Raw genomic sequence first — 70,724 nt, 5'->3', positions numbered from 1 at the left:
CATAGTGAGAACCTGAGCTATTAACTCTGACCCAATAATGGGGGCAGCAGCAACGTGATCTGCAGAATATCATGGCCGATTATATCTGCCGAATCCAACATTTATACACATGAACCAGCCCATAGGCTAAAAACATTTAATTGGGCTTTATTTATGTTACATTTTGACCATCTGTAATCATATGTGCTGATAAGATATTGGGTGCTGCTATTTAGCTCCATGTTTTTGATCCTTTAAAGTTACTCAAGTGTAAATTATATATTTTTTAATATTTTTTAAGCATCCTTAACTATTAAGAAAAAGATAACAAAAAATCAAAACTTCACTGATATTTACTTTCTTAATCATTAATAAATAAATAAAATAAAATACCCTAGCAATAACTTCAAGTGCAAAAACATGGGGTTAAGTGTATTTTCTTACGATATGTTTTTTTAAATAGTTTCATATATCAACCATTTAAATGGACAACTAATTAAAATGTATTGCAATAACAAATATAATTCAAAATAATAATATTTAAAATAAAGAATTAACTTTTCTCTTCCTCTTTTACTTAATAACTCAGAGATAGTTGACATATCCCAAGGAATTTTTTCTCTAATTTTGTCAATGGTTTTTTTTTTTTTTTTAATAATTTATGGCGGTGTGTTTCAAAGCTGAGGTGAAGGGTAAATATAAAAACGATGTCGTTGGTGAGAGTAGTAGGGGAGAAGGTCAGCAATTGTAACGATGTCATTCCATCTCACATAATTATTATAATTTTTTTAAATATTCACATAAAATATAATAAATAATTCAATTATTTAAAATCTTAAAATAAAAATTATATTTTAATAATATTTTATTTATTTTTTATTTTCTTTTGTATTCAAACGAGAACTACATGAGTGATGACACTAATTCCAAATTGTGGGCCAGAAGCCACCACCTTAAGAGCCCATCATTTTTTGTTTATTTGGGGGGCAGGTAAAGACCCCCTTGGCCCAACTCCACCATTAGTGCTCGTTAAGTTCAGCAAAATGATTTATGCCTCGTTTGGATATAAAAATATTTTTAATTTATTTAATCTCATCTTATTGTTATAATTTTATTAAATTTTTATATAAAATATAATAAATAATTTAATTTTTTTAAACCTCAAAATAATAATAATTAATATTAAAAAATAATATTTTAATAATATTTTATTTAACTTATTTAAAACCATCTTATATTATCTCATTATTCAAACAAGCCTGATTTTTGTACCTCTTGCTTTCATTTTTTTTTAAATCAATTATTTTATAAATTTATTTTTATGTAATCTATATATAATAATTATGTTCACTTTTTATCCGATGCCTTCCCTGATGCGTCTTGGAACACACCAGTAGTGAGTCAATGTTCACTCATAGGCTTAGAAACGAAGAATACAATGAAGATATCCTCATCTCAACTGCCACTACATTCCAATCATACAAAATTGTGATCAGGCGATATTAGTTTTATTCTCATCGTTTGGTTTCACATTTAGATAAGATGAGATGAGATGAAATTAAATATTTTGTTAAAATTTAAATAAAATATTATTATAATATAATTTTTTAATATAATTTTTATTTTAAGATTTGAAAAAATTGAATTATTTATTATATTTTATAGGAAGTTTGAGAAAGTTGTAAATATTATATTAAATAAAATAAGATGATATGATTTTGTGTAATCAAACCAACTCTAATTATGTAAACAATTCACATAAGTTTATTGTTGTAAAAAATGAAACTGAAATATATTGAAACTACCTAGGTGACCAAGAAAAAAAGATTGTAATCATATTTTATAATCTTTTACATAATTTTATTTAAAATTGAAAATATTTTTATAAATTATTATCATTTTTATAAATTATTTTATAAAAATATCTCCTACTTAAAACAGCATAATTTAAAAAATTATATAAAAAAAAAAGTGTACTTGTATTATTTTCGTTCATACCATTGAGTGGAGACTTTTTTTTTGCCCGCAAACTTACATTGAGTGCACACTTTTTTTTTCTTCAAAATAGTGGGAGGGGCTGTCTGTGATATTTCTTTCTCGGCGTGACACTCGCTGTATCATATTTATATACGTCTTGCTACACAATTTCTATCACATTCTATATTTTATATTTTTTAAAATTTTTAATATTTTTTTTAAATTTTTTTTTGAGTTTATTCTTTTTAAATTATTTCAAATTTTCTATTTATTATTTATATAATAAATATTTGATAAAAGAAAAAAATAATAAAAAATAAAAAATGTGAAAGATGGAGTGTGAAGAGGTTGTGAAGATTTATTCTATTTATATTGAGCCATAACTATGACCCCTAACTCCGCCAAAATGCTAAAAATTTTTATTACTTTTAAATACTTGTTTGAGTAAAGGAATGATCTCATCTCATTTTATTTTATTTTATTATTAAAATTTTTTTAACATTTTTATATAAAATATAATAAAGAATTTAATTTTTTAATTTTTAAAATAATAATAATATTATTAAAAAATAATATTTTATTCAATTCATTTGAAATCATATTTTTTTAATTGATCTTAATTCTAAATTTTGGTGAGGGAGGACGTAACTTTTGAAACAAAATCAATAATCTTTGTCAGGTGTTGAGAATGTTTGTGAATAATAGTAAAAAAATAATAATAAAATATTAAATAATAATAAAAAAAAAAATTAATAGTGAGCAACTCTCACTTTGCCAAATACACCCAACAAAAACTCGTTATTACCATTCTTGGTAGGGGTCAATCAATCACAGTGCTTGATAAGGAATAATCATAGTTTACAAGCTTACAACAGAAATCAGCAAGTCTAATCAATGGACATGATTGACCATGGGCTGATTATGACTCTCCCAAGGAGAGGAAAAACGCATGTCTCATCTGGCACTAGATTTGAATCATGACAGATAGACACATCTTTCCCAACTCCACTTCCTTTGATAAGATCCAAAATCAATACAGATATACAATCTCATTTCCATAGGTTGAAGCAACGATCCCACTTAGGATCATGATCATATTTTGCTCATTCTGTTCTGCATGCATGAGAACATAAAACGAAGGAAACCAGACAAACAAACACCATAAAATTGTGGGTCTCCCAGTCCCATCTGTGCCTGTGGGTCACTTTGGGTTCTCTCTCATTCTCGCGCACCTTACCTATAAAGACAAGTCCAACGCCTCACCTAGCCAATCCACAGACATATCCACACGGCCATCCTGATCTGACACAAACAGAGCAGTGATATTTGGGGGATTCATCTACCACGCCCTTCCACCCCCCCACATTAAATGCTTCCTCAGAAGCTCAGTCTTTTCTTGGCCGTTCTAGTATCTTTTACTTGACTCTCACGTCTCGTTTCCACCGCCATTTTTAATTATTTCTCTGTGTTTGTGTGTAACGACGCTCTCTGATGCGAATGCCATAAACGAAAAAAGGACACCTACTTGCAAATTATACATACATTTTCATGGCAGCAACGACAACTACAACTCACCTCAAAGCTCAAACCCAACCCACTAAGCCCAGACGCCGCAAGTACCGCGAGACCACCATCTCGGCTTCCGCCTCCGCCACCACTTACTCTCCTGGTCACTCGAGTCGGAAGCTCGACCCGCCCACCATTGTCTCCCCCGACCACCACCCCTGGTGCTGCCCCGCTTCGAAACACGTATCAACCCCTCCTCCCCCTCCGCCATCTCCTCCGCTTCCGCCTCCACATACCCGCAGCGCTACGAACTCGAACCAGGAAGCCAATAACCTTTCAGCATTTTCCTCTTCTTCGCCTTCCGTTTCGCCGTCAACATTTAGGATCCGATTCTCTCCTGGCAGTCTATCGCCTGTCATGGACTTTTCATCCACCACGATGAACGGGAACGACTCGTTCCCTTCCAGCTTCACCAAGTTCAACTCTGCCCTCACCGCCGGGCTTCTAAACCCAATGTCGCCACCTCCCCCGTCTGACAAAACGATCCGATCCAGTCCGACCCTTTTCGAAATGATGGCCAGCGAACCCGATCTCCACCACTCCAGAACCCAGATACCACCTCAAAACACCGCCGTACCAGTTCCCAAACCCCAACTCCCACAAATCTTACCCTATGACAAACATGCCCTAACAATGCAGCGAATCTCCGAGATCTTGTCTAGCCGCAGCCCCGGGAACCAGTTCAACGACACGACCTCGAGTGACATTAAGCTTACATTGAGCTCCAAGGACGGCATCAGTGTCTCCTTGAATCTCCATCGTCAGATTCTCGTGGCCCACAGCAGGTTCTTTTCGGTCAAGTTGTCTGAGCGGTGGACGATGCCGCAGAGACCCGCGGGGTCGCCGTACATCGTGGAGATCGCGGACTGCGACGACGTCGAGGTTTACATTGAGACCTTGAGGTTGATGTACTGTAAGGATCTGAGGAAGAAGCTGATGAAAGAGGATGTTTCCAGAGCTCTTGGCATCTTAAGGGTAATGTTTCTTTTCTCTATTTTAAGGTCTTTGGCCTCTGTTTCGTTGCAGACAGACTGTAGGAATGGACGGTATATTATAACAATTTGTGGGTTTTGCGAAGTGCTGATTGGGACTTGAGAAAGCTATTAACTTTTGTGCTTAATTTTATGCTTTTGGGGGTATATTGAAATGGGACCCAAACTGTTTCTGTTCTTGTATAGGTATCGGCTGCAATTGGGTTCGATGCTGGGGTTTTGTCATGCTTAGAGTACTTAGAAGCTGCCCCATGGGCTGAGAATGAAGAAGAGAAGGTGGCTTCGTTATTGTCAGGGCTCCAACTTGACGGTGTCGGTGCCAGGGAAGTTTTGAAAAGGGTTTCAGTCGAGGTTGCTGACGATGGTAATGACAATGAGGAAGTGCTTCTTAAACTTATACATGCGGTTCTTGAAGGTAAAGATGAGAAGGCGAGGCGAGAAATGAAGGGATTGGTGTCGAAGATGCTTCGTGAGAATTCGTCGCAGAATGACCTTCGGAAAGAGTCGTTGTACTTGGCTTGTGACGCGTGTTTGCAGTTGCTTCGCCACCATTTTTTGTTGGCAGCGGCGTCAGACTTACAAGATGTCGTTCAGATTGCGCGACAAGCAGATAATTTGCATTGGATTTTGGATATTCTGATCGATAGACAGATTGCTGATGATTTTTTGAGAACATGGGCATCAGAATCTGAATTGTCCGATGCGCATGCTAAAGTGCCTGCAATTCATAGGTTTGAGGTTAGCAGAGTCACGGCACGGCTATTTGTTGGGATTGGGAAGGGGCAGCTGTTGGCTTCTAAAGATGCTAGGTGCTTGCTATTAAGAACATGGCTAGAGCCGTTTTATGATGATTTCGGGTGGATGAGGAGAGCATCAAAAGGCCTCGATCGTCACTTAATCGAAGATGGGCTTTGCAACACGATTCTCACCCTGCCTCTATCTTGGCAACAGGATATTTTGCTTGCTTGGTTTAACCGTTTCTTGAACTCGAGTGAAGATTGTCCAAACATACAAAGAGGTTTTGAAGTTTGGTGGAGGAGGGCTTTTGTGAGACGAAATGGTGAGCAGGAAAGGCAACGACCATTGCGAATTACAACTGCAACTGTTGAGAACTAAAAGTCATTACAACCGTAAAGTTTGGTGCTCTAATAGATCTGTTAGTCTCCCATTACCTTTACTTGGTCTCACTTTGGTCACGATCCTTCATCATTGGTTGTATTTTATCTGTCATCTTCCTCTCTAAACCTGGACTTCTTCCTTTCTAAACCGGGACGAGCAGTTCTTCGTCATCGAGGAGTAAATTTTTCATGGGATGTGTATTTTCCTTGACTTGGAAGAACCCAGGTTTAGCCTGGAAGAAGATAGAGATCTTTGGAGGCGCAAAGCCCGTGTCTTGCTGAGAAGTAGACTGAGTATAATTGGTTGTTGGACTAACAAAAAGAAATGGTTGTTGGTTTTTCTGTTTAGTTTGATACTTCAATTGATTCTGTTTCTCTACTATGCCCCATTTTTTTTTTATGGTTCTCTCGTTAGTCCAATTGTTGTGATCTTACAGGATCTTATTTGTAGTTGATGATTGTCTAATTGGCGGATTAACTATCTTAAAGAAAAGAACAATTGTAATAGTCAGAGCGGAATCAATTGTTAAATGTCGTGTGGACTTGCTGTTCTTTGCTTGGTAACTAACTTATTTTCACAGTATGATTGGCTAGGCATGGTAATTGGGCTTTAGTTCTTGCCTACTATTTCCAGGTTCAAGTAACCAGTTCTCTTTCTTTCAGCACGAAAGGTAGTTTGGATTTACTAGATTGACTATATCATATGAATACTTATAGTTTGATATGATTGACTGAGCCATTCAATCTCAGTAAAAAAAATTCTGTGTAGGCAAAATGGTCAGGGTGTTGAGAGAGTCACTAGCGACAACGTGATGCGATGGAATATTTACTGCCTAACCAATGTAGTTTTATGTACTTTACCTAACACAAACTGCATCTATTAACACAAAACGTGACAATAGCTATGGATGTCTAATTTATTCATGATATATCTTAATTCAGCATCTAAGGGCTTTTTTTTCACTTGCTTCATTTAGAAAGTTCATTATTCTTGAGTTTTCGATCTTTCTCTAAGAAGTCTTTTATATCAAAGTGAGATTGATCTTTGTTCTCCTTGTAGTTCATTTACATTTTTCAGTGACAAGTGGTTTCCAAACATCTTGCTCCCCAGCAAGCACTTCGTTTATCTTTTTGCCCATGGCCCTTGCCATATTTATGTAGTATTCATATTCCTGGGGACTTATGTCTCATTTTAAAAAATCTGATTTATCTGATATATATTGAGATTTGGGGAAACTTGAGGCTGCAATTTTACCTGTGATTGATTATCTTTTGCAGTTTGAAAGATAAACAACAGGCTTTGCAACCTCGGGTGTACTGTCCAAAGGGTGGTTCAGGTTATATAAATTTTTGAAAGATGTTGTCCTTTGATAAGCTAACATCCATGATCTGCTAATTTTAACAAGATTATTCCAAAATGTTGCATGGTAAGATGACTATGATACACTAATAAGCTGTACCTATAGATAATATGATTGTTCAAAACAGTAAAGATGATGGATCTAAAACAACTTTTTGGATCTAAAAAGCAACAAAAAGTTTAGTGGGTCTACGCTTTACAGAACAAAAACAATCTGGATGGCATCTTCAGGTAAACAGTTGCTGCTCTTTCGTGAGATTTTCTTCGCCAAAACGCCTCTGATTAAGGGTCTATATGTTGTGTCTCTCTCTGTGACATATACTCCAAATTCAAATAACGAATTATATGTGAGATGTAGAAAGGTCTCAAAACTTAATGGTTGAAAACAGTATATTTATTTTCCCTTTTGCATGGTTGCAAAAGATAGGCTGCTGTTCAAACCAGAGAGGACAACGAGAAGGTGTAATTAAAGAGTTTATGAACATTTTTTACTAAATACAAACAATGGCCTTGAATAATACCACCCTTAACTCGGATCTGTGCTAAATTCATCATCGAAGTGAGTGAAGAAGGAATTCATCGTTGGGCAATCATAGTTTAGTTCACCTGGTCTTGCAAATTTTTGCCTATTCAAAAACCGACAAAACACATAGGTTAGCCTAAAATGGATATAACAATGCAACATCTAGAGCTTTACCACCAGGCAGAAATTCGAGAATGTAACTAGTTTTTACCATTCCTGATCCATCAGCATGTCATCTGTCAATCCAAACTCTCTTAGCTCTTCTTCAGTGTGATGCACTAATAAGCTGTACCTGTAGATAATATTGAATTTGAGTGTAAATATAGCTCAGGTTCTTGTGGAAAAATAAAAGAAAAGAAAAAGAGAAAAAATATTCTCATCAGTTACTATTCACCACTTTACGCACCACACCCTATGAAAAACACCTTCACACCCTATGAAAAAGTTATAGGTGTGGATTGTGAGAGTAAATAGTAGCTAATCCATAATAAATCTTAGAAAGAAATACCTCCCACCATAACCTTTCTCCATAACAAGGGCTTTTCCATTGCACAAGTTATTAAGCCCCTCGAACTGCTGCACTGTCCATTTGTACCATCTCATTAGAAACACTCGGAGTGTTAGGCCGTGCGAGACTATCACCAAGTTCATGTTAGGATTTCGTTGGCCAGGTGGCTGAAATCGTCCGACATCAATATCTGATCTCAGAGTTTCTCTGAATCCTGATGCATCCATATATACATAATAACATTGAACTCTTCTGTTCTCGTTTGAGGTAGAATGATTGTCAAACAGTAAAGCTACCTGTGATTCTATCATAAACATCGGCTGCAGATTCCCCGTTTGGAAAGCGGTAAAAGAAACGACCATAAAGCATGCGAATGGATTTCTCTAGTCTCATCTTCTCTCTATCCTGAAAATTCCCTTTTATGGAGAATTGCAAAGGAAACCCAATTAAAGAAACTTCTTTTTAGAATCAAACAATCGCAGCAAAGTAGATGGGTTATGATTGGTTTGGGGACAGAAAGTTGAAAGACTTAAGGTCTCGTTTGGATTCGAAACTCATATCAATTCATTTCATCTCATTATTATAATTATTTCAAATTCTCATATAAAATATAATAAATAATTTAATTTTTTCAAATTTTAAAATAATAATAATATTAAAAATAATATTTTAACAATATTTTATCCGATTCGTTTAAAATCATCTCTAACACAAATCGGACCTTAACTTTAGTGGGTTTTAAGCATTTCCCACTATGGAACTTCTTTACTGTTATTGTAAATCTCTTTCTTTGTATGTCAACAAAGTCGACCAAATGAAAAACGTACCAAAATCTTGTTCTCTTAGACGAGGCTCTTCCCTCAAGCCAGCAATTCTTGAGCGCTCAAATGGCCGAGCTAAATTCTTTAGTGTTTCAAGTGTCCTTCTGTAGGGAGAAACGTAAAAGTAGACCTTCCAATTATCAACCTTGTCCGCCTCAATCAACTCCTTAATCATTTTCCCGCATTCCTCAGCTTCAGCCCTTCCTTTCTCCGTCAGTGCAATCTTTGGATCAGCAACTCTTGTGTAAACGCTCTCATCAAGATTTCCTTCACTCTGTCCATGTCTAACCAGGATTATTCTGCGAGGCCTAGGAGGTGGAACTTTAGCAGCAGACCATCTAAGAGTATTCTTTTCAGGAAAAGTAGCCAACCCATTAATATCAGTCAGCTTAACAGATTCGCTAATTGGGTTCTCACAGCATTGGATGAAGTACTTGGAAGTAAACCTTTTTGGGTGCAAAACTGAGACTGCCGATAGAGTGGGAGAAAGAGTGGCAGCCATACCTTGAGAACCAGACAAAAAAGATAACAAAAATTAGCAGCAGAAGCGAAAAGGGTCCAGTTTGAGTCATCTTCATGCGCGTGACCTTAAGACCCTTGGTGTTCTAGTCATTTGCTAGGAAAGTTTCAGCTCAGCTCCTTGGGCTTGATAGGTTATGGAGGAATACGGGGACCAATGTCCCAATTAATTTGTCCTTTAGGATGAGAAATTTCGAGCACGACTGCGATTGATGATCATCTAATACTTGAATGTGTGGCTGTGGTTAAAGTTCATGGTCCTACTAGTCTGTTCCATAAGTTAATTGGGCCTCTGATTCTTGTTTGCCTATCCAATGACCCAATTGGGGCTTAGATTTTGAGACTTGCAAGATTTTGGATAATCCCAGCCCACACTTATTAGAGTGTTATAGCTATAAAGTGATTATATAAAAATAATTATATAAATTAATGTGATTTTATATAATTTGTTAGATCTATTTTATAATAAAAATAACTTTATAATATGAAGAATCACGTGAAAGAACATCAATTTATATAATTACTTTTGTGTAATTCTTTTGTGACTATAGTATTTTTTATTGTGTATTTTGTACATACCCTTCCTAGTGCCATGTATTCTTTACATAAATTAAGATGCATTAGCATTTCATAATAATATAAAGTAGTTTGAGCACTATGTTTAATCTGTCAATGGTTCTTTCTTGTTGATCTTGAATCTCTAGCCAATTAAAAATGGTGTTTTGTTGGTGCTTAATTTATCATTTATAAAAATTGATTCCCAATCTCCTCACTCAACAGAGAAATTTATATCTGTATGAGATCATGTTTCACTCCTATACTTCATAGAAAACTTGAAATACATCCCCACGTCAAATAATTTGATATAGTTTCTATTCTTAAGTCGGTGTATAGAATATACTTAGTAAAATATTTACATATCATAATTTAATTTAAAAGATAAATCTTAAATTTTAAATTTTATAAATTAAATATTACTATTTAAGTGAAAGAGCTACCGCTGGCTCTAAATGTGTTATTTGATGTGTTTTATTTCAATTATTTTTTATGGAAATTTATAGACTGGGTGGAAAGAAATGATTTGTTTCCTGTTATTTTATTTTGTACGGAGCCTGTAGAAAGGTTTGCAGAGAAAAATCATCATATACTGTGATAGGCTAATCAAATCATGTAATTATTTGGAGGTAATTAATGTGCATAATGATTGTGTGTTTAATATTATTTAATGCCATGGATACATATACAATATTCAAACTACTTGGAAAAATAAATTAAAAACAAAACCAAAACACCGGCACTTGAGATTTATGAAATTTATTAGCGAGCTGCAAGGCCCATCGGCAGGCACGACTCTAACTGTGAGACTTTTATTTTATTTTTGGGTTGAATTTGTAAATGATTGATATGATTTGAAATGGTATATTATGTTAAATTTTAAAATTATTTTTATTAATTGTAAAGTATATTTAATTTTGTATTATATAAAATTATATCAATTTATAAATTTATTTTTATAAAATAATTTATTTGTGACTGTAGTATTTTTCATAACGGAGAGAATCATGAATATTTGAATAAAATTAGAATTTATCATACAATATTTATTACTATCGGTATAAACTTTTCTAATAGATATAGAAAAAAAATATTATTAAATTATCTAAGTATCACTTGATACTTTCAAATTTAGATAATAATTTCGAGGTTGCTGTGCCATTAGGAGGAATTGGTGGAACCTGCTACCTTTTCCATGGAATAAAACACAATGAAAGTTGAAAACTGAAGGTTCTTAATTTGTTTGATCTCCCCCTATATATGGATCATCTTTCCCAAAGTACAATTTTCCTCTTATGTGAAACGAAAGACCCCATGCGCGCACGCAGGTCAAGCAAGCCGTACTTAGTAGAACACGTGTTAGATAATTACGTACCCACAAAAAGATCAGTAGCTCTCATAATTAGACTTGTCTTAATTTGTGGGAAGGAGTTTTCTTAATCATCCAGTGGACCGGAAATGCAAACAAAGTCTCCATGAAACTTCTTGCGATTGACAAAACACAAAAGACTATTCTAACAAGCATACGTACAAGCTTGATCATTACCTTTTTTTTCTTTTTATTTCTTTAAAAATTAAGTCAATTCAAGAAGTTTGTCTACTACGATAAGAGAACGAAGAAATAGTAATGTTAGATACAGTTATAAATTGTATAAGTACTATGCACTCTTTTAAAAGAATAGTAAAATATATTATTAAAAAATTAATTCTTTTTATGTAAATTTCATTTTTATTTTTTATTTTTTTAAAAGATTATGCAAAGTTTACACATTTTAGAGACACACACTAATATTGTAAAATCAAGCTGCATAGGGCCTTGACTGACTAATGGCCCAAAAGAATCGTTTACTGTTCATACTTGAGACTACAAGGAAAAAAAAAAAAAAAAAAAAACCTGCAAAATATCTTCTGGAATGATGCAGAAAATGAAAAGCAATGAAGTTAATAAATTTATTCCCAAATGGTGGGACAACATTGGGAAGTTTGGTGCTCATGAGTAGTCCAACCATCCTTTTGCAGCATGCTGACCTTAATTTTTAAGATTAATCTTATATATAATTATAGAGTAAATATTACGTAATTAATTTTTTAAAAAAATGAAATTTAATATTAAAAAATTAATTTTTTTTATATAAATTTTATATTTATTATTTTTTAAAAAAAAAATTACACGACGCTTTCGTTCTCATATATTTTCTCTCTGATTGTTGTAGAACCCAGCGGTCGGATTCCCAATGGACTGATTACATCAAATATTACCATATGCATGCATGCCCTTTGTAATTAATTAGAATCACCGCCGTAGCTTTCTTGCTGCTCTACAGTCCAAATTAGTTTGACCAGAAGTAGGGTATGATCTAATATACATATATTTCTATACATCGTTTTAGATTTAATGGATTTTTATAAGTAAACTATATAAATAGAAAATTATTTAATATATGACGTATCAGTCGGCCGGGTACAGTTGAAGCTTATAAAAATTAAAGATAAAAAATAACATTTTTGATCTAGATCTACCTATATATAATATTATAACACGATATAATGATGTAAAAACAAGCCAAGATTGACATAGGCCGCCAGTGCATGCAAGAATTAATAAGGTTGCACCTGTTTGCAAGTTACAAAATAAAAATGAAGAAATATTTAGGAAACTGCTTCATTAGTTGAGCTTTTGTTTATTTGTTTGTTTTAAGTATAACATCACGTGTCTATGACTCTATAACGTCTAAGAAATTCAAAGTGGACCTGCATTCAATTGCTCATCTCTCTCTCTCTCTCTCTCTCTCTCTCTCTCTCTCTCTATATATATATATATATGAAAATGCTAACTTAATTTTGTCCACCCATTTTGACCGTTCGTGTATTTTTATTATTATTTTATTGAAGAAGTAATTATTAGTGAATTTGTGAATTTTTTTAAATATTTAAAAAATGATTGAAAGAAAAAGAAAACAAAATTACGCTAGGGACACGCCCAATGATACAAAATATATTAAAGTTGATCTTAATATGTAAACAAATATGGACCTTGAGAAACGTTCTTTTGAAATATCCTTTTGGTAAAGAGAAAATTACTCCTCTCTGTTTTATCTCACAAAAATAGGGGTTGTGAGGAAGAGTCTTGAACCTTTAAGAAGTTGACCCATAGAAGCCCCCCAGGGGGGGGGGTCCTAGAACAATTATACGGGAATTTACGATTAACGGAGGAAGAGAAAATTGGTATCAAGTTAGAAAGGGGATCGATAGAAGTGGCCAGGGAGAAAGGTGATAGAAGTTTAATTGGAAGAGTTTGTATGGAGCAGGTGATCGGCAAAGAGGTGATAGCCTCTACTATGGCCAATATCTGGAGAATAAGCAACCCAACGTTATTTCAGGAGGTGGTAAACAACACCTTCATTGTCACTTTCAAGACCCATGCAGATAAAATGAGGGCAATGGATGGACGTCCATGGTTATTTGATAAGCATCTATTCATCCTACAAGCGTTTGATGGATTTACCCAACCATACCAATGGAGGTTCATAAGTGAAATCTTCTGGATTCAAATCCATAACCTACCGATGGCATATATGAGAAGGGATTGTGGGCTTTTAATTGGAAAATCATTGAGGAAGGTAATGGAGGTGGAGGTCTCTGATGGGAAGGAAGTACTCATAAAGGCTGTACTCCAAGCTATCCCTACATATACAATGAGTGTCTTTTAGTTGCCAAAAAAGCTGAATAGAGAAATTGAAGCTCTGATATCCAGATTCTGGTGGAGTCACCACAAGAAGGAAAATGGGATCCATTGGAAGAAGTAGAGTTGTTTGGGAATGGCAGAGGCTAAGGGGGGAATGAGGTTCAGAGATCTGGAACTTTTGAATGTAACTATGTTAGCTAAACAGGGATGGAGACTATTAAAGGAACTCCAGTCTTTAGTTGCCAAAGTGTTCAAGGAGAAATACCATAAGAATTCCCAAATTCTTGAGGCTCCACTTGGGAAATCATCTTCCTTAATATGGAGAAGCATTTGGTTAGGTCTGGTGTTGGTTAGGGAGGGCCTGTTGTGGAGGGTTGGGAATGAGAAGGATATACATATTTGGGATCAAAAGTGGCTACCCACACCTTCCACTCATTGTATCCAATCACTCGAAAGAATTCTACATCCTGACTCTAAAGTATGTGATCTAATTGACAAACAAGAAAGGGCTTATAAGGAAGACTTAGTATCTGCAATGTTCAATGAGGATGAGGCTAATGTGATATGCATTATTCTTATTAGTCGACTTGGAGCTGCTGGTAAGCAGATCTGGGGTCCATAAAAAAATGGTAAGTTCTTGGTTAGGAGTGCTTACCATATGGTGCAATAGAGGAATAAGATAGGAGAATGTGGTCCTTTCTATGATGGGGAGGGTAGTGAAATGTGGAAAGAGATGTGGAACCTTGATGTTCTTGGTGCTATCAAGCATTTTTTATGGAAAGCTGCAAACAACATTCTGCCTACAACGGTAAATCTGTGGCAAAGAATAAATATTGAAGATCCAAACTGTTCTATATTTCAAATTGAAGAAGAATCTGTGGTTCATGCCTCGTGGAACTGCACAGCAGCAACTGGTGTGTGGGGTGAAAAAAATAGCCATGTTAACAAGTGGCTGATATGTGGTAGGGATTTTGTACAGCTGTGGATAGAAATGTGTAAAAAGATACAAAAAGAAAACTAGAAGAAGTAGTGGTCATTAAGAAAAGTATATGGCACAGAAGGAATAAATATGTTTTTGAAAACAAATTTACTGGTCCAAGTAGGATTGTACAGATAGCTATTGCAGTGCTTGAAGATTACCATAATGCAAATATAGAAAGGGTGGGAAGTATGAAACAAGATGAAGGGGGTGTGAGAAGGGGTCGTTGGGAGAAACTTGAAGGTAATAGGTACAAAGCTAATTTTGGTGAGGCCCGAGATGTGGGGAAGCAAAAGATGAGATTGAGAATTGTGATAAGAGATTGTAAGGGGTTCTAGCATCAATGTCTACTGCAAGAAGATATGTAAACTTTCATTTTCTGGCAGACTACAATGCTTTATGGAGGGCTATGGTGTTTTGCTCCAAATTGGGACTTTAGAATGTGATATTTGAAGGGGATGCAAATGAAGTAATTAATGCTGTTAAGTCTAACGATGAAGATGAATCTTGGAGAGGGCAAATTACAAAGGATATTAAGAAGCTATGGCAAAATAGCAGCAATGGACTTTGGTTTTCAACCAAATGGAAGGAAATGAAGTTGCACACCAACTTGCAAAGATGGCTTTACAGATGGAAGGAGAGAAGTGTTGAATAGAAGAGGTTCTCGAGAACATTTATCCTTTGATTGTAAAAGACAAAAGTTGTAATGTGATCTATTAATGAAATGAATACGATTCAGTTTTCAAAAAATATGGAACTTGAGTCGACTTTCCATATCAGGAATAACTTGATGAGGATGAATATGAATGTATCTTTTCGCACTTCTATGTTTACTTACATGTTCAACAACTCAATTTCATGAAGGTTGTGGAAGAACCTAGCTTTTATATATCTTGGATATAAATATAAATATATATATATATATATATATATTAGTACGACGAGAACAAGGTCATCTATGAAAGCTGACAGTATATATATATATATATATATATATACACATACATACATACATGATGCCATTTTTCCCGAAAATGGTGCTGTACAATAATACAAAATGGCCGGGCTACTCTTGTTGCCATTGTATCACATCTAACGGACGACGTTGTTGCGCCATTAACGTTGGCTGTACGTAATTACAAAATGTTGGTCATGATATATATATATATATATATATATATATTTATATATATCTGGTCATGCAATTTAATTGCCTAGCTGCTAATAATTGTGATAAATTATATATAAGTAGGGTTAATTAAGAGGAATCGCCTATATTATATATATATATATATATATATATATGAGAATAAAGTTGACTCTAGATCAAATTCCATTAATTTCTAGCTTGAAGTAGTCATGCGTACCCACGTACGTGTAACACGCGATCCGGATCGATTGTAGGGTGTACGTTACTACCATTGAAATTTCAAACATATTATATATCATGTTAATCTCTACATGAATTTCTATATAATTCCTCAAAAAATAAAAAATAACGACCGCGCACATAATTAATGTAATGAATTAAGCTCATGAAGACCGTGGTTTATAAGCTCATGTATGGTCACGATTAAATTCATCAAAGATTGGGGACCGATCGAGCAAGAATTTTCTACATTTTTTTAATACCTTGCTCTGCATGGTCGTGATAAGATCAATTCGATCTAGATAAAAACCTGACGTACATTATAATCATATATTTTAACATTAATGAGTAGAAAAGAGCATTTTGTAAGCAATAATATATTAGATACAAGCAGACGGCCAGAACTAGTTCCAAAAAATCGATGCATGTATATAAACCAGAAAATAATACTATTGTATTAATATTTGTGTTTAATTATTATATCAATATTTGTGAGATAATAAATTCTATTCATCAGTCACTATTTACTTTTATACTTTATATTTATAATTTTTTTTTATAAGGTGTGAGATATTTTGTATAAAATATGAGATGTTAGATATTAAATAGTGACCGGTGAGAGAACTTTTGTCAGAAATATCAAACTATATATTGGTTTCTTAAGAAGGGGTTGCACTAGCTAGCATCAAGATTTGTTGTCTCTTACCTGCCCTCAAGAACTGCAGATAATTTATATATATATATATATATATATATATTATTAATTAGATGCTTAACGTACACATTGATGATCAAGACCGTTGATTTTATGAATGACTTATGGGATTAGTTGCAGAATCGGAAGGCATCATCAATCATATCATGACAGTACTCCATTCAAGAACAAAAATGGGTGAAGATTTTGATGCTGCCCCAAAAAATAAACTAATTTTAATTACGGCCTTGGAAACAAAAAGTGTTTTTTTTTTTAACTCATACTTTGGACTATATATATATATATATATATGTAATTCATATCGTGTGGTGGCCCGCCAGATCGAACAGGCCGAAATACATGCATATATGCATGCATGTGGGCCGTCTAATTTATGTTGTATTATTATAAGCAAGATTAATATATGCAATATCTGGCGGCCATTCTCCCAAAGGATGAGAATTAATTAATAGTACTTCAATTAAGTCATAATTGCATCATTTTCCTCTTTTATTCTATTTCTTAGTACATTAATAATTTGCATCTTTTGTAATTTCGTTTTTGTTAGGACCTCACCAGTACTGATGGCCTCTTGTATTCTTGTTTTTAATTTAATGCATAACGATCAATGATCACAAAAACATATACTTTAATTAATGTCATATATAAGCTAGCTGACCACATGGACAACGTACGTACCATTTGTACGTGCGACTAAATTAGTACGTAAGTTATATAAATTCGAAATAGGTATATTAATTATAGTGACAATATTAATGCTGATTATGAATAGCATTATTTTTTGCCATTGTCCTTCTTTTAGCTGGGGCTGCGTGGCTAATGAAGAGGGAAGCATGCATGCACATATGGTCTTTCATGCAGTCGCCGTTCAACCAAAAGGCATATATAACTAACTAGCTAGGAAAATTAGATAGGGACAACGAGAAATTATGTAACCCCAATGATAGGATATATGCCAAATTAGCATTAAGGTCAAATAAAATGATAAATTAAACTTAATTATTATTCAATCTAATACCATGCTAGCGCTGATAGAATAGTCTTTGTTTATGGGGCATGCAGCCTTTTTATTATTCCACGAAACCCTTATTCTAATGCCATACTTTTCTTGGCAAGCATGAAAGCATACTTTTCTTGGCATGCATATATAGATATATATATATATATATATATATATATATATATATATTTCAATGCATGGTTAAAAAAGTCTTAAACGTAACGATCAAAGATGACATGCACATGATGATGATATATTTTGAGGTCCCTCATCAAAAGTTTCCCTCTTTCATATGTAAGTGACCTTTTGAGGTTGGAGTATTGGCTTGTGTCGACCTTTCATGATTCAAGTCATGTATATGTATCGATCAATCGCTGCCAATGCGTGTAAAAATATATGTGAAAAGGGACCTAAGCAAAGCCCTCGTATATAGGGCACAATTTTTGCCGGCTCTTCCAGATCTTTGTGTTTCATCATTGTGACAGTTCAAACAAGTTGAACATAACTTAACCTTCAAGTAGTACTGGTCCTTGGAAGAATCCCTTGAAAAAGTTAAAAATAGGCTAAAGATGATGCCACTTGACTTGGTCACGTGAATATATAGCTAGCTCTGATCATCTGGGACAAGTAATTAAAGGCCGGCGGGCGAGATCAGTTGGTCTTCAGAGCAGAAAGCTCTAGTTTTGCAATGCCAAAGGTATAGAAAAGCTTCAGCTAAAGCTAGCTGTTTATGAATTGAAAACCGATGATGATCAAGCTTGAGAAGCTAGCTCGGCAAACGTGAAACAGCGAGCAAGATATAATAGAGTAGTTGGGAAATGCAGTACAGACATAAATATATAGACCTGGCGCGCATACTTTAGTTCCGTACACTCCAAAAGTACACCATTTTTCAGTGGACCCCTACAGCCATAATGGCATATACCATACTCACCAATCCTTAGGTCCAGACAATAATTTGATCATATCAGACCCGCAATCCACGCACTTCGATTTCCAAAGACCTGATCTCCTCCCTCTTCATCTCTTAGCTAGCTAGGTCCAAAACCTCTTGGATCCTAACGAAGAAAACGCTGCAGAGAAAACCCTAGCTACACAGTCCCAGTACTACTGATATTTATATATAGCTAGGAGTACTACTCTCCATTAGCTAGCCTAAGTAGAATGGTCCTTGCAAAAAGACTATGGAAATGGACCACCCTATACTGATGCCCTAGAACGAACCCCACACACACACACATATATATATATATGTATAACTACAAGTTTCAACTCATTTAAGAGAAATGTACAGTAGTTCTGTTAATTTTAAGGCGAGAGCAAATTAATAAGAGAAAAAGTGCCTTTCTCTTTCACTCCCCCCCGTCTTTTGAGGGGGTGGGCCGGCACCCTGCCTCTGAAAAGGCGTGGACAAGGGCAAATAAGGAGCTGGACGTTGAAGCTTGAAAGAAGAAACACATGTCTGTTTGGCAGAAATTAAGCTTGCTTAGATGCGCATGGGAGTGCATAGTGTCCACCAACCCCAGAAAGTTATAGAAACAAGCTGCTAGCTAGCAGAGAAAGCCAAAGAGGAAAATGACGTCAGCGTGGTGTAGGGCATAGGGTAAGAGAAGGGACCAAATGGCGCAAGCGGCGGAGAAAGCTCCTGAAATTGGACCACCTACTTTTTCTGGGGACAAAATTTATTGTGGGATTTAAAAATAAAATAAAATAAAAAATTGAAAAGCCATACTCATGTTTTCGAGCGTGTGGAATGGATAATGAACGTTGTTGTTTCGACATTGGAAGAGGTCAATTAATTGGTGTTGGTTAATTTCACATGCGTGCTTTATTCTATTTAAAATTGTAAAAAAAAAAAAAAAAAATTGAAATTGAAGCCAAAAAAGTAATAGAGGGACGTATTTCACAACTATCTTTAGCACACAAGATTATTTCTATAAAAAAATTAAAAAAAAAAACTAAATGAAGCAAATATCATTGATTACTCATTTTGGAGTATGCGCTGATATCCTTTAGATTTTCATTGGTTTGGTCTTGTGCTTTTCTACTTCCATCCAGTTTCTTTTCTTATTCTACACTTTAGCAAATTTCATCAATTTAAAATGGCTAAAGATAGTATAATTATCAAATATACTGCCAAATAAACTCACTCATATTTTTTTTATTAATAGTTAAAAAAGTGATTATTAATGAATTTTTTTTAATAGTTAAGGATGTTTAAAAAAATAATTAAAGAAAAAAAATTCATTTGTACCAGCATGCATATTTGATGGGCATATTTGGTAGTCACTCTAACAATATCGTCCATTTAAAATAGATACTCTATAACTTTTTGTCTTAACTATATACTTTTAGAGGGAGATATATAAACCCCTTGACATTTTTACTCTAACATTAAAATCTACCTTTTGTATTAATATCTCCTCAAATCATAGAAAATACTTGGAGGATGAAAGGAAATCTCATTCGGTGTTAGGTTAGGTAGGCTTAGGATGGATCAGTGACAAAATATTCTCATTCTGCGCGTGGAGATGGCATATTTTGATCATAACTCAAAAGAATAAATGCGGTCCCATGCAATGTGAAGAGAGGAAGAGAGAAGGTGATGGGTGGAGGAGTCCTTTAATACACCAGTGACCAGTTAATGAGAATTAGACGGAAGGGAAGCGTTGGACCACCTCATCTCATCCTACGCACAGTTCCTTATTTTGGGAACATTTTCCACAACCCCATGCGCAAGCGCAAGCGCAAGCGCGCGCGCATCTGCTCTTTCACTCGGCATCTCTTTCTCCTGCTCTCTGTGAAACAAAAAACCATTAAACCGAGACTGAAGAGGGAGCCTTGAAATTTTGGTTCAGAAGAGATCGTACACACACATTATATATATATATATATATATATATATATAGGCAGGTCCACCCAGAAACCACCCCCAACCCAACAGAAGCGTCACTGAAACCAACCTGAAAAGGCCTGGAACAACTCCTACTTAGGAAATGATTTCTTGGGATTCGTTCCCTACGAAGATCTCCAACATCCCTTTTTTTTTTTTATAAAGAAATTATTTTGGGAGTTCTCGTGGGCTTTTGGTAGGATTTATTATGACCATGGACTTGAAAAATCATATTAAAGTAAAATAGAGCAAGTCATGTGGCGGCTTGTTTTAGTGTGTGACTTTATGTACAGGAAAGGGACGACCATTACTTTCTGTTGTTCCATGGTCCTCCTCCCTCCTTCAGTACTTTTGTAAGAAGAAAGGAAGTTTACTAGGTAGTTTTACAAATTTGATATTGAAGTGTGTTGCCTTTTCTTTTCGGGATTATAATAACCAGATTTTTTAATTGTTGGTTACCAAATAATTGAAGTGATTATTTAATTTTCTCTAGCAAGGAAGTCTATTTTGGATGTATTGGTATCATGTTGCATTGACCCACTTGTGTGTGTGTGAGAGAGAGAGAGAGAGAGAGAGAGAGGCATATATCAACCATGGCTTGGAGCTCATCGTCACGAGAGAGAGAGAGAGAGAGAGAGGCACAAATCAGATGATGAACAAGGTTTGGAGGTCATCATCACTCTCATCTGAACCTCTATTTTTTATGAGATGTATCTGATATTTCTTTCGAGGTTGGCTTTCATGGCATACCATGTTGGCTTATTAAGAGAAGAATTCTGAGAAGAAGCCCCTCCTTCCCGCCTCCTTCCCCCGTCACCAAGCCACTTCCGTCCACCACCGCCAACAAGTACAAATACGTACGTCCACTTCTGCTCTCCAACCACACAGTCCACTCTTCCATTACCGGTAAAGTCTCTCCCTTTCTCTCTCAGTCAGTGGTTTCCAAAAAATAAAAATCCAAAACAAATACTTTTCCCTGATCATCTTTATCTGATCAAACAAAAGGGTACCCTTTTTACCTCTTAAATTAACTTGATTGTTGGAATTAATTGATGGTCTTCAGCTGTGCGTTAGTACCGGCTTGCTCTGGATTCCTTTCTTTTTGTTTTTTCTTTTCCTGGTACAGTGACTTTTTATAGGATCGTGATTGTAAATAAACATTCATTTCAATATCAGAGCCCACATGCAACTGTAATATAAACATCGAAAGAAGAATTTTATTCCATGGCTCGAGAACAGTTTGAAGATAAATCCGGGAACATGGATTCTTCAGCTGGCTTTTGTTACTCAGGTGTTTCATCAAATAACCCGACCATTCAGGCTCATCTGGCGAACCAGATCCAAGGCTTTGAGTCCAACCCAGAGATCTTCAACTTGAACTCGGGCATGGAGATGATAGGGTTTTCAAAGAATCTACAGCAACAAAGTGATCACAGTAACTCAGCCATGTGGAAAGAGTTCTTTGGCAAGTGTCAAAGCCGCCCCGGTCCATCCTCTTCAAATACGATCAACGAATCCACGAGTGATTTTTATCAGCACGAGTACAATAAGCCTGATTTCACAACTGGTATTTCTGAAACAAGTAGTGGGAAACTTGTAGTTGGAGCACATGACTCTGGAGCTTGGCAAGAGAACAGACTGATCGTTGATGATTCTTCTTTAAGGTGCGTGTTTCCTTGTGAAGAAAATGAAAGGCCAAGTCAAGGCCTTTCACTCTCTCTTTGTTCAAGCAATCCTTCCTCTATTGGGGTACAGCCCTTTGAGCTAAGGCGCACCAGTCATCGCCATCAAGACCAACACGATGATTTAAGGTTCATTGCTTCGAGCTCTAGAGATGGGTTTTATGGAAAATCATCAACTATCCAACAGGAACAAATAATGCAAGATGGATATTTAGTAAAAGCTTCAAATCTTCATCAAGGTCAGTTCCAGCTCAGGAACTCAAAGTACTTGACCCCTGCACAGGAACTTCTGAACGAGTTCTGTAGCCTTGGGACAAAGCAAACTGATCCTCTGCAGCAAAAGGCCCACAAGGCCAAGCAGTGGAATGAGGATACTGGCAGTAGTTCTTCCAGAAAGCAGGCTCTTTACTCCCTCGAATACATAGAGTTGCAGAAAAGAAAAACAAAACTACTTTCGATGCTGGAAGAGGTATGCATGCATATATCAAATCTTATTTTACTCAAGTAAAGGTCCTTTCTTTTCGCCACTTTCCTCAAACCTTGCTTCCTATTCCTCAAAATATGTAAATAAAAGTAAAAAATATGTTTTCTTAAAATTAAGTTTATTAGTATTAAAAAAGTTCCAAGTTTTACCGAGTGGTTCATGGACTGGGGTCTCTTGGATTTAATTCTTGTACTAATTAAGCGACGCGGGCCTTTTCATTGATGCCCAGCTCGTGGCAATTTGGGGTTTTCATCATCTACTTTCAGAAACTTGGGCATTCCTTGACTTCCCTCTCTTTCTTCTTCTTAAGGTGGACAGGAGGTACAGGCACTACTGTAATCAAATGAAGGCAGTAGTGTCGTCTTTCGAAGCCGTGGCTGGCCAAGGGGCGGCGACTGTCTACTCCGCGTTGGCTTCAAAAGCAATGTCGAGGCATTTCAGATGTTTGAAAGATGGAATTGTGGGTGAGATTCAGGCAACCAAGATAGCCATGGGTGAAAAGGATACTGTTGCACCCGGCACAACCAGAGGCGAAACTCCAAGACTTAGGATTCTTGACCAAACACTAAGGCAAGAGAGGGCGTTTCAGCAAATGAACATGATGGAGAGCCATCCATGGAGACCCCAACGCGGCCTTCCTGAGCGATCCGTTTCTGTTCTACGAGCGTGGCTTTTTGAGCATTTTCTCCACCCGTAAATCTCTTTTCCCTAACTTTGGAATCTTTCTAATTACGAAATGATTTCACAAAGAATCAATGTTTTCACCAAAGAAATGATTCAAAATTGCAGTTGTTTTAGTTGTGTGGGTTTCTAATTTCGTAACGTCCCCGTGATTCTTGCTTGCAAAAACAATGGATGTTTTGGTAGTTTCTCCCCACCAACATTCAGATTCCAATTTAATTCTTGTCAAATTACTGTCAATGATTTTAACTTCTTTATGGATATCTTGCTAACCTTTTTCTGTGTTACTTATGTGGGTCTAGTGCTATTCCATAGGACCCATCTCTCTCTCTCTCTCTCTCTCAATCGCAAGACACGCAAGTAGAAACATAACACTGTGTTCTCGTGGAACTTTTGCAGGTACCCAAGCGATGTTGATAAACATATCTTAGCCCGCCAAACAGGTCTCTCAAGGAGCCAGGCAAGTCCACATCTTTCTAACATTAATTTAATTTTCTCACGAATTAGTTATGTTATCAACACGGCATATCTTCATAGGATCCATACTTTTTTTTTTATAATCAATTCTTGGGATCCAAACATCAATATAAACAAACACATATAATTGTACAAAATGACAAAATATTACGTAATATGCATTAATCTAATTCCTTTTTGTTGTTATATACGCATGCTTCCACAGGTATCCAATTGGTTCATCAATGCAAGGGTGAGGCTGTGGAAGCCCATGGTGGAAGAAATGTACGTGGAAGAGACAAAAGAGCAAGACAACAACTTGACTTCCTCAGATGGTGTTACAGATCTTGACGACAATATTGGCCGGAAAAATAAAACGCGACTTGATCAGGATCAAAAACCTACGCAGGACCAACTTGTTCGAATAGACTCTGAGTGCCTCTCTTCCATCATCAATACCAACCAAGACAAAAATGAATCTAAAACCAGTACTATAACCCTGCAAAATGATCATCACCAGATGTACCAACAACATGATTTCGGGCGGGTCACAGCCGAGACGTTTGGGATTATGGAGCTGAACTTTTCATCTTATAATAATCACCCCTCGGCTGGAGCGGTTTCTTATGCTAATAACAATGCTAATCAGAGTTTCAACGGTGGTGGAGTGTCTTTGACATTAGGGTTAATGCAACAGCATGGAACTGGGAGTGGGGCGAGCTTAGCCTTCTCGCCCGCCTCTCAGAGTTCTCTGTTTTATGCTAGAGATCCCATTGAAGATCAATGCCAAACAGTTCAGTACTCGCTTCTTGATAGCGAGGGACAGAATCTTCCATACAGAAACTTGATGGGAGCGCAGCTGCTTCACGACTTGGCTGGATAGAATCAAAATCATGCATGCATGCTGAAAATCCGATGGTTGGAGGGTTTGGAGAAAGACGTTCTTATCAACGGACGGTGAATTGGTGATGGTATAAGTTGAATTGTTTTAGGTACATATAAATACTTCATACATACATAAGTTAAGCTATATATACGTGGTCAGATAATAGTATATTTATGAATATGATGATCACCTCTTTGCATGGCTGGCAATTTTGCTGGAAACTTTTCTTGGCTGTAAGAACTAAGATCAACACCATTTTCCCTTAGGCTAATTTGAGTTTGCTGGTGATTGATCATGCAAAGAATATTGCATGCAGTTGAAATTCCATTCCAGTTTTCGGCAGTTTCTAGATCGTTCTCAAAGATCGATCAACTCAACATGCTCCATCTACAAGTATATAGTTTGGCAATTCTCTCTCCTTTTCGAATACCTGGACTATATATCTAGGTGATGGGATCATCATGATCTGCGGCTCTTGCTTAATCCGAAATCTCAATTATCGTGCATGGGGGCTCAAGTAGATTTTGTGTGTGTGTGTGTGTGTATATAGCAGCAGCACAATTTCGTTGAGACCTCCGTAGTTTTGGGGATTAAGAAAATGTCCAAAGATATTACAAAATATCAGCTTGATGATCATTCGATTGTTGTGGTCCCTAATTCGACCACCTGCACGAAGATGATATTTCATGCCAATACGTTTTGCGGCCTGCTTTATGATATTTGTCAACATTAAAGTAGTTTATGCTTGCTAGCTAGCTGCTTTTGCCAATAAAAAAAGGTGCCCTTCCATTATTAACTGTCTTTTTGGTCAGTGTGAAAGGCAATATTTGGGTTTTCATGGACTATTTGTTCCTTCAACTTGCAAACTTGTTAAAGTCGAAGAGATGCGCACCAAATTAAGGGCAAGTAATACAAATTTAGAAGACTTGTCGATTACAGTACTACTAGACCGACCCAGAAATCTAGAAGTTTATATGATCATATGCTGTATGTGCTTCAAGCTTACATATAGACACATTTTCAGACATGATCTCCTATTTTTGGTGAAACAATTAAAGAAGGGTCCACGTACACTACATTTTACTTAGGTACCATAGAAGGATATTGGAGATTTCTCGCGCAGAAGCATTAATATTAAACATGATCATGGCCGTCGTATGAATTTTAAAGTCTTCAAGGGAAATTAGTAAAGCCGAGAGAAGGAGTTCGATGCTAGCTAGGGAGAAAATGTGGATATATCCATGGATATCGAGTACATATATAGATACGACTGCAATTTATATGGATATAATAGCTGATTGTTCATAATGTGATAACAAAAATGCTAAACTCACTGAGACTGGGTTACGAGTGTCTACCGATACTATTGTTTTTACTTAATTATCTTTTTTAATGATATTATAAATTTTTTTAAAAGAAATAATCAAGGATATAAAAAAAATATATGAAAAATAAATACACTTAAGTCTCGTTTGAGAAGTGAGATGAGATTAAAATTTTATGAATAATAGTAAGATAGTTTGTAAATAGTAGTGAGATAATTTGAATTATATATTTTTTAACTTTTGAGAAATGAGATATAAAAAGTTGAATAAAAATTATTATAAAATTAAAATATTATTAGAATATATTTTATAATATTATTTTTGTTAAGGATTTAAAAAAATTGAATTATTTTTTATTTTTTAAATTTAAAAAAATTGTAATTAAAAAATTATAATAATTAATTTAAAAATTTTATATTTAAATTATATTTGAGAATGAGATTCGATAAAAATTCGAATAAGATTTAATTTCAAACAAGCCTCTCCCATTTGCCGGATCTACGCATTCGGTGGGTGTAGCACGCGTCACGTGATAAATGGTGCGCCTCAACAACCTATTCCTGCAGATCATCTAGGTCGGCAACTAAATAGGAGTTGGTCTTGACGTACGTACGTAATTCAGATGGTCAATTAGAGGGTGTATGACGTGAAATGCATGTTGTCAGAAAAGATAAATATTTTATTTACAAACAAATTTTATAAAAATAAATTTATAAATTTATATAATTTAATATAATACGGTAAATTATAAAATTAATTTTAATATTATAGATTAAATTTAACGTATTTTATATATAAAAATATGTCAATTTATTTTTATAAACTTATATAGCACTTCTTTACAAGAAAAATGTATTATTTATTGGGGGGAGACCCTCTTTTGACGTTGGTAAGGGAATGGACAATTAATTAGGGGGACTTTGATTGTCATATTCCAGCACGTACATGGCAGGCATCCACCAGTACTCTTGTAGAGCATTAACTTTGTACGTAGGAACGTGCCTGATCAGTTCGTGTATATATATATATAGAATAGAGATATTCTGCCATGCATTTATACGTTAACTTAACTTTATATTGGAACTCCAAAGAGACTCGATTTCACTGGACAGGACGTCGCATTTCGTAGCCGACCTTTTGATTACCACCTCAACTTTGTATTACGGCCTCCTTATCATTATTGTCCTATGCCACAATTCCTTTGTATTTGCTTAGACGTAAAAAAAGAAAATAATGATATACTTATTATTTCCTACCATTCGTTATTATTTTATAGTATATTTATAATTTTTATTATTTTTTAAATTATTTTTTTAATATCTTTAATCACTAAAAAAAAATTAAAAAAATATAAAATTTCACTTATAATTACTTCATTAACTGTTATGTAAAAAAATATTTTTAAAAAATAAAAGAAATAGTGAATGAATGATAGGAGATTGTAAGCCTATCATTATCCTAAAAAAAACACGTCACCGTACATTTTTATCAAAATGAAAAATTAGTTAGTACTAAGCTTTGAATATAGGCAAAGTGAGTGATATAAATTTGTCTCATTAACTTGACAACACTTGGCTTATTAGAACAAATAAAATTCAAATATAAAATGGTAAATAGAATTTAAAGTTTTAGTCTTCATCTTTAGTATTCTCCGGCCCCATTTTATTTTGAATATATATTTTTAAATTTTTTTAAATAAGCCACGTGATAACACAATGTGGTAATGTATCAAAAAAACAAAGTGAATGATATAAATTAGGGACATAATAGCATTACTCTCGAATATATCCGCCACTTTATATTCTGTGATGATTAGATTTATGATTTTTTTTTTTTATATTGTTAGATCCTTCGACCTCACCCCTCCTCTTTATTACTTAGAAAGGAAGAGCATAGTTGAACTACAAATCAACTCACGATCATATATTTTATCAAAAATTTTATGTGCAGTCACATTTACATACTCTATTAATATGATTGGTTGCATCATTTTTTTTATTATAAAATAATTATTTTAGTTAATCACATCAATAGAGTATAAAAAGAGTATGCAAAATTGACTATACATAACGGAACTCACATTTTATTGACTAAACTAATTCATGAGACCCACAAATTAATTATGGATGACGAGGGAAGGGTTGTAATTAGCATTATATTGAGACTTCGTGTGTAGATGTGTAATTGTTAATTAGTGGATGAGAGAAAACTTCTACCTTATCATAGGATGTCACTTTTATAAATTATTTATATAATCATAATTCTTAATAATATGATATATTTCGCGAGAATACCATCTCATACATAATAATTAACCAACGCAAACTTCATCGGAGAATGGGCCAGGCCCGATATAAACCCAATAGAATGTTTCAACCTATAATTGGGTCTTCAAAGCCCTTAATCGGTTTAAGTAGGTATAGCCCAATTTCCTCGGAATCCCTTGGTTTCCGATCTCTTCCATGGCGGTCGATTAGGGTTTTTCAGAAACCTAGTATCTTCTTTCTCCGAACCATTGTCAACGGTGTACAATGCAACAATATGAAATCTTCAAGTAGAAATGATGACATATTAGGTGCGAATTGGCCAACGGAAGTTCAAGAACTTGTGGTATCAAAGGAAGTGATACGATTTCACAAGCCCCTATGCCTCTTCGCTCAGTTGCACTGCTTCATGTGCAAAAATGTTTCCTTCTTCCGCAGTCTATAATGCCTCTTTGCTCAGTTCCACAAGCCCTTATGTCTCTTATTTTCTCATAAACATGAGGCTTTGCGATGGTCCAGCTCAAGTAATTTCTGAGCACAGTTTTTTAATTTTTGGGGTTTTAATTGTCTCTTTCTGTTGTTGCTTATGCTCGAACTCGGGTGGGGCGGGTTTTTCTATTAAGATCAGTTTTCTCCAACAGTCATCTCTGTTTGGTCTCGCTTCTTTTTGTTCAACAATTTTGCTTGTCCCAGAGTTTGCTTTTCTGCACGCACGCACAGAGAGTAGCTTTATTTAAAGAGAAGTACTTCCGCTGACAGCAGCATGAGAAGGGATATTGGAATATTGGAAACACAAATAAATTATAATTTTGGTGTCTAGACTTGTATTCGTTAATTGGTTGAGAAAACAAGTCTGACAGACTGAGGCTATTATTATTTTAAATTAGTTTATGTCGAACACAAAATCTTAGCAGCTTGGGTCGGGTCTTAGGGCTTGGAGTTAGAAATTTTTTTATTTTTTTATTATAATTTTATTTAAATATTTTTATACAAAATATAATAAATAATTTAATTTTTTAAAATAATAAATTAATAATATTATTAAAAAAATAATATTATAATAATATTTTATTTAATTCATATAAAATCATCTTATCTCATTTTACTTATCCAAACAAACCCGTCCAGTTACAAGGGATTTTATTGTTAAATTTATCCTAGGGATGCCCGAAGATAATGGTGTTATATGATTAGGATGTTACCCCTTTTTAACTTTTGTCAAATTTTATTTTATTTTTTTGTGAAAGTTTAAAAATTGAGATATATTGATATTTTTTAGTGTATTTTTTTTTTTTTTCATCACCATTTTGTTTGTACTGCCTTCTTTAAAATGTGCTTGATCTTTAGTATGGGAGATTACTGTACTTGTCATTCTATTGATTGCAGAAATCCAGAATTCCAAGAGTCTTTCAAGGAGATGAAAGAGAGAGAGCAGAAGAGGTGAAAGGGGGCTAAAGAAGAAGTGAAAAATAAGTAATGTTGTAATGCATCCACCGGATGCATGTGAATCTTCTTCTAGATTGAAACTTCTCCCATTATAATCTTAATGGTGTGCCTCTCCTTTTCCTTTCAACTTGATAACAAGCATCTTTACCGTGTAGAAATTAGCGAATACGTGTTTATCTGTGACATTCTGTCCTTGTGTCAGGCTCCCCTACCTATAATATTAACGCCCGGAAAAGGTTTGTCGAACGGTTCAAATTTATCGTTCAATCTTTTTCATTTTTAAAAAAATTATTAATAAACTTTCTATTTTATTTAAAAAAAACTCAAAAAAATACAGCACGTCAGTATTTTTTATTCAGTAAAACTTTAACAGGAAACATCTCATTTCATCTCACTTCATTATTATAACTTTTTCAAATTTCTACACAAAATAAAATAAACAATCTAACTTTTTCAAATCTCAAAATAAAAATAATATTAAAAAATATATTCTAATAATATTTTATTAAACTTTTTAACTTTAATCTCATCTTATATCATCTCATCTCTGAAAACAAATGAGTCTAAATTTGGATAACACATTCACGTTATATATTATTAATGTTTAATATTTAAAAATATGTTGATATTTAAAAAGAAAATTAGAAATTGAATAGGAGAGTAAGAGCCCGTTTGGAATTGGGACTAATTTTTAGTTAAGCCTAATTTTTAAACTTCCAACTCCCAAATTACTCATCATTCAACTCAAAACTTATTCACATCATGAGAGATTCATAATCTTTTTTAACTCAACATTTATTTACATATAAACTTATAGCCTTTTTCAACTTTCTATAAATATATATAAACTTATTTTAACATTCAAACGCATCTAACTTTATCTTAGGTAGATTCCATAAAATATACTCTACCATCTCAACTTACTACTATTTATAAAAAACTCAAATAATTTCAACTTAGCTTAACATTCAAATAAGGCTTAAGAAGTAAAAGTTTGGGACAAGTCCATGGAAAAAACAAAATGCGACTTGCTATGAGTTTTTCTTGAGGTTTGGATTCAATTAATCTCATCTTATCCGATAATTATAATTTTTATAAAAAAAAAAAATAATTGAAATCGTAAATGTGCAAGTGTAACATAATCATTTTAAAAAAAGTGAATAAATACGAGATTTACACAAAAAAAATTAATTTTTTAATAGTAGATCTCACTCTTTTCTAAAATGACTGCACGACGCTTGTACACTTCACAATTGTATATAGCATTATTCTTTTACAAATTTTCATATAAAATATAATAAATAATTCAATTTTTTTAAATTCTAAATAAAAATAATATTAAAAAATAACATTTTAATAATATTTTATTTAACTTTTATCTCATTTTATATCATCTTTTAACACACTAATAAGGTATCGTTTGGATTCGAATATGAGTTGAGATGAGTTGAGATGAGTTGTGAATAGTAGTGAAATAGATTGTGAATAGTAATAAGATTTGTGAGTTAAAATTGATGAATAATAATGAAATAAATTGCGAATACAAATGAGAAAACCTTTGTACAAATGATTGAGGTATCTTATGTGTGCAATTTAGTAAAATCAAACGTGGTGGTGTGTTAGTTAAGGTTTTGTTTGGATAGTAAATTTAAATAAAATGAGTTAAGATGAAAGTAAAAATTGAATAAAATATTATTATTATAGAATTAAAAAAAATTAAATTATTTATTATATTTTATATACAAATTTAAAAAATTAGAATAATGAAAAAAAAAAAAAAAAAAAGGAGAAGCCAAACTAATGTCCTGTATGAAGCAATGACAGATCATCCGGGGGGCCAACTCCAGAGGCTAGAGCTCCCGTCGTTCACCTATAATTTTTGCACGATTTTTATGGGATTTGAGCAAGCAAAAAACACTCTGGGCCACTCTGGGCAGCAGCCGGCTATATGACAGCAAGTTGCACCCACTTCCTTTTTTAGTACTGCTGTGACTGTCTCTTCCATAACCACAGCTGTATCTTCACCGACACTTTTCTCTGTCTTCTATTATTGTTTTTGGAGTAATTAATTAAGGTAACAACACTCTGATGGGTTTTGTTTTTGTTTTTTCTCCCTAAAAGAGTGTCATTTATGGTCAGACTTTGACTGTCAATCTCTTGCGGACAGCGGTTTATGGAATTTCCACTTACTTCCCTTTATGCGTTCAAGCATTCATCTTTTAGACTTCAAGTCATCAGAAAACTATCAACTGCATAAGGGATAGAATCATAGAAGTCCTCAAGGCAGCTTCCAAGGAAATTAACCTGACCTTCAATCCATCACATCCTCGTACATGTTTCTATGGCGTTTGGACAACGGAAGCCGAGCATTGGTATTGACTTCACTAAAAGATTAGTTAAATATAAAATATAATAAATTTTATCAAAAGAGAATTGTATTAGATTAACTAAAAAGATAAGTGTGAAACTTTGAGTTACAGAAAATGTATATATTTTTATAAATTTAAAAAATTACTATTCACTCATCAAATTTATTTTTATTAAATTTTAATCTCTAATAATTTTTTTTATTCACGTTTAATCTCTAACCATCATATAATAATAATATAAGAATCAAATTAAATTTTTAATTAATATATAATTAATATAATTATAAAATATGAAAATAAAATAAAATATTATTATTAAAAAAATATTATATTATTATTTTGATGAATTCAATAGCTAATTTAATATAAAATTATGGATAAAAAAATTTTAAATATATAAAAAATATGTACTTTTTATCAAAGTTCAATGCTAGTGCTTTAAAGGCATGAACATTGCTCTGTTTTATTATAACAATAAAAAATAAAAACGGGGTGAGAGAGAGAGAGAGAGAGAGGTGGCTCAGGGTCAAAGGAATGTAAAGCTATTTGATGGTCGTACGTAGTGTGTATTGCATTCACTCTTCAATTATATTAAGTGATGAACATAGAATAATAGAGATTTCGTGTTGATGCTGCCGACAATGCTGGGTATCAATTTGAACTGAAAAATATCCCAACACAATCCAACAAGAAAGCACTTGTTCAAAAGGCAACCTTTGGAACCCACAAAAAACAATGAATGGTAGTTGGTCACGCCCAGAATATAAAAATACAGCGACTACGGTCACCTCTGGGGTCTACGCTTGACTAACACCAACGTCATCTTCCTGAAGTCCCAAGTTTGATCTAGGATTTAACACTTTTCCGACCCTTTTGGTTATGGTTAGTCAAAGGCCATCACAAAAGTGACCAAAGGGACCAGAAGTAGAAATATCTTAGCCCTCATCGGATTAACCCAGTAGAACCAAACCAAGAATCCCAGATCCCTTGGAATTCTGTTATGTTCTTATTCCATTCCAGCGGATTAAAGTTGTGACCTGTTACTCGATTTTGACTTTACATTTTAAACGGCCTCAAATTAGCTAACTTCAAACTTGAAATAAAGGAAAAAACTCGAGCTTTATTTTACTGCAATCATTAATAGCAGTGAATCCTAGAAAGCTAAAATCTACTCAAATTGGAATCAAACAAGCTTCAAAATTTGAACTGCTCGGCATCTACAAACTGCATAAATTACAGCCTTTTTACAATACCAGTTTCTTTTTTCTCTAAGATTGTCAACGACCTCAGGGACGAAACTAGCAAAAAATTGGGAAGTGGAGAGCAATCAACAAATTAAAGTAAGAGGAGGGAGGGCAATGAGAAGAAGAGGAACAGAGAAGAAGCTCGCATCAATCAATTGAATAAATATGGCTACATTTCACTGATCTCACCTTCCCCACACACACCCACTTCTATCACCATGGTTCCTTTCTTCGTCGAGTTCATGACTCTGCAACAGTTTCTCCGTGGGGACTGCCAAAATAGCAACAGAATTGAAGTATAATTGAAAAACATATATTTGACATTTTATTGCTAAAATGAAAATCCAACACCTTATTTGAAAACTAAGTGAAACATAAAGATTGCATAGGAAAATAACCCTTCGAGGGTGGCAGTCTTTAAACAAAGAAATCAAATAGAGACTGAAAAAAAAAATGGCACTTACTCTATCCCATAGATGTGGGTCGGGCTTCTTATAAACCTCCACTCTCTCGAGATTGGCAGGATCAGCCATCTTCCACTTGCACACAGGATGAGATACACGATTCCGAACATATTCGCTCACTGTCTGGTTCATTGTTGAATTCAAGCTTGCCTTTGAAAGGTAAAATACAAAAGGCTTTTGGCAGGGGTTTCGGCTAACTGGTCGTGTGTTGAATGCATATGCGGTATAATCTGCCTTTCTGTACCAATTCAAAAATGTCCTTGAAGGCATTTCAACCTCACGGGGTGAAAAGACTCCACGGAATATTTGAACGGCAAATCCCCATGAAATTGAAATGGTCCACCTCTTAGACTTGTCATAACAAATTGATTGTTGCATGAGCCCAGCTGAATCCAACTTCATAGGTAGAGTAAGCCGCTGGAGGGCTTGAACCCGAGTCACATTGGGGAAGATGGGCTCAACCACATCTAGGTGATGCAACGACACCAAGGGTGTCACCGGATGTGCGGCTAGAAGCCCGAACAAGTTCCCGTATACATCATACTGAGAGAACAGGCATGGTTAGAATTAATGCTGTTGATCTTACGCATTAATATATTACAAAAATTGGAACCATATTCCACAAATGAGGTTTGGGTAAACACCATCAACATCTGTTTCCAGGGTTACAAAGCTACCCCTCAAAACACAAACTGTAGATTTTCATAATTCTTCAGCCAAGGGGCAGAGTGTAAGGTATTTGAAGAAGTGATTGAAATTAACTGTTCTGGTTCTATCTCATTTTTTACTTTGCCAACTAGCTACAGATAAACATTATTGTACTCCGCTAAAAACTAAGCCAAAAGACATACTTTTATCACCAAGTCAATATGGTGTCTTTCATTAATGAGCACTTAAAATTAAATTAAGCACAATAGAACTCTCTCTTAGGAAGTTAGTATTTTGTCAGCATCTGTGAATATGTTGTGGAGGTTTCACTCTTGTCCTAGCGTTCAAAAGAGGAACGTGAACTCGAGCGATCGAACAAATTGACCGTGGGTGAAGCACCTTAACAGGGTGGATAAAACCTGGCCCAATGCCTCTTTGACTCGTGGGTCTTAACCCTTCACCAATTATCCTAATGTGGACTGTGGAAAACACAGCTAATTAATGACCTGCTTGATGTTATACACCAATCTTATGAACTAGAAAACGCAAATGGTGAACCTGTCCCAAGCCAATCAACGCCTGGCATGGATTTTGCCGATACCGACATATCGGAAATTCCTGGAAAAGATCACCGAGTCCAAAGCCGTGTTATAGATAATATCGGCCGGAATATTGGAGATAAAAAGGAGGATTCTAGCTTCTATAGCTGGAAAAGGATCACCATTTCTTAGCCGGGAAAAAAGGTCAAAAAAGAAACAAGGCGGCAAACAAAAATCAATTACAGCACTAGAAAACAAAAACCACCGACAGGTTAATTAAAAAAAGTCCGACTAGGAAAGCGACGGACCTGGTGAAAACCGAGTTCTTTGGTGAGTGGGACACCGAGTTCTGTCATGCAAGCCTGCATTCGGTCATCCGAGCCGTACAGCCCCGGGTATCTCTGTATACATCGATCTTGCATTTTGGCGAGCGCCTTTGCTAATGGGTAGCTGATCGCGAAGCCTCCACCGCCGTAAGCCATCCCGTATGAGAAGTATATGTTCTGCAAGTGGCTCTCCGACAAGCTCCCGATGTAGTAGAACTGGTTGTGGTCGTATTTCCTCAATACTCGGACCAGATTCTCGGTCACGAAGACGGTATCGTCGTCGCCCATCACGAACCAATGCACATCCTCCAGGCCGAGCCGAAGCGTCTCGGAAACGATCCGCGAGATCCTAATCGCGGACCGGTGGCCCTGCTTGTTCTTGTAGGCGAACCGCGACGTGTCTCCGGAGATCTTCACTGGAGGAAGGTCTTCCTCGTCGGCCTCGCGGGTCTTCACGGTGTGGTCTAGCCACACAACGCCTCGCATTTCCTTGGGCCTGAACCAGAGCTTGATGTAGTTCTTCCTTCTCTCCCAGAGCTTAGCCGAGGCCGCGATGCCGAACACTATGTTCCGGATCTCAGTCCGGCGCGTTTCTGGGAACTCGGGTAGGAGAGTCTCGACCACCGCGTGATCCTGAATCGACTGTGATAACAGCGAGGTGGCCGTGACATTCTTTATAGAAGAAGATGAGGATGAGATACGGGTGCGAGGATTGTGGAAAGGCTCGTCGCCGCAGGTGCCTGAGGTGGAAACGAGCTTCAGCGTGTACACGATGTAGGTGGCAGAAACGAAGAGGATGAGCCAGACCAGGAATTTGTGCAAGGCTCTGGATTGTTGGCCCAACCCGACAATGGGGGTTCCCCCGGAGGGGCTTCTCATCGGTTCCCAAATCAGCTTCTCTGAATCCTTCTGCGCCCCTTTCATCCTCGAAACCTCTCTATTCTCAACTTTCTGGGGTTTATAAATCTGAATGCATACAAAAAATCACAGCTTTAACCAAAAAAAAAAAAAAAAGTGTTAGATTTTGAAGCGATCACAAGATCCCTTTGAATTAGTTTTACAACGGAGCTCGAACTCTATTACTTTCTGAAAAATGGAAACCAGTGGAGAACAAGAAATTCCCAGGAGGAGAAAATGGGGATGGAAGTGAGAAGAAATTGAAGAGCAGTGGGGAGGGTAGGGTAAAGGTGAGAGAGCATGCAGAGGTGCCAGATTGCACACTCTCCCGGAGAATAGTGCCATACATGCAATTACTTCCTTTTTATGTACTTAAAATAAAAAATACAAAATAAACATTCAGGTTTAAGGTTTAATGGTTTATTATTCTAATTTTTATTTGTTTTGTTTCCTTGCGTTTGCTTAAGGAAGGTGTACGTTGGGTGTGATTGGGAGATGTGTGAATGATCCCTGTCTGGTTTCTGTGTTTGGTTTTGGGTCCCACACGGGAAGAAGTCTACGAGATTTTGTTTAGAATATGATATTAAGGCAAAATTATGGGGCCCAAAAGAAAAAATTTTCCACGTACCCAACGGCCTGAAGCAGTCTAATCTCGACGTTTACGTGTCGACAGAAGAATCTATCTTTGACAGAACGGAACTGTACTTCTCTTCTGGTGTGGGTGATAACTCAGAAACGATAAGAATAAATCCATTTAATAGGTAGCATTATGATATCTTTAGTCTATGCTGCTAAAAATGTCTTCTTCTTTTTTTTTTTTTAATTTTTTTTCATATGACACGTAGTTACTTCACAAAAAGGATACCTGGACCATTCCTTTTTTTTTTAATGATACTTTCTTACTTATAAAAAAAATTTAATGATAAATCCTTTCAGGAAGCATTACTTCGGCAGATAAGTATTTATGGTTTTCCATAATTCTTTTTCAACACGATACAATTTTTAAATTACAATTCAAATATGTCTGTCCCAACATGGCACCAAATAATTTTTTGAGTAATGTTATTAACGGTGGAACGTTAAACGTCACGCAATCGTTTTAAAAAAAAGAATGAAATTTACTGTTATAAAATTAATATATTTTCAAATAAATCTTGTATTTACTTAATTTTTAAAAAAATTGTATATATTTGTACACTCTATAACTGTAAATATCATTTCTTATAATTTTAAACTTCTAACAACAATGTAGTAAAAGTTAGAAATGATAAGAGAAAAAATAATCACACACGACACATTTATGTGGCTCAACAAAGATACAATACGGTCGTTCGGAAATAATACATACGTATATGGTAAACCTTAATTGGCAGCCATACAAGAATTTAATACAATATATAGTAAATCTTAATTAGTATGTTGGGTCGGAATGAGGGCCAAAATCTCATTAGAAATCCACCAAAAACTACAATAAATTTTTATTACATCGAGTCATCAAATCGGAACATCATAAATTATAACGAGACTCAATAAAAAAAAAAAAAAAAAAACCCCAACATGATGGCAGTAGGTTTTTTTAGAGAATTAGATGAAAATAATTAAGCTCAATAAATGATATAACAATAAATAATTTTTTTTTCTAATTGGGCACTTCTCATTTACTCATTCGAGATATCATATTATCATTAAATAAACACGTTACATTGTATAAAATAATGCCAACAGAATCGATAAAAGTTTTTTAATTTATTGCAATGAACCAACAATCCTAACCAAAGTCAGCTTGCATTAAATAAATTAGTGGCATAACGATATCATCATCTTCTCATTGTTAATATGTGAAAATGCTACTGTGCTATCTGGTTTTGACCGAGAGTATTTTTTATTTTATTTTTTAAAATATTTAAAAAAATTATCACTATTGAATTTGTATTTTTTTAAATATTTAAAAAATATTTTTGAAAAAAATGAAACATAAAAGAGCGATCAAACTCTGCACTAGGCAGCACAGTAGCATGACACTAACCCGTAAATGTCTTGAGTGTTAGGGGACGTTTGAGCGTTGATGCGAATTCACCTCATCTCATTACATTCTAAAATTCAAATATTACTTAAATATATATTTTTTTAATTCAAATCTTTAAATTTTTTATCTAATAATTATCTAATAATTACAACTTTTTCAAAATTTTAAACAAAATATAAAAAATAATTCAATTTTTTAAATATAAAAAAATATTACAAATTTATATTCGAATAATATTTTAACTTTATAATATTTTTATTTAATTTTTTATTTATTTTTTCAAAATTTCATAAAACATTATAATTCAAATCATTTCGTTACTACTCACAAACTATTTTATTATTAGTAAGAGATTTCTTATCCCATATCAATCTCTAAATATCCTCCGATGCATGAAAATATCTGGACCCTGCTGTGAACTGTGAAGTATACTAATCTTTGCCCATCAAACTGATAAAATCTTCTTTCTTCCATCGTTCCACAATTCCATTAGATCATCAAGTGCCTGCTTGAAAATTTGTACACAAGGGTGTTTAAGACAGGAACAATAAATTGAGTTGTGTTTCGGCAGAAGATGTAGCTAGCCCCTTAAATTAGGTTAACTATGTCTAAATCAAAGTCCACTTACATTCTAAATTAATTACTTATTGAAGTTTGAACTCTATTTAACACTCTCTTTGGTATTGTCGATATTATAATTACTTATAAAAGAACCTATTTGACGTTGTATTATTTATGACTTATATATTTAAGGATAATTCATCTAAGTTTTACTCAATTTCAAATGAGGGTACATTTTTTATATAGTATATATATGTTTTTTCTAATTATACGACAAAATATTGATATTACACTTATTCATCGCATTAAACTAAAATTTAAAAAATGTAATAAAAATAACTAAAATTAAGAGAAAATCAACTAAAATATCTAGTCGTTTAGACGGGATGTTAGAAAAATAGTAAGAAAAACTACACTTTATCCTCTTAAACGACACATTTTGAAATAGAAACATCAATATATTACATATATATATATATATATATTAAATTTAAAGCTAATTCAGTCTTTCATTAATATCTACCGGTTAAATTACAAGCAATTCTTCCGAACATTGGATATCTTAAACGGTATCGAGACCGAACACAGCCCCTGACACCAGCCACATTAATCATGTTTCCAAACAGCCAATATTTGTTGAATTCGCTTTGCTAGTTATAAACCCGCTCTTCGTTTTAGCCAGTATTTTCTAAACGAAAAATTTTAGAGATAAGCTTTACACTCTTGCACACTACTTAAAAATTCTTTAAGTGGTAACGATTTTTGTCTCAATCTCTTTCGGACCCTTACATTTTTCTTTCCATTTCAGTTTATTTTGCCCCTCTTAAACTTAATCTTGTTTTAGGCATTGGATGTATGGGTTTATATTATATTACTCGATTTCATGCTGTGTGAATGAAGGCGTAATCTTGTTTCTTTGTGGATTTGTATGAGTATTTTTTCTGATATTTGAATTTTCCATGACCAGTCGCTCATCCTCTGCGTTCGGATATTTGGGGATTTTTTATACGAAGGGTAGGAAAAAGAAGCAATGGCAAGCCATTACACTCGGGGGCGGCTAATCATTCCGAATGAAAATCTGGACTGTCACCGCAAAAGTAATGGTCCATGTTTTTCTGCTGTTCTCAAGTCAAAGAGGAACATTCGAATGTTGTTGAAACTGGAGTTTTGCTGGCTGGCAGGCGATCTTGCCTACGATGGACAGATTCAGAGACCAAAAAGAAACTCTTCAAGAGACAAATTAAAAAACATAAATAAATAAGATATCGTTTGGACAGTGAAATAAGATGATTTTAGATGAAAATTAAATAAAATATTATTAAAATGTCATTTTTTAATATTATTATTATTTTAAGATTTCAAAATATTGAATTGTTTATTATATTTTATTTAAAAATTTTTTAAAAATTATAATAATAAGATGAGATAAAACAATTTTTATACCCAAACGGCATCTAAATTGTTGATAAGTGATGCTTAGAAGTTAGGCTGTCGTTTTTATTAGACCATTAATTTAGCATTGGCTTTGGACTATGCTTACGTCTTCTATGATTGTTCAGTTAACCAACGATGTGTGCCATCGGAATTATCAGCCCAACATTTGTTTATTTATTTATTTAATTTTTTGTTTGAAAGCTTGTTTTGTTGTTATTTTAATTAATACCTGTATAGATTAATTTTAATTCATACCATTAATTTAATGGTAGGCAAAAGTATTTTTCTAAGCATAGGTTCGTGTACCATGCTACGGCAATGCGACCAATTTGCATGTCGAGCTTCTTATTTTAGTTCCTACGGCAATGCTACGGAAATGCAAATGCGTTTTCTAAAATTGATGGGTTTAGATTGAATAATCTGACTCATTTAATTAAATTGATTAGGTAACGATCGACTTATATATGACTTGTATTCGACTTAATACAACTTGAACCGGATGCAACATTTAGACAAAAATATTATTATCACACTAAACTTGATACAAAATGTAACAGAATAAATCTTATAGTTACGAGCTTTTGCTAACAGAGCACTCCGTGCTCTTTTCTTGGCCTCACCACCTCCATAGACACCACACTTCCTTTCAAATGTAAACCCTTTTGTCATTGGTACCATATTTCTTCTTCTCTTACAAGAGGATTAGGTTTAATCAGTGTGATTGATAGTCATAGTTAGCACTCGCTCAGGGGCGGAACTAGAAAATCTAATTTGGGGGGCTAAGTTAAGAAAAAATAATTTTAGAGGAGCTAGATACTAATTTTTATATAATCTACTCTAAAAAACACATTTTAAAACTTAATTTTCATCAAATTTTAAAAGGTAGTTCCGTCCTGCACTCGCTCAATATTATTTAATTACCGGCATTCTTCTTCTAAACATATTTTTACTATGCCTCCTAGAAAGACCTTGATAAGATAAGTTTTATCGATGATATGGGAGGCGGAGTGGATCATAGTTTGATCCATACTTAACTTGACACAATCTAATCCTAACATGACAACATGAATAACCAATTATAAATCAATATAGCATTCAATATGATATTACTATAAATCGACAATGCGTGATAAGGCAACATTTATATGTGCAACATTAAATAGAGATTTGAAAAGATAAAATATAGATCACCTTAACTTTTGGGCACAATTTTAATTAAAAAGATTAGCAGGTTGCTATCAACCAAGTTTGTCATAGACTAATGGTCATCCAGCAAAAAGGATGAATGAAAACCAACAAGCACACTGAGGAGGCGCTTTTTGCCGCATTTTATGCGCCTTTTTGTAATGGTTGCTTTTGAGTGGGGAAGTAGTTGAGGTGGAGCCTCCAAAAGGCTAAAGCTGTGTTTAACAACTCAACTGATATTAAACCAGTAATGGTGAGACTCTGTTATTTTTTTAATTTTTTATAAAAAAAAAAAAATTAAACTCATTTCAACCTATTTCATACATTTTAATCTAAACAATTAAACTCATTTCAGTATAAAGGTAACCTAAATCATTTGCCGGGTGCTTATTGGGCTTTTCTTTTTACAGTGGTCCTTAATCACTCAACAGTCTCAACCTATCTCTACATATAAAAGTAACCTAAATCATTTGCCGCGTGTTTATTGGGCTTTTCTTTTTGCAGTGGTCCTTAATCGGGGAAAATATAAATACTTGGGGTTAGGTTTTCCTCTCAACTTTTATTTATTCGTGCAGTAAAATGAGCTGCCACGCAAGAAAATTGGACGGACCCCAAAAGTTTTCTAAATGATTGTTGTCTTCCACATATATGGTAGTGTCTGTCGTCTTTCACGATCTCATTCATGTTATAACGCAGACTTTTTCCAAATTCAAAAGAATATATATTATATAATGCTGCTGCTTGTTAACAAAACAAGTGATAATATTGATGTAAGAAAAGCAATGTTTTGTTGAACTTAGACAGTAAACTTCATGTAAGAAAAGACTACATTTGCCGAAAAATCTCTCTGGTTTTTTTGCTCAATATTTCACCCTGAAAACCACTACTGCTGCTTTCTTTTGCATACCCACATTAATTCTCAATATAAACATTGGACAAATCTCAATTCAATGAATTCATGTTTATGCTCGAGTGAATGCATGGGCAGCTATCCCTACAATATTTATTTCCAGATGGGCTTTGCTCCTCTGGTTATTCGCAATGATCAGTAAGTACCCCGGCCCGGCTCAAAATTGCTCAAAAGGACTAATCACAAAAATTAAAGGCCGGTTATTAGTCTCATATTGAACAAATATTCTCTTTTAGACAACGTTTTGATGTTGGAAAATACTGAAATCAATCCAGTTCAGTTTAATTTTAAACTGAGTTAACAATTTCAAATCATTAAACATCACTCAACTCAAAATTTCTTTATATGTGGGACACATAACCTTTTTCAACTTCTCATAAATGCATCTAAACTCATCTTAACATCCAAACATATCTAAACTCACTTTAGGTGGGCTCCACAAAACTCACTCCACCATCTCAACTCATTACTATTTATAAAGAACTTAACTTATCTCAACATCTAAACAGGACCTTAGTTGCAAGCTAGAATAAATTAGGACACATCATTCAAGCGTTCACTCGACAAGTTTTAAATTGAAAGATTCAAAATTTTAAATTATTCTTACAAGTCAAATAATAATGCCATATAAAAAATATAGAAAATCATGTATCTTCACCTACCTGCAAATAGAATTCTTTCAAACTCAAAGAGTGATCATGCACCTAAACTATTTGCGCTGTGCATGTTCAACCAAATGAGTCCCAAGACCATCAGATGAAACAACAGAATGAACACATGACGCAAAAACCTCCCAAATTAGAAGAGAATTATGAGATCAACTTTTATTTGGTTTTAGTCGACTGCTTGCCTTTCTATGGCTGTGCGTGGAAAGAAAAGGAAGAAAATGATTTTTTTTTTCTTAATTTTACATTTGTGTTATTATATTCAGGTAATATTATTCATCAATAATTCTTAAAAAAAAAATTAAAAAATTGAACAATGAGTAGTGATAGACACGCTATAAAAGTGGGAAAAAAAAAAAAAGAATGCAATAAGTAGAATAATAGTAGATAAGTAATTCTATATAATATTATAATTAAATACCCTAAGATCAAATACACGTACGACTGATCACTGACATGAGGAACAATAGTAGCCCACATTATTTCACAAAAAAAATCTCACTAAGCAGCTTGCTTTTATTTTTATTTATTTTTTCATTAACAATAGTAGCCCATTTGATCTAAGTATATATAGCTTCTATTTTTATTAATTATTAATTGTTAAATCTAAAATAATTGCATAGAGATATTGGTTGTACGTGCTTGATCCCGGCCCTAGCGTGGATAGATCTGGGTCCAATCTTTCTAATTTTATGGGCCATGTCCACCAAAGAGGGCACATATAAATGTCACAACAATCTTTGTTGTTTCTGAGTGTGATTCGTATCATCATATTTACAACCTTTTTCAGTTCTATCCCGCCTAGCTAGGTCAATGAGTATGTCAATCAAATTTCATTTCACATCTTTGTAACGAGGTTTCAACATGATCATCATATTTTGGGTTATCCTAGGAGCTTTAAGGCAACATTATATTTGATCCAAGTTCTTCATGGCTTAGAAGAATTAAAACTGCATGACCAAACGAATGAGAATCCTATGAATTTAATAATGATATGATCGATGAACCCCATATACGTACGCACAATGTACGTGTTCATGGAGCTTCCTAGAACTGTTTTATGCTGATTTATATATTTTCTGTGTTTATATGTTGGTTTGCTGGTTTTGGTTACAAACTGGCATGGCTAGCTGGAGTATTTTGCTGTGTAATCATGATAATTAATTAATATGAGTACTAGTACTGGATGTGCATATATGATCTAGTTTTCTTGTTTTGGGTTGTAACCTGGATTTTCCCCTCTTTTTTCGTACATTTATTATGCCGATACAGATCATACTAAAAAAAAACAAAACAGATCAAATGAAGCATTATAAAACCTTAAAAAACAGTTTGCTTATGATCCCTAATGAAACACAAAAAAGAGGTGCTGAAGGTCTTTAATTTATTAAATGGTGTTTATACGTGCGGGTGCCATTGTATTTCATAAGGATTACTGGTTGTTGCCATCAATTTATAACACGGACGCATGACCAAAAACAATATGCTTAAATTATATTGTGGTTGTCTTTGATCCTTTTGCTGGCTGGGCAATATATTTGTCTTTAAAAATTTTATTCATAAGCTTCATACACCACATATTACTGTTTTTATTATTTTTTTAAGTTTTTTTTTTTTTATCAAATATGTGTTATATGGATGATGAGTAGAAAAATTTAATTATTTTAAGAAGAATAAAACAAAAAATAATAATATATTTTTTTAAAAAATTATAATGTGTGGTATGGAAGACTTGAATAGCAAAGCTCGTTGGTCTCTAGCGTCGGTGATCTTCTTCGACCGATCTATATTTTGAAGTCACAGAACCACACGTGATGAGATATAACAAAAGTCTTCAGGTAGGCCAGGGCGCCGTTTCTAACGGTATTAATTATTGGTTTTCTGAAAAGGCCAGCAATTTATATGGAGAGCCTTTGATTCCGGAACTGGCATCTCAAACTTGTAAGGTTGTCTCCTGCCAACTCCAGGAAGAATATATATAGTACTGTTTTCTGCCATGTCAAAGCTGAGGATCGAATCAGGTCTAGGCCCAGCTATCGACACGATGATCTTTTGCATTGTCCTGACTCCTGAGGACGTATCAATGACTTGTATGTATTGGCTAGGCCACCCTGCTCTCTCTCTCTTCCTACAAAAGTTTGAGTGTATATTTGGTAACATCAATTATTCACAAAATTATTCATTATTATCCATAAATGATATGAAATATTTTAATTGATTTGTTTTATATATGGCCGACCACTGCATTATAGAAAATAAAACTGAGGGCTATATAATTATTAGGGAAATATTTAGTTTATAAAAAAGTTATAAAAATTAATAAATTAATTTTTTAATTATTAGTATCTAATCACGAGTGCACACGCTACTCACTATTAATAGACAAGATTGTTGGCTTAGAAACCGCTTAAAGTATTCCCAATAGATTCTACATCTTATCATTTAAAATATATCATTAAAACTCTTATTTATTTATTTATTTTACATATTAATTTTTACAATACACCATATATCAGCTTATCTATTTTCTATTTATATTATTTAAATATTATACTTTTTAATATATTTTATTCATTTCAAATAAAGTAAATTGAAAGTAGATAAAATAATGAATAAAAAGTAAAAAATAGAGAGAGAAATGAATTAAATATTTATACAAGTATGAATAGTATTCCATAAATTTAGAGATGATACTATAGCAAACTGGATATTAGTTATAAAATAAATAATCTATTGGATGGGTTATATTAAATTATTTCTTTCAAATTTTACGAAAAGATGGTACCTAAATCCATTGGAAATGCTCTTACAACCAAACAATTTCTATCGATAATGAAGTAGATCGAGCTTCCAGTAATTTCCTCTCCTCTATATATCCACTTTTTGTGAGGAATATATATACAAGTCATGAATAATATTGGGTCCAATGGCAACATCAAGCCAACCAATTATTAGCTATTCTTTGCGCTTCTTTTGCATTTGCCACCCATTATTATTTTGATTTAACCCCATTTAAACATTGCTTTAATTTGGGTCTTAGAATAATGTGACTGAGGCCCAATCCACATGTATTAATTATGTGATTTATGGTACACCGAAATGACTTGATCATCATGATACAGTTTCTCGTACGCCTAATTAATTTTATGGTGAGGTAAAATCATTGTATAGTTGTATCGATTGTGAATTTTGTTGCAAATCCTGTTGTAATCTGTAGATCATGTCATAGTGGCCAGGCAAATGGGCTATAAATGTAAATGTATTAGCTTAATTAATACTATTAATTTTACACCAAAATGGAAATTAATTAAAATGACAAAAGAAGAGTGATATTGATGTGCATATAATGGGCTAAGAAATTTTATTAAACAAGGGTAATTAATAGCTAGCTAGCGTTGACTGTGCCCATGCTTAATTTAGAACATAACGTACGGAATAAAAAATCACTAATCCTAAATCATGGTTAATTTCTCATGAGTGTGTTAAGGCTGATCGATCATGATCATCTAGTTCACTCACCTGATTTTGACATTCAACCAACCGATGTTCTGTCTATTTTAATATTTATTAAGATTGTTGTACTGGACTCATGACAATCTTATAAAACTTAGAAAATGAACTGATCATGAAGTACCATACATATATATCTGTCAAAGCCTTCATATATATCTACAAATTACAGTTTGTGGGGGTAGGGGCATACAAAAGTAATTAGCTTTATTGAAGAGCTAAAGATCATAAGTAACACTTATATCAAAGGAGAAAATGACAACTGATTTAATTAATTTCATGGCCGTTTGATAGGGTTACGATACACCTACAACTGTTTTATACTTATTTTATAATTTATCTTAAATTGACTAATGTAGTTGTGACATTTTATTAAAAATTAATTTCAATTTTACAAATGTAATTACCTTTTAAATAGAATTGTAAAATAGTTATAGACTAATGGTAGATTTATCATTTTCTTGGCATCAATGCCTACAATCCCAAGTAATAATTAGTCCGAGGTAATTTATGGCATAGATAGATGCATGATTAATTTGCTCGTGCATCATCACCATCATGCTTAAAGCTGGCAACAATTTCACGAGGATGGATGGGCATGCATATATATAAAGACAACTTAAAGAGACAAATTAGCGCATTGACATCGATCATCAGGACAGCATATATATATACATACATACATACATACATGAGCATGATACATACATACAAACGATCGAATTGAATGATCATGATGAGCACGCACTAGTACTGTATATATTAGGGTTCTTTGCACTTTGTTACCCTAGCTAATTTCTAATTAATTGATTAACAGATCTTAGAGGCCGCAGCCATCATGAGTAGAGGTGAGAGCTATGGTGGCGGGCAAAGTTCCTTGGGCTACCTCTTTGGCTCTGATCATCATGATGATCAGAAACCCAGTACTGTCTGTCCTCCCAGCACACGGACTTGTAACCCACCTCCATATGGTATCGATACCAGTGCTGTCGATCAGAAGCCTCCCGCTGGTCATTCTCCTACAGAGAAAGAAAAGGTGTCAAACAACAATTATCACCGAGCTCAAGGCCAAAACTCAGGAAACTTCATAACTGTAAGTTCTTTTCATTTCTTGTTGCTTATATGTATATATATTATATATATATGCACCTTTAAAGTCTGATCTGACATGAAATTTTTCACATGCTGCATATATAAACATGACTTCAGGATCGTCCTTCAACAAAAGTCAAATCTGTTCCAGGTGGAGATTCCTCTCTTGGTTACTTGTTTGGAGATAAGTAATATTAACCCCTTTCTCCAAACTTCAGCTCTAATATGGGATTTGATGTAGCTTTTATCTGGGTTTCGATTAGTATATATGTTTTAAAATAAGGGACAGTCCCCAGAAGGGTTTGGATTTACATAGGTCCTAGCTAATTTGTGTATGGTGTTTGATTTTCTTATAGATTGTACGTGTGTAATGATATCTGCAGATAGTTCAGCGTGTATATATATATATATATATATATATGGAAGTTGTACGACTGCAGCTAGCAGCTGTGATCTATAGTTTGTAAGAAAGTTGTTATTCCTAATTAGGGTGTGCATTTTCAGATATTTGAACAACAATATATATATGAATCTATGATGATGTGTGTTGATTATTTTCGTAGCCATTTTTGGGAAAAAGCGAACTTTCCAATATTATAGCTCTTCCCAGATACAGATTTATATTAATTATTTTTCTATTCTTTTCTTTACATTGTTTATCTGAGAGACACAATTACGTAAAAAGATTGGAGATTCAAGTAATCTCCCCAAAGGTTTACGATCTATAAGTTGAAGATAATATCATGTCAAATCAATAATATTCAATTTGAACTTGATTTGATATTATCTTTATTTGATTTTCATAATTATCAAATCACTATGATTTGATATTATCTTAATTTGATTTTCATAATAATATTCTATCTTATCTCAATGTATATATTTCTCTATAATATCTTGTATTCAGTAATGATTCAGAAAGCAAAAAATGAAACCCTCAAAGTCTCTTTCCCTTTTTCTCTATTCTCCATCTTCTTTTCTATTATATTTTATTTTCTATCACTATAGATATGTTTCATGATGCCAACCAGGAAGTTAAGAGTACCATATATGCAGAGTTTACTGTCTCGACTCCCACGTACATCACTTTCGATATTAAAAAAGGAAAGTTCCTGCTTCAGCATGAACTTACACACACACACATGATGCACACACATACATATATATATGAACCAGAAAAATTAAAATATATGTTACATGACCTGCAAAAACAATTCATGATTCGCACGTACAGCTTCTATTTGAGTCTTAAGGTACCATACCCCAACCTTTTTCTTTGGCAAACAATAAGAACTAATTGTGTTAAACTGAATTTGGGTGTTTCGTATCATTTTTTTCTTTTATCCCTTTTTTGTTGTTTACTAAAGATCAAACTCATCACTTTGACATGAAATACTAGTCGTATATAAATTAAGGCTTACCACTCAGAACTTTCTAACAGGAGAAATTGATCAGCTGCTTCTCTCTAGCTAGCTTATAAGGTATTATTATATATGATGGTAATTTTCCGTTCATCATATATATATATTTATATATATAATTGTTATCCATGTAATTTTAATGGCTGAAGGTGGCACGGACTGCCTGAGGATTGGCTGGCGATGATATATGTCAATGGCCTTTGATACATTCTATATTTCCGAATAAAGTTAGAAAAATTCTATTTAACAGTCATACAACACACCTATTTTTTTTTTTTTTTTTTTTTCTCTACATGTATATAAGATGTAGGGTTACTGAGTAGAATAACTCATAAATTTATAAGGAAGTAATTGTAGCAACTCAATTACAAAACCAATGCTTGAAATGGACTTAACTCAAAGGACCTATTCCTAGATATAAGCTAGCTAGCAAAATATATACTCCAGATGAAGACATCAAAAGGAAAGGGAGAAAACTTCTTCAGTCTTCAAACAAATAAAAAAAAAAAAAATCAAAACTTGCTCAATTATAAGTTTCTGTTCTCTATATCTTGTCATTGAGTTCACAATCAGTACCCCTCCGTGTGTGTGAATATATATTCTATTGTGTTCGAGAAAAATGCAAACTTGTTGATCTATATATTCTACTACCATTAGTACGCGCGTGGATGTGTATATTACGTATATAGTCCCAAAGTAGCCGGCAGTACTTTTTTAGCTAGTAGTTAAAACATGAGAGATTTCGACTTATGTTGAAAACATGCATTGGAGGACTCCCACGTGAGAGCAATTATGGAAGAGAAATTACTTGTACTTTAGACTGTACAATCTCTAAGATTTTTAAGAAATTAATTACTTTTTTTTAAAATAGTAGAGGACGGTACTACTCCAATTTTATTTCTAGACTCTCTTGTAGCGTAGTAATACCTTATATATATACAAAAGAGCAAGGGGTAACATATAAAAATCTCAAAATCAGGCTCTTAAAAAAAAAAAAAAAAAAAAAAACCATTGATAGGAAAAAAACAATACTGAAAATATAAGGAAAACCATGAAGAAACACTAATGTTGGAAGTTGGGAATACCTGTACAATCTAAAGCAAAAATGCCAACCATATGCTTGAGAAGTTCAAAAATGGAAGAAAAACTTACAATGCTGCCCATAGCTCTATGATTTGCTTGCAAGAGTACTATCCGCAAGAGTGTTCCCTTCTCTGTAAACGTGAGTAATGCTAAAATAATAAAAAAAAAGTATTAAAATGTAAAATATCATCTCAAAGATCAACATATTTCCAAGAGGATGAGAATATATTGTTGTTAAACCAATTCGTCACAAGGAAGAAATTTGTTTCTACAAGTAGGTTAGGAACACTCAATTGATAGCAAAGTAAGCCCATTCTTTAAGATAGAAATTACTCTTTTTACATACTAATATATTACATGCATGGTTCGATGCATATTCAAGTATCATGTAATATTATATATGCACAACAATCTTCAGCATGAACCCAAAAAGATCTAATAATTTGTATCATTATTGGTGGATATAATGAATATCTATGTCTGCTTAGATCTTGGCGAAACTTACTTCTGTAAAAGACTATATGATGAATGTGTTCATGGGAAGCTGTACGTGTTTTCATTATTCATTTACTGGTGATGCTAAACATGGGAGAAATTAGGTTAAGGACGCCATTGGTGTTGCAGCTAGGTGGTTATTAAGTACAAGTTTCGCAGTTAATTGATCGGTTTTGCATGTGGAGCCTTAGTCGGCCACTGAAAAGCCTACCAATTCCAGGACAAGTGATCATGATGATAAGTACGTATATAGTTGATGATCAAATGGTATATATTATAAATTAAGAAAAAATGAAATCGGCCACACCAAGATGAGATCATTGTATTAGGAATACTGCTTTTATATATAATCTTTTTTGCGCAAACCCAACAGCTGAAGCCGAAGCCGCCTCCACCCTTCCCTATGCACAACACCAAGAAGGACTAACACTGGGTTGGGCAGAGCCCAAAGGACTTGAGACAATGGACCACAACACGAAAACCATGAAACGGACTGTTTGGACATCAGGGGATTATTATATGTTGCATGCAGATGACGATGAGATGCACGACTGTTGGTTATTTATACTCGGTATTCAATGACTTAATACTATGCTCATACATAGTAAAACATTTTTAATCTAGCATATAGGTGGCCCTTCTATAACTTGAACTCATGACGTGATTTAACCATGAGAATCATAACAGTGACAAACAAATCAAGCACCAAAGTTTTAAAAAAAATTCAACACTAGTAGAGAATCTGAAGTTTGAAGCAACGATAGCACTTGCAACTATTGAGCAACGCAACTACGAATTATCAATTGCAAGATTTAAGCAACATATCAGACGCAAGAGAAACAGATCTTCGTTATGATGTTTTGGTTTTATTCAATATATATGTAACATATATTTAGATTCAAACAAATATAACATCCATATTGTTTGTTCAAATCTTTACCCCTAACACTGATGAGAAAAATCACCACCATTTTTTGTACCAAGCTGGCTTCAACTTCGCTTTGGGGTTTTTGCTGATATCTGCAGAACCCCAAATCAGTAAGAGAAGAGATGTTTCAGCACCTTGCTTGTTAGTTGACTTCAAGTATGAAGTCTAATGCAATTATATGAATTCTAGTAAATGAGGCGAATTATACACTATTTTGAGGGGGACCAAGTTTTGCCTATTACACTACATATCTACTGCATATGAAAAGCAAGCATTTCGCCTAATGGGTAGGATCTGGGTTGAATTTCACTGATTCCCTCCAGATGAGCTCTTTGATCTCTTCTTCAGTAGAAGATGGTTGCTCAAAATCAAAACTGAATGGCCTAGGGCAGACAGGCTCATCATTGTTGTCGTGAAGAGATGACATGTATGGGTGACAAAGTGCGTCTTCAACTGCAAAAAGATTCAAAAGTATAGTAAGAAAAACTCAGAAAAAAGAAAAAGATGAGAAATGATAGCCAAAGTAGAGTTGTTCAGCGGGAAAATTTGAACTCTGTTTAATATACCAGTAATGCGTTTGTTAGGATCAAAGACGAGCATTTTCTCTAGCAGATCCAAAGCCCCAGGAGACATACTGGGGAATCTAGCTGAAAATTGTTGCTTCCGGCATTGCGGAAGCTGTCTAACATATCTTCGAGCATTATCACTACGGAGAAATCCAAGGCTAGCATCATCAGGTGAACCTGTTAACTATAGGAGAAAAAGAAAAAGAATTCAGCACATGTATGATACATCGATCTTATAAGCATCTAAATAGGATGTATTCTCCTCCATTGTCATTATAAGATTTATTTACCCGAAAAAGCATAATCCCAGAATATATTATAATCTCTTATCAAAGAATGAGGGCGAGGGTTAAACCTATTCCAGGCAGTATGCAAGATGATATACATACACCCTTCAAAACCAGAGCAAGGTCTAATAAGATGCCAAAAATGTCATAGAAGTGGTGCTAACAGTTGGACCATACAGCCGAAACTTAAAGTAGTGAGGTTCAATATGTCAACATATAAACATGTTGACACATCAAGCACCAAAATGCACTGCCTCTGCTGGTTACCACCTTGTAATAATCATACTAGCTGTGATAAGAATAAAAGAACCAGAGAATGAGCAGAGACTGATGTCCTCGGATTCTGGTATGGGAGAATAATGGTATCATTGAGATCATTATAAAGAAATTTGTAAATCAGATATGACTAGGCACCGCCCCTTCACTAGGGGGGTTATCCCAGCCAGCAAAATCAAGTGCACTGGTGTTTATTTAGGGAGGAAGAAAGATATGGGCGGTGATGAAACCTTGATTAAGCTATGACTACAGTGAAAATCTCTCTCTCTCTCACCCACACACACATACACAGAGAGAGAGAGAGAGCGAGAGAGTGAGAGAGAGAGAGAGAGAGAGAGAGAGAGAGAGGAATAACTCGAAGAGAAGTAAAGGGTTTAGACAACTTCTGGACCATATTGGACTTCTCTTTCTCTCCCCCTCTGGTGGAGTACTTTTTTAGCTGATATTAACTCACTTGGAAGACCGAAAAAATATACCTCTGTAATAAGCCTCAGCTGATGAACATAGTCTTTCCCTGGGAACAAAGGTTCTCTAGTCACAATTTCACCGAATATGCAACCAACTGACCATACATCAATGGCAGCAGTGTACTCTGAACAATTAAGAAGCAATTCCGGTGCTCGGTACCAACGAGTGACAACATACTCAGTCATAAAGTCTGTCTCAGAAGTTGTCCTTGCCAATCCAAAGTCTCCAATTTTAAGGTCACAATTACCATTGAGAAGCAGATTACTGGGCTTAAGATCACGGTGCAGAACATTTGCTGAGTGTACATATTTCAGTCCTCGTAACAGCTGATACAAGAAGTACTGCATAATTTTCATGATGTATCAATTTGTTGCACATTTTTTCAAAGCCAAGCAAGGTACCGAAATCAAGAAGTTGAACTGTACAATTAAAATGGCAAGGTATAAATTCCCAACTATATTGTTGATGCCAAACCTGACAATGATTATCTGTAAGTAGTTGGTCAGATTGAATTACGTGTTGAAGATCAGTATCCATTAGTTCATATACAATGTACACATCATTGAATGCATCCTTTTTCGGTGGTCGTATGATATCCTTGATGGAAATAACCTGGTAAAGCAAAAAAATGAAGAATAATTCCCCGTACACTGAAGTAAAATAGTGATTATGCAGAGCCATTTCCAACCAAGCATATCAAGGTAAACTGATACAAGAGCATTGAAAATCCGGTTGTCCAGAAACATAGCAATCTAGCATTATTTACTATCAGGACATTCTCAACCATGCAAGATTTTGTAGAGGCTAAATATAGGTCAAATACTAATGGCATAGACCTTCACTTGACATCGTATCGGATTGCTAGTCGAATAGAACCCAGGTTTTTCCAAGAGCAGTACCGGTTTGTAAGTTTGTATTATTTAAAGAGTAAAATACCAAGAGCCAGTGGCCTTTGAGATGCAGGGCTTCAAATCCCCCTCCCCTTGCCTAGAAAAAAAAAGTACAATGGGAGGATGTATACAACCCTACACCCATTAGTTATAAAATTTAGCATAGATGCATTTATTTAAGTCATTTCCATACATGGGCATCTTCCCCATTTTAAGCTTCAACCCCAGCACTCCCCAAACCCACCCAAATAAAAGTCTAAATCAAAATAAAGATATTAAGGTATTACATCTAAGTACAAAACTCCAAGGGAATTGAAAGAATAAATATCACTTGCAAATGAAACAAGAAGCCTAAAAGGTTAAAATTTTAGGAGTTAGGAAACCATACTAACATTTTCATGGTCCATGTGGGAAAGAAGCTTGATTTCTCTCATTGTCCTCTTCGCATCTATTATATTGTCAAATGCATTGCCAATCTTCTTTATGGCGACCTCCTCATGTGTATCTGAATTCACAGCAGCACTGGACAGAAAGAAATCGTGTTATCAGCCACTCCTTTGATCAAACATAAAACTTTCCAAGTAAATGAAAAAAGAAATGTTCTTTTGAAGCTTCTAACGGACATCAAATTACATTACATCAATCAACCTTGACCCGCGTTGACCACAAATAGAAAATTAAAACATCAGCCCAGAGGATTAAAAAAAACGAATATGAAAGCGAGAACAAAAACTTGGATCAAAGTTCAATATAAAATCTTACCAGACAATACCACAAGAACCTCTACCGATAGGGCGAATGGGAGGTACGTACTTTGCGGAGACCTCGAACAAGTTCCCGCACACGTTGTATTGCACATAACGACCATTATGCGTGAGCACTCTTTTGATTGTACCGCCCGTTGAAGAGGAAGCTCCAGAGCTCGACTCCTTGGTAGCCATGCCGTTGTTCTAAGCTCAGCACCCACAAATGAATTAGCTTCTCTATATTTCCTTTATTTAATTAATTCTGAAAAAAAAGATCCCAAAAGTGGGGGACTTGGTGGCCAAAATTTGGCTAAGCGTGAATGCAATGCATAAATGCAAAGCTACTCTTTACCGAAGCTTTTCATCTGAAAATGGTTTGAGAATCCGTGATTCCGTGAATTGAAAAAGACATTTTTAAATAAACATGTCGTTCTCATAGATATAAAATAATGTACAGAATGCAGATGCATGCATGATGCATCCACTGGCAGTATAGAGACGCTACGGCTATTCTTATCCGCGTTTCTTTTGAACAAAGCATGCTACGTTTTGGGATCAATGAATTTAAGTAATGTATATTAATCTGCTCAATTTTCTCTGGTTTTCTGCAAACTCTTTTTCTTGTCACCTATGGCAAGGGCTTGAGTTCATCAACTGCAGTTTTATTATTATTATTATTATTATTTTTTTAATAACAAAGGATCAATCCATATTGATCAGGTTTTCATAGTCCAGTTTTCATGCAAATAAATTTTATTTTTAAATCGCTTATTAACAACACACGCATACTAATGCCAAAAGTTGTCTCATCAATTAGCATAGAAAAATGTTTGTACTTTAATATATATATATGAGTTTTATATATATATATATATATATATATATATATATATATATATATATATATAACTTTTACATAGTCCTCACGAACCTTAATTTGGAACATGATTATAAGCAGTGTCTCTCAGACTTTGTCATATAAACCTTGGCCACAACTTGATCAATGATATTTTAACCCCCAACCAAGTATGACAAATTCTCTCTTAAAGGACACTATTTCCATATTTTTATTCTCTTTCATTCTTTGATATCTTCTAGTTTTGATTGGAACTATGGGGCTGTGTCCTGAAGTAGGAGAGAGCAAGAGCAACTCTTTTTTTTTCATTAGGGTAGGCTCTCAAGCTAATACAATTTTGTAATTTCTTGACCCGATTATAATCACAGATTCACAGATACAAAGAGCGTTTTCAGAACATCACATCACTATACAGTGCTCTAGAAGGAAACGAGATTTATCCCAATCCACGGGCGACCCTTTTTCTGGAGATGGTGGTTGCAGTCACGGGACTTTTGGGTAACTTTGTCTCACGTGTTCTTAGAAAGAGAAGCCTTTCGGTACCCGCCACCAGACTTCCGTTTTATGATATAAGTCTACACCCGAAATTTTAAGAGGTGTATGAGAATTTTCTCAAGGCCTGCCATCAGATTCAGATTCAGAGACACTACGCAGAGAAGGGCATTATATTACCTAAGGCGACGACGTATTTGTTAAGACGATAGATGTTTTTCGTGAAAACAACACACGGTAGATGTTTTTCGACTTTGAAGGCACAACCTCGTAATAGAATTTTTCTTAATAATTATGTAACCAATAATTATGAAAAAACTTATGTTTTGAATGTGGTTTTGATTTGAGACAAAACTTCATGACAGGTTAAATATTAAAATAATAAATTTATTCATCATCTATTTTCTCATCATCCTATGATATGATATTAGATGACAAATTCACAAAAAAAATATAATAAATAATCTTCAATTATCTAAAGTCACATTATAGAATGACGAGGAAAAGATGAGAATTAAGACGATGAGTAGCATTTATGTAGCTAGCTCCATCTACAAATTGGTTCACGATTTATTTTTAAACTTTTTGGCCCTTTTCCTCCAAATCAATCCTTCTATCACCCTCCCATTACTAAATCATTAGAAATGTATTTTGATTGGCTAACATCAAGAATTTTTTTTTTTTTTTTTTCCATTGGCTAACATCAAGACTTATTTGACAAATCTAGTGGCAAGCCCAATGCATTAAGAAAAGTACACATTTTAAGTAGATAGATAATGCTTGAGAAAAAAATAGTTATTATAAGACAATTAAATCAAGCTGCAAAACTAATCATTACTATTTCGGATCCAACAAAACTCGAATTCTCAAACACTAAAGAGCAACAAAAGCAAGAGCTTCTATGGAACTTCCCATACGCAGCAATTCATAACCGTTAAAGCTTAAAACCTGAACTGTCCAAACCATGCATTGCAGGAATTATCACTCTCAAACAGCATTTGAGCTAGCTGCGCCCCCACCAAAACCACCGGATCCACGACCGAAGCCAGGCCTTCCACCAGGACCCTGCAAGTTTGGAGCAACAAAGTCGGTCAATAGCATATATGGAAAAAAAGGTTCAGGTCACAGATGCTACAGTTGATTCCCACACACTACAGCTTATAAATTAAAATCATTGCCCTAGTAATCTTGGTATTTCCATATATACCAAGCTTATATGGAAAAAAAGTTCACATCACATATACTACAGTTTACAAATTATAATTACTGCCCTAATAATCTCGGTACTTCCATATATACATTAGACAATAAGGTCATAACAACCAGCTAATCCAGGCAACTTGTTCAAACAACTAGATCCCCGACACAATCCATGCTATAAATAAAGAGGTCAAATGACACGTTAGGGGCAAGAAGGAATGTGTTGGGGATGTGGGATCTCAGAGTGACATCCAGCATACTTATCTTTTAACTCAAGCTTTGTAAATTTACAAAGAATCAAGTTCCCAGAATATGGCCTCGTTTGGTTACACAAATCATCTCAACTTATTTCATTTCATCTCCTCTTATCTCATCCCATTTAATCCTTACAACTTTTTTAAACTTCCACACAAAATATAATAAAAAAATCAACTTTTTCAAATCTCAAAACAAACATATATTAGAAAATTATATTCTAACAATATTTTATTCAACTTTTATTTCATCTCATCTGTGTAACCAAACAAGGCCTACATTTCTAGGCTTTCATGGTTCTTTATACCTCAAATTGACTTGCCCATCTAATGGACCAAATCCGCCACACCCTCCCCCCCCCCTTCTCCTAGTGGGGAGAAACAGCAGCAAAAACTTGTCCAAACTCTGAACCACCACAGATGCCAAAACCAACTCCACTGACCTAAAAAGGCATATAGAATCCCTCACTCAGCAGACTCATCAACCTCATCCAAACTATGCTATTCCGAGGCACCTTAAAAGAAAATATACAATGCTAGGCACAAAAAAAACAAAAAAAAAAAAAAAAAAAAAAAAAAAAAACTTGATAGAACATAGAAAGAACCTATTTTCATGTTGAGTAATGCTATATACAATCATGGAGTGTGCAAGCATCGCGCAGTCGCTTTAAAAAGGAGTAGAGTCCACTATTAAAAAATTAATTTTTTTCATGTGGATCCCGTATTTTTCATTTTTTTTCCAAAATGATTACGCGGCACTTGCAAACTCATTACTGCAACTATCATTAGTCTTTCATGTTTCCACCCAAGGCATAAGCAAAACTCACAAACATAAATGCTGACATACACGATATTCTAACAGATAATAAGAATACATTGAAGAAAGGAACAGTAAAATTACCCCAAAACTGGGCCTATAGTCAGCTGGTGCTCCACTCTTTTCACCAAAGTCACCACCAGGTCCACGGGGACCTCCACGGTACCCATCTCGGTCACCACCAAATCTCCTTTCTCCCTCAAAACGAGGAGGACCACTAATTCAGAATCAGCAACAAGAAAACACAACAGTATTTTGGTTAATTACACAATCCCATATAAAAGATTAATAACAAGCCCATATCAAACTGCAATGAATAAGAAAATGTCAGTAACCAATCAACCACGAGAAGAGGAACTTACCGGGGACGGTCGCCAGGTGGGCCGCCAAAGGGCCTACCAGCGGGCCTGGCCTGTTTCTTCAAAGTTGCAGGGACAATTTCGGAAGGAAGATTAAGGTAAGTCCTGAGGAACTCAATGCCATCGTTGGTGAGGTACCAGTAGTAGTGCATCCAAGCGAAGGTCTCACGCACGTACTCCTTGGATTTGAAGCTCTGCATCAGCTTTATCACCTGCAGGTTCGGCACATCGATCTCCGGATGCTTTGCGAGATTATAGTCCTTCTTTGCAAAGCAAACTCCCTCTGTCGAAAAATATTACCAGAAAATTTGTAAACTAAGTAAAAAAATGCATGCACGAATGTGTCGGTAAGTATTTATAGGTGGAACGGAGAGAGATACCTTGGAAGAGGTACTTGGAGATTTCACGTCGGTTCTTCTCTGGAATGATCTGGATCGGCAATGATTACAAGAGTCAGAAACCCATTTTCTTTTATCTGTTTGGATATCGAGAAACTACAGGAAATTAAAGGAAAAAAATTCCAAGGTTCTCTCTCTCCCTCCCGCCCTCCCGATACAAATATAAATTATCCACTGAATAGATCCCGAGATATAAAACCCTAAGTTAAATTGAACTTATCCAACCAATAAAGGAGTATCACTGTGATTTTCTCTTCTTTTCCTATCGTTTCTCATCAAACACAGAGCAGAACACATAGAAAATTAACTCTTTCGGAGTGAGAGTGAGGGTGAGAGGTACCATGTTTGCGAAGAGGCCGAGGAAGCGACTGCTAGAGGAGGAGGCGGCAACAAATGAACCCTACGAGAGGTCTCTCGCACTCTTCAATCGCTTGCAAGAATAAACCCTAAATTTGTGTAGGCGTTAGTTTTATAGCGCCCATTGCAACAGAGCTTGGGCTTCATTTTGGACATCATAGTCATCGCAGGCCACTCTTGTGACCCAAAATGCAAAGATTATTGAATCATAGTATAATACAATGGACCAAAACCGCAGTTATATAGGCCCAGATATTAAAATTTATTTACACACGACTTTCTACTATTTTTATCTTAGTTTTTTTTAAGAAACTTTTATTCGCTGTAATAAATTTTAATAAAAATTAACAGATATTAGGCTGGTTTGGTTACATAAAATCAAACTATCTCATCTTATCTAATTTTATATAATTATTACAGTTTTTTCAAACTCTCACACAAAATATAATAAACAATTTAACTTTTTCAAATCTCAAAATAAAAATAATATTAAAAAATTAAATTATAATAATATTTTATTTAATTTTTAACAAAAAAAAACCCATCTTGTCTCATCTAAATTGCGTAACTAAACGAGTGAGTGGGTGGGTTAAGTAATAAACAGTCTATCCCTTTTTTTTTTTCATTTTTCCATTATTTTGTCATAACAAATTCTATTATATATTTCCATTTTCACTAGCCTCCACTATATATATATATATATATATATACACTTTTGTCCATGTCACTTTCAGTTGTATCCAAATGACTAGCTAGGCCATTTTATGTCATGAATCATTATTGCAGAAAACCTCCTGGCTCATATTTGATTTGGCTATTGTACCTATAGCGGGGAAAGTTATCACAACACGTGTACATGAAGAATACAAAGATGGGGCCCAGAAAGATCATGAACATTATTAATAGTTTTTTTTTTTTTTTTTACATATTTTTGGGGCATGAAAAAATATTTAATACCTCAGTGAAGCTGCAATGTTTAAAGTTAATTTACTTGGCCTGGGTGACTCACGTCAGTTTTGTAGTGCAAGTTTTTGGGTAGATCATGACCAACACGCTTTTTTAATTGCATTCAGATAATCTTGCCATATTGCTTAAACCATGGGAAAAGTTAATTTAGTGCATAACAAAGACTTTCCCTCTCTTTCCAATAGACAGTTTTGAGAATTTATATTAGAGGAGAAATGCTACATACTATGTTAGAGTGTGTAAATTTGACGTACTCATTTTGAAAAAAAGTATGGTTCATCATTAAAAAAATAATTTTTTCATATATATTGGTCCTAGATTTATCCACGTTTTTTAAAATAAGTGTGCAGAATTTGCACACCCTGATATTACAAATATAATTTCTATTTATATTACTCAAGTTAGAAATCACAAAAAAATAAATTAATAATAACCAATTTACTATATATAAAAAAGTAGAGTTTAGTTAAAATTCAAGCTGTTTTGATGCAATTTTAAATTACTAATTATAGCTAGCTAGCCCAAAAGCTTAAATTGCTAAGTAGAAAATGTGAATTTGAATATTAATGAACCAGTATTAATGTTGTAACAAATCCAGGAATCTTGTTAAAGAAGCTAGAGTCCGGACCATATAAAATTATTTTGGAAGCCATCCCATGTAGTGAGACAAGCAGTAGTACTACTAGGCGAGTTAATTAATATATACTACTTCTTCGTTTGGACACATGATTTATTAACGTTGACATGCAAGGATGATAGCCTTCATTGAAAGATTAATTAAATAATTATTAGGAATTAATCCTGTTGATCAATTAGGTGGGAACATCTCCGCTCATTGATTTAAGATGTGATTATATATGGCAGTACTAGTGGCTAGCTGGTTCAGATATATATATTGGTACCTAACTTGTTCAATATCTAAATCAGTCCCTCGCCTAGCTGCTGGATTTTATATATACCATGGGTACATGATCAATAAAGAGACCTACTACATATATAAACAGTGTAAGAGGTTTTCTTTCCCTTTTTAGTGGGCATGTAAGGAATAACTAAGAGAATAAGAAAAAAAGGCTCAATCCATAATAAATAGGTCCATCAGCCAGTAGATTTCCCTGGACGCAACCCCCATATGGGAGCAGATTGTAGGGGGATGAGACTCGCCATCCTGAAGACCTCTCGAATAGCGTCCAACCCTTGAGTACTTGCCCATATGAACGAGCGGGAAGTAAGGGAGACCTCGATCCTCTAACAAGGTGACATTAACAGACCACAAAAAATACAAGTAGAATAAGACAAATCATGGAATCAAGCCGCATTAAAGGATTCTGACAAAAAAAATAGTAAAAAGAACATGAGCTCCATGGAAGCAAACACGATCTGTTCCCCAGACTCTCGGTATAAATAGTAATTTTCAGGTACGAAAAAGCTCTTTAGATTCTCTCATTATTTACAAATTTTCAAAAATATTCTATTGACTTTAGCATCAAATCAGACTCCCCGATCCTAAGGCCGCCCTCTCCCAACTTCTTTATTCTTCATTTTTGCAGGCCCAATTTTGAAGACCCGAGTTACTGGAACATGGCCCAAAGACGTATGAGACGCAACATTAACAAAGAAATTATATAAAAATAAATTTACAAATTGACGTAATTTCATGGGATTCGTTAGATTTATTTTATAATAAAAATAAATTTATAATAGTGTACAAAACTCTTTGTGCCTAAAATATTTCTTTAAATAAAAGCTTTGTTGAAGTATTGATGGGACAAAACATATAGGTATAGTAATTATGTACAAACTAGAGATCGAAGAAAAAGAATATATACATGCATGAGGAAAAGCTACCGGATCAGAGCATACTAGAAAGAGCACTCGACTGTTACAAACTCACAAATTAAAGGGCTAGCTGCTTCATCTTATTCTTTCCCAAACGCCTCACATTCTTCCTAATTTTCTCATTGTAAAAAGACCAATGTTATGGGTGTTATCTCACTACTGTTTATAAATTATTTATTACTTTTTTATTATTATTCATTAATTTTTTATTAATATTTATAGTTCATTTGAGATCATCCCAACATCCAAACATAGTTTAAATGTACAAAGTCGAGAGCAGTACTACTGGTACTACGTCAGTATACATGGTCAGAAAGGTAGTGTTTTTCTTTTAAGAACTAATTCGCAAGCATGGATAATGATAATTTTGAAGCTATATATGATATATTGTCAGTTTTTATATATATGTACATTAAGCCTTTGTTTGGATAGCAAAGTCATTTCATAGATCTCATCTCATCTCATCTCAATATCCAAACGTTACAAATATAAATATTTTTCAATTTTAAATTTTTAACTTTTTTCATCTAATCATTATTTAATCATTATAACTTTCCTAAACTTTCAAACTAAATATAAAATATGATTCAATTTTTTCAAATCTCAAAACAAAAATAATATTAAAAAGTTATATTCTAATAATATTTTAACTTTATAATACTTTCATTCAACATTTTATCTTTCATTTTTCAAAACTCCATAAAATATATTAACTCAAACTATTTCATTATTATTCATAAATTATTTCATTACTATTCACAGATTATCTTATCTCATCTCATTTTATCTCATCTCACTATCTAAACTAGACCAAAATGCCTTATTAATATTTGCCTTGTCTACCCCATATTTAAAATATTTCTTTCAATTAAAGCACCATATAATTTTAACCATCAATCTTTTTATAATATTAAAATTGCCATCGCTGGTCATGTAGTACTGGTATTACTGTTACATAAAGTGGCAGCCGTGAGCAATGAGACGACATGCTGCTTAATTAATATTGGCCATTCTTCAACAAAGTTAAGAAAGCTCCAAGAAAACACAGAAATATTCCTTGATCCCACACATGAATAGCTTCTTATACTTTTTAAACTCCCTGCGTAGTTTTTGGTTTTGGTGTTTGTTTTTTTTCCTTCGGAAGCATCTATGAAATTAAATATGTTAGAGACTACTACAGTATCCCGAAATTCCAAAAACATATATATATTTGAATTGGAATTATATATTAGGATACGATTTTAATGTAGAAACCTTAGACATATATATATAAATGATATATTCACAATATTTTGTACAGCACATTGTACAACAATATATTAAATGAGAGATATTTTTATAAAATATCTTATAAAAATAACATAATTTTATAAAAATACCTCAATCATTTTCCATCTAGAAAATACATTTAGCTGCATGCCTTTTTATTTTTTTCCTTGCCACTGATTTTATGTTGGAGATCAGCGAAGGAAACAAGTTGAATCAATCAACGTTTAACACAATGTCAGAAGGGCAAATTAAGGAAGAGGCAAAACAATGTCAATGATTGATTGGGCGGGCACCATGACAAAGCCAAGGAACAAAGGGAATCTCGTCATCATTATCAAACATTGCAGCTTGTTGCATGCATTGCCTTTATTATTTTCCATTTCCATTTCCGAACACCAAATAAACATTAATGGCAGCCATGCCATGCATTCTTACGCTGCCTTTACTCACAATATTACTTTTCACAATCTCACCAACAGAAGCAAAAGTATGCATACTGTTTCAAAAGCCTGAATCATTTGAAACTTGAAAGCTCTTCCTAAAGAGAGACATAAGAGGATAAGAGAAAATGGTGGGGGTTGGGGAAATGTTCACAATCACGATCACTATCTCATAGAGACGAAGGAAAAGCAGGCATTGCATCAGCAGCTCCGACATTTGAAGAAGCTGGTGCAATTTCTTCCCCACCGAGTGGACCTTCAACAGTATCCCAAAAAATAAAGTTTGAACATTGTTGCTGGGCTTCCACCCATTCGTTTAACTCCTGCCTCTGCAAGCACTCCAACCCTAAATCTCCTTCCTCATCTATGCTACAGGATTGTACTTCCAGGCCGGGCGGCACAATATTGTTTTCCATGTTCTCCATCAAAGGACGCGGCGCCGCCGGCAAGTAAATATTTGTATCCATGCCGGACGTTGTAAAAGCCGTCGGAGGAGGAGGGGGATCAAAATTAGCTTGATGAGCTAACTGAACTTGATGATGATGATGATGGCTATTAACACTCCATATTTCAGGGTTGAAACCCATATAATTCGCATCATGAAAATACTGATCCGACCGTACGCTATTTTCTGGTGTTCCAATATCAAGTGAATTAGTAGTCATATTGTCGAACTGCATGAATAAGGGACATGATGAAGAAGAAGAAAATAAGGTTTCATGAACGGGCGGCCTTGGCCCCAAATCTGGATTTACAAAATCTAGTAATTGGTTCGAATTGTAACCCATATGGGAATGCTCGGAGGTATTGGTAGTAGTAGTACCACTAGTCGTGGTACTGGTTGGAGATGTACTTGAAGGCTTTCGTATCTTTTTCTTTATCCATGAATTCCAGTAGTTCTTTATCTCATTGTCTGTTCTTCCAGGCAAGTGGCTTGCTATATGAGCCCATCTGCATATGCAATTCCACCGCATGCAAATCTCAGAATACGAGAATTAATGACAAAATTCTAAAAATAAGATCAACATTAATTAAAACAATAAATAAACAATTGAGGGAATAATGGCTAGTACAAGATGTACTGTTTTTTGAAGATAATTAACATGTTCAGAGAAAGATAATAAAAGAAGCCTATAGCTATTTAATTAATAATTTGAAGGTGGAGACGTGTGAGAAATTAGAATAATACAGTGCATAAACACGTAATTTTGACTGAAAACTACTATTTCAACCGCTGAAATTGCCGTCTTAACGACTCCCCAAAATGTAGGTGATAGCTGCTATAGGAACTACTTTTAAACAGTGAGATTGCTTCATGATATTATTTAAATACTTACTCTGAAAACTTATGCAAAGACTTCATGTTCAAGTCTGTTTTTAATACAAAATTACATTCTAGTTCGGCCACTTTCAGTTAAGTTGTATCCATAGTACCTCCTCCACGCCATTGAAAAATTAACACAACAAAACAAAACAAAGCCAAAGCCCACGAGGAAAACATTTAGGTTTCTGGCACTCACGAACGCATGATTATAACCAGTTTCAATGCAAAACTATGAAATGGAGAAAATAATTATAAAGTAAAAAGAAATTTGAGAAATGTATGATATAGAGCCAGTTAAACCTGTTTCCTACAACTCCATGAAGGCTGATGATTAACTTCTCCTCCTCAGGAGTGAATCGCCCTCTTCTGATATCGGGCCTCAAATAATTAATCCATCTCAATCGGCAGCTCTTACCGCACCTTTGGAGCCCTGAAAATTAATGTTATATTACATATATAAGAACTTCAATTATTATAAGGTAGCAGCTGGCTTTGGGTGTCTCTCTGCTGTGAGACTGTGTTTGAGCGTGAGACAGAGAGAGAGAAGAGAGAATAGAGATGATGATGATGACCTGCTTTCTCGGGGACTTCACTCCAACAGCCATAGCCATGGGAGGTTATGTATCTGATGAGCTTTTCGTCTTCCTCAGGGGACCAAAGTCCTCTCTTAACCTTCTGTTGGTTACAGCAAGAATGGTGACCCATTATCAGAGACTGCTGCAAATATAGCTTGCTGCTTCTTGTTGAGAATTCCTGGTAATTTTGAATTTTTCTGTGCTGTTTGCGTGCAAGCTGGCCGATCGACACAGTTGAAATGGCTGTGCGCAAGAGGAGTTGGGGCTCTCTCTCTCTCTCTCTCTCTCCCACTTTAAAAGTAGGAGGAAGTACAACCCAGCCGACATTTACAACCGGATGGGGTCCGTATCAGGGACCCGAGCACCATCTAACCCTAAAGCGATATTCCATCAACTTTATTCCGACGTCACCGTTTTCTACGTACATTTGTAGTATTACGTAACCAACTCACGTAGTTCTCACTGTGCCGGTGGTTTTCTCACACCCCTCATCTCTCTCTCTCTCGATCGCTTGCTTCCTTTTCTCTGTCTCTCTTTCTGCAACCAGTTACAATCATATAATATATTAACTCCTCCAGTACTGAACTTTTGACACGTTATAGTAGTGTACATATGTGTTTTTTTTTTTTTTTTTTTGATAAGGGGTGTACATATGTGTTTGAGATCAATGCAGTGCATTTTTCTCATCTTTTTTTTTTTCACCAAAACTGAGGAAACTTTTGTTAGGCCGGGCAACGGTTGTGAATTAAATGGCATTTAAATGATTAAGAGTTTTCAGAGTTATGATGATCATGAATCCAATCCTATACGGTTGCCCGCATGAATACTAGGTATTCAATTATATTTTTTTTTTAAAAAAAAAGAAGTCATGATGTGCATTATAGTGACTGCATGCAGTTTAATTAATTATAAACGCAAAAGGAATAAATAATTATCTTTAAATTTGTCCAAGACTCCAAGAAACTAGAAATTCTTTGATCAACCATGTGGTTTGCCGATTTATCTTTGCTAATTAGCGTTATAGTTGCTACATCATTCCACTTTTCTGTGTACATATATTAAGAGAAATATTTTAACCATAAAAAATATCTTACAAAAATAAATTTACAAATTGACGCGGTTTAATGTGGTACGTTAAATTGTAAAGTTACTTTTATTATAAAATAGATAGCATATATATGAAGTCATGTCAGTTTGTGAGTTAGTTTTTATAAAATTTTAACTTTATGCCTGTAGTACTTTAATTCTCTATATTATATATATAGTTTTTTATGGGCAAACTCATATATATATATATATATATATATATCTAGTACTACTCATATATATATATATATCTAGTACTGTACATATATATGGCTAAAATTTCTGTAAATTAACCTGCCGTAGATCCTCGTGATCATGATTGGCTAGAGTTATGTTGTGATCGACTACTGATCATGATATTGATTTGGTGAGCAGTTCCTCTCATGAATATTGAAAATGTAGACTATATAGTAGGCTATGAATTAACAATATTAATTTAGCACTATTCTGTGCTTGCGGGATTGGGGATCTGGCGTTTATATATAAGGGGATGATCATGGTCCCCAAAACAATCTGAAAGTTTATTTTAAGTCCTGGAGGGGGGGCCTGGGCTATGGCCCCCCAAAACCTGGAAAACATAAGGTGGCAAATCACTAGCTAAGAATAGTTTTCTGCTTATGAACACTACAGAAAGATTGATAAAGTTTCAATTATATAAACTAAATCCTCTATTTTTCTGAAAATTATGAACACAAATATATATGGTACTCTGGAAACATCAAATGGCGTTTTCAACCATTTCAATAGCCATTATAATTATCAGAGACATGTCTCGTTGATAGCAAACTAGCTGGTAATTAAGTAATGAAATTTCCTAATATGATATTGCCGTAAAACATTCAAACATCTTCGAAACAGATCAAGGGCACAGTACCGAATCTTCTTCAATCAAAACATGCTTATTAATTCGAAAAATAAAAGATTTAGAAGGCCACCAAACAAGCCCTATATATATATATATATGATCGATCCATTGGATTTGGTTGGACATCATGCTTCGCCGATTAGATCCTGATCTATGCTGCAACACTAATGGCCACCATAGTAGAACTTAGGAACCAGCATCTTTTGTCATCGTGCATGTGTACTTTTTCTTAGATTTTCATGATCTGGGATTGGATTATGGCGAGTAAATACCAGCTTATCCATTCACATCGTCCGTACGTATGATCCAGGCAAGAAATTAAGGATCCATATTATATATAGCCATATTAGTATGGTTCAAGATAAGACCATGCATGGTGTATATAAAACATGTTAATTTCTCAATTCCTTTCAGATCAGTACTTCTCATGAAATATGTACATGTGCTTTCTTGATTTGAAGTACCAATAAGAATATTATTGAATGTATCGCCGTAATTTGTTAAATTCCTTTCGGACTCAATTACATATAATATAATATTATATGATAAAATATTTTAGTCACAAATAGATTTTATAAAAGTTAACTTATAAACTGACATAGCTCGATATGATACATTAGATTGTAAAGTAGATCTAACGTATTATATAAAATTATGTCAATTTATAAATTTATTTTTATGTAATTTATTTGTTAGTGTAATATTTCTCTTATTATATTAAACTTTTGTTAGTTCCTAAAAAACGAAAAACGTACCCTAACTCCGCTGGCCATATAAATCCGCCACCGCAATTCTTAATTTGTATGTAGTACGTACGACCTATATAAATAAAAAGAAATAATAGTTGAAGTCGTGAGTGTACAAGTGCCGCACAATTATTTTAAAAAAAAATGAATAAATACATGAGTCACATGAAAATAAATAAATAAAATTAATAGTGGATCCCATTCTTTTTTAAAACGACTGCACGACACTTGCGCACTCCAAGACTATACCTAGCATTACTCATAAATAAATCAAGTTTAGCTAGGCTGCCTAGAAAAGCCATAACTTTCTTTCAAGGACGCATGAAAACATCAGTAGTACCAGCCAGCTACTAGATCATGATATTGTTCTTTAGCTAACGCAAGAGCGATCTATTAATTTAATCATACAAGATATTATCATGATTTAGTTAGGAGATATTTGGAGACACGAAAATGAAATTACTTCATTTTGATTTTATCTTAATACTTGTAATTACATGTCTTCATTCAATATCTTACTTATGTATGATCATTTGGTAGAAATGGTGACGATTTCATGACGTAAATCACGAACCCAAATCATATTCGGATTATGTTCATGTCATTTCAGTTTCTCATGGCTTCCAAAAGAATCCTCAAGACGTGACAAGGACTAAGAAATATAGTTGTACTACTACTACTACTTTGCTGCTATATATATATATATGATTTAAATACTCTGATTAATGAGTTTGACTTAATTGTATTAATCTCGCTTAATTTACAAGGAAAAAATATTCTTTGTGTAGGAATAACGTCTATTATACGTACTACCTAGCATGGCACGTGAATCATGTCACCCAACAAATTTTTTGCATGTTTTTTAATCTAAGAGAACTCCTGATCAATATATAGACCATATATATATACATATATAGCTAGAATATTAGGGTACATGTCTACTTTATAAAAAAACTAATTATATGTAGATCATAATTATATCTCCTTTTCCCACGTCGGTAATAATTTTAGCTCATGACCTCTCGGCCTCTAAATTTATCGCTTATATTTTGGTTCATCGGGGAAGGGCCGGGAAGTGTCGTGTTGAGTACTCAGTTGATCAGGGCCAGATCAAGGGTTAGGCCTAGTATTGATAGTGAAATTATCTTAATTCATCTCATTTAATCATTATAATTTTTTTATTATTCTAAATAAAATATAATAAATAATTTAATTTTTTCAGATCTAAAAATAAAAATAATATTCTAATAATATTTTATTCAATTTTTATCTCATCTCAACTCATTATTCAAATCGGACATTTGTGTCTGCATACATACTAATTCAAGTGTGAACTAGGATTGTTAATCCGAATTCTGGCCCGGGAATTTGGATATACCCAAATTAGAACCAGGTTGAATCCATTTTTCATTTTAAGCTACGTTTAGATGTTGAAGTGAGTTGAGTATAGATGATAAAATATTATTAGAATATTATTTTTTAATATTATTATTATTATTTTAAGATTTAAAAAAATTAAATTATTTATTATATTTTGTGTTAAATTCAAAAAAATAATAATAATAAATTAAGAGAGTTAAAAATCTAAACTAAGCCTCTAGGTCTTGTTTATTTTCAGAAAACATTTCATCTCATCTCATCATTACAACTTTTTTAACTTTCAATATAAAATAAAATAAACAATTTAATTTTTTTAAATCTTAAAATAAAAATAATATTAAAAAATATATTTTAATAATATTTTATTTAATTTTTTAACTTTACTCTCAACGAATCTAATTTTTTAAAATAAACCGTTATGCAGAACAAAAAAGAACGTCGATTGAAATTAGACCTAGCGGCTAGCACTAAGATGGAATGCACTGACAATATGCAACCACGGTTAAAGTAATGGGTTTGAGCAGTAAATACCAAATACCGCACACGTACACCACACTCCTCTCTCTGTATGAATTTGAGGTAGGTAGGTAGTCTAATTTAATTTTGTTTTTTTTTCTTTTGTATAATTAGTAAAGTATTTGGTATTTACTGACAACACGCAACCATGGTTAAATATAACACTCCTCTCACG

General features: G+C 34.2%; 7 protein-coding genes across 12 annotated transcripts; 3 read left to right on the top strand and 4 right to left on the bottom strand.

Annotated features, from left to right (window-relative positions):
* Positions 1–3,033: 3,033 nt before the first annotated feature.
* Positions 3,034–7,152, top strand: LOC121237536 (BTB/POZ domain-containing protein At1g63850-like). Of its 2 annotated transcripts, XM_041134312.1 has the most exons (3): positions 3,034–4,497; positions 4,701–5,654; positions 6,915–7,152. In XM_041134312.1, the coding sequence occupies exons 1-2, from the start codon at positions 3,505–3,507 to the stop codon at positions 5,628–5,630; spliced, it is 1,923 nt and encodes a 640-aa protein (XP_040990246.1). In that variant the 5' UTR covers positions 3,034–3,504; the 3' UTR covers positions 5,631–5,654; positions 6,915–7,152. The 2 variants fall into 2 exon arrangements, with proteins under 2 accessions (XP_040990246.1, XP_040990245.1); XM_041134311.1 differs by lacking the exon at positions 6,915–7,152 and having other exon boundaries at positions 4,701–6,192.
* A 221-nt stretch (positions 7,153–7,373) lies between these two features.
* On the bottom strand, positions 7,374–9,504 carry LOC121237589 (phosphoglycerate mutase-like protein AT74H). Its single transcript, XM_041134407.1, has 5 exons — positions 8,851–9,504; positions 8,320–8,439; positions 8,024–8,237; positions 7,727–7,807; positions 7,374–7,618 (listed from the first exon to the last, which is right to left on the bottom strand). Exons 1-5 carry the CDS (start codon positions 9,344–9,346, stop codon positions 7,519–7,521), a joined length of 1,011 nt encoding a protein of 336 aa, XP_040990341.1. The 5' UTR covers positions 9,347–9,504; the 3' UTR covers positions 7,374–7,518.
* An 11,588-nt stretch (positions 9,505–21,092) lies between these two features.
* LOC121237532 (homeobox protein BEL1 homolog) lies at positions 21,093–25,049 on the top strand. 5 transcript variants are annotated; one of them, XM_041134304.1, is made up of 5 exons: positions 21,093–21,465; positions 21,736–22,710; positions 23,036–23,418; positions 23,806–23,866; positions 24,089–25,049. In XM_041134304.1, the coding sequence occupies exons 2-5, from the start codon at positions 21,784–21,786 to the stop codon at positions 24,743–24,745; spliced, it is 2,028 nt and encodes a 675-aa protein (XP_040990238.1). In that variant the 5' UTR covers positions 21,093–21,465; positions 21,736–21,783; the 3' UTR covers positions 24,746–25,049. The 5 variants fall into 5 exon arrangements, with proteins under 5 accessions (XP_040990238.1, XP_040990236.1, XP_040990237.1 ...); XM_041134302.1 differs by having other exon boundaries at positions 21,093–21,638; XM_041134303.1 differs by having other exon boundaries at positions 21,094–21,465; positions 21,686–22,710.
* An 8,274-nt stretch (positions 25,050–33,323) lies between these two features.
* LOC121237551 lies at positions 33,324–36,631 on the bottom strand. The gene is made up of 3 exons (XM_041134339.1): positions 35,356–36,631; positions 33,861–34,403; positions 33,324–33,667 (listed from the first exon to the last, which is right to left on the bottom strand). Exons 1-3 carry the CDS (start codon positions 36,295–36,297, stop codon positions 33,566–33,568), a joined length of 1,587 nt encoding a protein of 528 aa, XP_040990273.1. The 5' UTR covers positions 36,298–36,631; the 3' UTR covers positions 33,324–33,565.
* A 10,631-nt stretch (positions 36,632–47,262) lies between these two features.
* On the top strand, positions 47,263–48,044 carry LOC121237647 (protein SPIRAL1-like 5). Its single transcript, XM_041134489.1, has 2 exons — positions 47,263–47,654; positions 47,771–48,044. Exons 1-2 carry the CDS (start codon positions 47,400–47,402, stop codon positions 47,843–47,845), a joined length of 330 nt encoding a protein of 109 aa, XP_040990423.1. The 5' UTR covers positions 47,263–47,399; the 3' UTR covers positions 47,846–48,044.
* Positions 48,045–51,516: 3,472 nt separating this feature from the next.
* Positions 51,517–55,181, bottom strand: LOC121237585 (mitogen-activated protein kinase 2-like). Its single transcript, XM_041134401.1, has 6 exons — positions 54,830–55,181; positions 54,460–54,589; positions 53,652–53,789; positions 53,186–53,518; positions 52,147–52,330; positions 51,517–52,033 (listed from the first exon to the last, which is right to left on the bottom strand). Exons 1-6 carry the CDS (start codon positions 55,006–55,008, stop codon positions 51,861–51,863), a joined length of 1,137 nt encoding a protein of 378 aa, XP_040990335.1. The 5' UTR covers positions 55,009–55,181; the 3' UTR covers positions 51,517–51,860.
* A 1,789-nt stretch (positions 55,182–56,970) lies between these two features.
* LOC121236675 lies at positions 56,971–66,101 on the bottom strand. Its single transcript, XM_041133111.1, has 8 exons — positions 65,954–66,101; positions 65,682–65,811; positions 64,231–65,008; positions 59,530–59,589; positions 59,172–59,220; positions 58,795–59,074; positions 58,517–58,649; positions 56,971–57,226 (listed from the first exon to the last, which is right to left on the bottom strand). Exons 1-8 carry the CDS (start codon positions 66,084–66,086, stop codon positions 57,149–57,151), a joined length of 1,641 nt encoding a protein of 546 aa, XP_040989045.1. The 5' UTR covers positions 66,087–66,101; the 3' UTR covers positions 56,971–57,148.
* Positions 66,102–70,724: the final 4,623 nt, after the last annotated feature.

The sequence above is a fragment of the Juglans microcarpa x Juglans regia genome, chromosome 6S, assembly GCF_004785595.1.
Source record: "Juglans microcarpa x Juglans regia isolate MS1-56 chromosome 6S, Jm3101_v1.0, whole genome shotgun sequence".
NCBI classification, from domain to species: Eukaryota; Viridiplantae; Streptophyta; class Magnoliopsida; order Fagales; family Juglandaceae; genus Juglans; species Juglans microcarpa x Juglans regia.
The sequence above is the reverse complement of the archived record's forward strand: the minus strand, read 5'-3'. Positions and strand labels throughout refer to the sequence as shown.

What these genes read in the sequence shown, in the direction of transcription:
- LOC121237536 (XM_041134312.1), top strand. Translation starts at nt 3,505, where the DNA reads ATGGCAGCAACGACAACTACAACTCACCTCAAAGCTCAAACCCAACCC. An exon ending in GAGCTCTTGGCATCTTAAGG is followed by an intron (nt 4,498 to 4,700) that starts GTAATGTTTCTT and finishes GTTCTTGTATAG; the next exon opens with GTATCGGCTGCAATTGGGTT.
- LOC121237589 (XM_041134407.1), bottom strand. Translation starts at nt 9,346, where the DNA reads ATGGCTGCCACTCTTTCTCCCACTCTATCGGCAGTCTCAGTTTTGCAC. An exon ending in TCTAAGAGAACAAGATTTTG is followed by an intron (nt 8,440 to 8,850) that starts GTACGTTTTTCA and finishes TCTCCATAAAAG; the next exon opens with GGAATTTTCAGGATAGAGAG. An exon ending in ATGCTGATGGATCAGGAATG is followed by an intron (nt 7,619 to 7,726) that starts GTAAAAACTAGT and finishes GTTTTTGAATAG; the next exon opens with GCAAAAATTTGCAAGACCAG.
- LOC121237532 (XM_041134304.1), top strand. Translation starts at nt 21,784, where the DNA reads ATGGCTCGAGAACAGTTTGAAGATAAATCCGGGAACATGGATTCTTCA. An exon ending in TACTTTCGATGCTGGAAGAG is followed by an intron (nt 22,711 to 23,035) that starts GTATGCATGCAT and finishes CTTCTTCTTAAG; the next exon opens with GTGGACAGGAGGTACAGGCA. An exon ending in TTTGAGCATTTTCTCCACCC is followed by an intron (nt 23,419 to 23,805) that starts GTAAATCTCTTT and finishes GAACTTTTGCAG; the next exon opens with GTACCCAAGCGATGTTGATA.
- LOC121237551 (XM_041134339.1), bottom strand. Translation starts at nt 36,297, where the DNA reads ATGAAAGGGGCGCAGAAGGATTCAGAGAAGCTGATTTGGGAACCGATG. An exon ending in AAGAACTCGGTTTTCACCAG is followed by an intron (nt 34,404 to 35,355) that starts GTCCGTCGCTTT and finishes CTGTTCTCTCAG; the next exon opens with TATGATGTATACGGGAACTT. An exon ending in ACCCACATCTATGGGATAGA is followed by an intron (nt 33,668 to 33,860) that starts GTAAGTGCCATT and finishes CTATTTTGGCAG; the next exon opens with TCCCCACGGAGAAACTGTTG.
- LOC121237647 (XM_041134489.1), top strand. Translation starts at nt 47,400, where the DNA reads ATGAGTAGAGGTGAGAGCTATGGTGGCGGGCAAAGTTCCTTGGGCTAC. An exon ending in ACTCAGGAAACTTCATAACT is followed by an intron (nt 47,655 to 47,770) that starts GTAAGTTCTTTT and finishes ACATGACTTCAG; the next exon opens with GATCGTCCTTCAACAAAAGT.
- LOC121237585 (XM_041134401.1), bottom strand. Translation starts at nt 55,008, where the DNA reads ATGGCTACCAAGGAGTCGAGCTCTGGAGCTTCCTCTTCAACGGGCGGT. An exon ending in GGTTCTTGTGGTATTGTCTG is followed by an intron (nt 54,590 to 54,829) that starts GTAAGATTTTAT and finishes CTTTCTGTCCAG; the next exon opens with TGCTGCTGTGAATTCAGATA. An exon ending in AGCTGAGGCTTATTACAGAG is followed by an intron (nt 52,331 to 53,185) that starts GTATATTTTTTC and finishes TTTCTCCTATAG; the next exon opens with TTAACAGGTTCACCTGATGA.
- LOC121236675 (XM_041133111.1), bottom strand. Translation starts at nt 66,086, where the DNA reads ATGGGTCACCATTCTTGCTGTAACCAACAGAAGGTTAAGAGAGGACTT. An exon ending in CATGGAGTTGTAGGAAACAG is followed by an intron (nt 65,009 to 65,681) that starts GTTTAACTGGCT and finishes TTGCATATGCAG; the next exon opens with ATGGGCTCATATAGCAAGCC. An exon ending in TCGGCCTCTTCGCAAACATG is followed by an intron (nt 59,221 to 59,529) that starts GTACCTCTCACC and finishes TTGCCGATCCAG; the next exon opens with ATCATTCCAGAGAAGAACCG.